Consider the following 72,089-nt stretch of genomic DNA (forward strand, 5'->3'; position numbering starts at 1 on the left):
AGACCTTTACTCAGTCAATGACACTTATTTCACTGGCAGATAAATGTGCTAGAATCATCCAATTGGATCCACAACTCTTTTGGATAGAATGTTTGCTGCTAGTTTCTCCCAGAACAAAAATCTGATTAAATGCAAGATCATGTGGGATTTTTTTTTACACTGTCCATTTAAAAAATTTGACTATACCCTCCCTGTAGACTTATGACTGCAATTTCTGTGTAATTAAGCGCATTCAGTCCTTCACCTTAAATACATGCTTCTTTGAGAAATGAGGTGAAAAATTCCCTGGCGGATCTGCTTAGTCTCTACACTGTAAATGATGGGGTTCATCACTGGAGGTGCCAACAGGTAAATATTGGCCACGATAACATGTACTAGAGGAGGGGCATGCTTGGCAAATCGATGGGTCATAGATACCCCAACCATGGGCACACAGAGGACCAGAAGAGCCAGCATGTGGGACAGACAGTTATTGAGGGCCCGCAGTCGCTCAGTCCATGAGGCTGTACCCAAGATACTTTTCAGGATGAGTGTGTAGGAGAGCATGATGAGGAGAGGGTCCATCACAATAATGAGCAAAGCCACAGCAAAGGCATACCAGTTGTTGACTCGGATGTCAGCACAGACCAGGCGAATCATATCCTGGTGGAGGCAGTAGGAGTGAGAGAGAAGGTGGGAGCGGCAGAAGGGCAGGCGCTTGAGTAGGAAAAGGGAGGGAAGAACAGCCAGAACACAGCGGCAAAGGATGGCTAACCCCATTCTGCCAACGACACTGTTGGTGAGGATGGTGGCATAATGAAGGGGGCGGCAGATGGCAACGTAGCGGTCAAAGGACATGGCCAGTAGGACTGAAGATTCCATAAAAGAGAATGTATGAGGGAAGACTAACTAGGCAAAACAGCCCTCAAAACTGATCTTCTGATTGTTAAACCAGAGGAGATGCATGGCTGTAGGCAGGGTGCTGAGGGTGAGACCCAGGTCAGTGAGGGCCAGCATGGAGAGGAGCAGGTACATGGGCTGGATGAGGGATGGCTCCGTGCGGATGACAGTGAGAATGGTGGTGTTTCCTGTGATGGAGATGGTGTAGAGACAGCAGAAAGGGATGGAGATCCAGATGTGGTAGGCCTCAAATCCAGGGATGCCAGTGAGGATGAAGTAAGGGGTCTTGGGTGGTGTTAGCCATGTTTGATGAAGGCAAAACCAGCATCTGTGTGTTCCACATAAGAATTCCATCAGTGTGTTGCTGCCATAGCGACGTCTTCTATTCTATCCAGGCCCCAAATATGTGTCTAGGATTGTTCTAACAGCATGGAGCAGTACACCAGTCAGAGCACTAACAACAGAACTGTGGTTCTTACTGCCCTACATTCTTCTTCTTTTTTTTTCCTAAACTTTTGAGAGTATTTTTTTCTTTTTTTTAAATTTAAGTTTATTTTAATTGGAGGCTAATTACTTTACAATATTGTATTGGTTTTGCCATACATTAACATGAATTGCCACGGGGGTACATGTGTTCCCAATCCTGGACCCCCCTCCCACCTCCCTCCCCATACCATCCCTCTGGGTCATTCCAGTGCATCAGCCCCAAGCATCCTGTATCCTGCATCGAACCTAGACTGGTGATTCATTTCTTGTATGATATTATACATGTTTCAATGCCATTCTCCCAAATCATCCCACCTTCTCCCTCTCCCACAGAGTCCAAAAGACTGTCCTACATTCTTATTTGCAGGGATCTTTTGGGGACTTCCCTGGTGGTTCAGTGGCTACAACTTCATGATCCCAATGTGGGAGACTGGGCTTTGATCCCTGGCCAGGGAAGTAGATCCTGCTTGCTGCAACTAAATGTTTGCATGTTGCAACTAAAGATCCACATGCTAAAATGAAGATCCAGTATGCCGCAACTAAGACCTAGTGCAGACAAATAAATAAACATTTTAAAATAGATTTTAAAAATAAAATCACCCATTTCTTCAACTTTCATGCCTGACCCTATACACTAAAATGTAGCATTATTCTTCCTGTAAATCTTGTTACACACTTCCCACTTACTCATGTATAAATATATATGTACATACAAAACTTACATGGGATTCCCAAGTAGCGTTAGCAGTAAAGAACCTGCCTGCCAATGCTGGAGACATAAGAGATGCAGGTTCAATCCCTGGATCGGGAAGATTCTCTGGAGGAGGGAACGGTAACCCACTCCAGTATTCTTGCCTGGAGAATCCCATGGACAGAGAAGCCTGGTGGGCTAAGGTCAACAGGGTCACAAAGAGTCAGGCACAACTGTAGTGACTTAGCATGCCCACACATAAACTTATACATATGCATTTTCCAGCTGAAACTCCTCTCATCAATTTTTCAAATAACTTTTCTAGTAACCAAATCCAGAGACTTATTTCAGTTAATCTTGTACTTGACACAGAAAAATAAGCTTCTGCTAACTACTTCCTTCTTTTCAGTTGAATGGAACTATTATTGAGAAAATAAATTATGACCATATCCCAGTATTTTGTTTGAGCAACTGTATGGTTGCAAGAGTCAGATACTACTTAGCGACTAAACTACCACCATATGGATTATAGTCCCAGTTACTTTTATTTGGCACAGTAGAAGAAGAGATGGGGGAAAGATTACTGGCTTGGTTTGTGCATGTTGAGTTTGATGTTCGTAGGAGCTATCTAAGAGAAATGATAACCAGGCAGATGAATATAAGGCCTAAGAAGCAGAAAAGTTCTGTCGAGCATTTTCAGAGTCTTTAGCATATTGGTAGTAGCCAAGAACCTGGAAGTTGATGTGATCATCTTGGCAAGAGAAAGAAAAATGAAGAAGGTTGAGGCGAGATCTAGATAAAAATGCAAGATTTAGCAATAGGGTAGATGTAAAAGATAAACTAAAGGAAATTGTGAAAGACTGCCAGGAGAAGTAAGTAAAATACAAGGGAAATGATAGTCACAAAGGCCAAGCAGGTAAAGAATGTGGTCCATAGTCTAGCACTTTGTAGATATTCAGTAAAATACCTACTGCTACTGCTAAGCTGCTTCAGTCATGTCCGACTCTGTGCGACCCCACAGACGGCAGCCCACCAGTCTCCACCATCCCTGGGATTCTTCAGGCAAGAACACTGGAGTGGGTTGCTGTTTTCTTCTCCAATGCATCAAAGTGAAAAGTGAAAGTGAAGTCGCTCAGTAAGTGTCTGACTCTGTGACCCCATGGACTACAGCCTACCAGGCTGCTCGTCCATGGGATTTTCCAGGCAAGAGTACTGGAGTGGGTTGCCATTGCCTTCTCCTACTAGAAACTGTCCATATAATTTAGGGATGTAAATGCTAGTAGTAATCTTTTGGAAAGACATTTCTGTAGAGAAATGGGACAAGAAGCTAAATTAAAGTGGTTTGAGAACTGAATTATATGAAGGATTGGAGACAGTTACCATATGTTTTGTATTCTAAAGGGAAAGCTATATTGTCCCTAGAAGATTAATAGAGACTTTTATTCTTTAAATACAAGGGTGAATGTAACTTGAGGGAATGAATGACAACTAATGTTTGAAGTACACTGAGAAGGAAAGCTGTGAACTTCTTGGGAGGAGATACACATAGCATTTAATGGGTTCCTAGTATTTGTGGTGTCTACTCAAACTCCCCGTAGAGTGCCTATAAATGCCAAACTAAGAATCCTTCAAAAATCATTATACTTATGAATTTAGAAAATAATTCAGAATAAAATTAGGGGAAAAGGGGAAGTAAAGATGAGTAAAATGAAGGAATTTTTCAATTAGAAAAGCAACGGGGAGGGAGGAAGAGGGGGAGTTCAGGATGGGGAACACATGTATACCTGTGGCAGATTCATGTTGATGTATGGCAAAACCAATACAACATTGTAAAGTAAAAAGAAAAAAAAATTATGTGTTTGAAAGGATCTATGCAATCTGAATCCCTCTAACAAATCTGATAAAGAAAAAGAAACATAGGTAAACATTTAGAAATGAAATACAATGAAAGAAGTAAAACTGTTGAAGAATTGTGGAGGTCAATGAGAGGTCACCAATAACATAAATAATAGGAATTATTTGTAGGACTTAAACTATAAACCAAAAGACAGGAGGTCAGGACAAAGGTTTTTTAAACTTAGCACTGAGTACTAATGGACTTGATTAATATAGTTGAGGTATTAGAAACACTTTTTAAAATATTCTAAGTAAAGAACATGCTAATCAGAGAGATGCATGGTCTTTATGGAAACATAAGGGAAAGAATATTGTAGGTACAAATGGTGATGGTACCTATTCAAATACTCATGTCCAGACTCACTTTTGCGCTTTCTTGTTCCTTCAGTGTTTCTGTGACCTTTATTCTCTACTCTGGCTGAGTGTGGTTTTATGCTCCTGAAGATTCCAGGCTAGATTGTAAGAGGTAGATGAAGAAACCTCTGAAAGAATCTTATAGGACTGTGCTCTGAGACTTAAGGCCCCAAGGGACAGAACCAGGAAAAATAACAGCAAATAGAATAGCTAACTTTTATTGAGTGCTCAATGTGTACCAACCACTGAGCTAGCCAACCAATGGAAATGTGTAGATTTTGTGAGGTGATGTGGAAAAGACATAGCCTGTGCTCTGGCAGATTTATTTATTTATTTATTTTTTCCTCAGCAATCAGTTCCCTTCTGCTTACTACAGTAAGAGAGGGACTATTATGTTGGAATAAAGCTGCCCTTCGATGTTGTCATCTTGAATGTGATTAAACTCAGTTTTGATACAGCTAGAAGATTTGGGGAAAGATATTCCAGATCTCTTGATAGATTCAGAAGAGAGGCAAAATAGATTTTTTTTTTTCTCTTGGGGTCTTACAGATATTAACCTTAACATGCACTGTATTTTACTTCTTCCCTAGGAAGAAATATCTAGAGATAACTGACCTAGGGTTTTATGTGTGAGTTTATTTAGAGTATGCTTTTTTCCAGACAGTGGAAATCAGCAACTGTTTGGGTACTCACTGTGAAATCTATTATTTCCTACAACCAAAGGCAGTGTTTCCTGCAAATGTGGCTTATCTTTGTGATTCCTCCTGTATCTGGCTTACTTGACTTTTGAGACCTTTTTGGTTCCAGGGAAGACCCCTTCCACAGGAGACATGGATTTGTTCACTGGGTCAGGAAGATCCTCTGGGGCAGGGAATGGCTACCCACTCCAGTATTCTTGCCTTTAGAATTTCATGGACAGAGGAGCCTGGCAGACTACAGTCTATGGGGTCACAAAGAGTCAGACATGACTGAGTGACAAACACTATTGAGTATTTAATTTTAGTTATTTGTAATTTTAGTATTCCCATTTTGTTTTTAATAGCTTGCAATTAAATTGCTTAAATTCTACATCTTGAAACTTAAGTCCTAGGCTATATTAATCAAAATTATTTTAATGTCTGTGTATGCTAACCCCAAAACCGGGATCATCTGTGGATCTAATCCTTTTGTTTTCTTTTTAATCTCTTAATTTATGTTCAAATTTTGTACTTTGCATTCCTGTTTAGGTTTTAATGAATGTGATGAAAAATTATGAGAATAATTTGAAGTGTCATTTAACAACTTCTTGCTGAGAGTATTTAATTTTCCTTTTGGTTAGAGTGACCAACCACCCCAATTTGTGGCTGAAGGATTTCCTAGGATATGGTACTATCTGAGATACAGTTAGGGAAGTTCTGAAAAACTAAATTGGTTGGTTACCCTAATTGTTACAGACAGAAGAGTAAAATTAGGTAGTGAGTTAACTTTATAAAGAAAACTACGTATTTCCCTGGTGGTCCAGTAGTTAAGACTTCACTTTCCAATGCAAGGGTTATGGGTTTGATCCCTGGTTGGGAAGCAAAGATCCCACATGCCTTGCAGATAAAAAACCAAAACATAAAATAGTAGGAATTTTGTAACAAAGTCAATGTATGGCAAAACCAATACAGAATTGTAAAGTAAAATAAAAAATAAATAAATTAATTAAAACAAAATAAATAAAAAATAAAAAAGAGGAAAGAAAATGTTATTTATTTATTTATATAAAATAAACTATTTGTTAGTCTAGCTTGTTTCTAAATTTCTCTGTTCTAAGGTGAGAATTTTCTGAGATAAAAATAAATGCCTAGGCATTTATTAGTCACCTCATTCTTGGAGATAGTTGTATTTTTTTTTTCCCCTTTGCAATACAGCCCTTTGAGAATGCTGTAAGTGCTTCTGATTTTAAGTTTTTACTTTTGAAATGACAGATTCCTTAAGTGGGAGAACTGCACAAAAACAGCCTCACTCGTCTATGTCTCCCTTGTATTTGGAATCTTATCCTTTACATCTTCCTGGCATTGAATGCTCTCTGAAGTCATTTACAAAATATTTCTTTAACTTTTCTAATTATTCTTTTTTTGTATTAAAATTTTTTAATATAAATTTATTTATTTTAATTGGAGGTTAATTACTTTACAATATTGTATTGGTTTTGCCATACATCAACATGAATCCACCACAGTTATACACGTGTTCCCCATCCTGAACCTCCCTCCCTCCTCCCTCCCCGTACCATCCCTCTGGGTCGTCTCAGTGCACCAGCCCCAAGCATCCAGTATCATGCATCGACCCTGGACTGACAGTTCATTTCATATATGATAGTATACATGTTTCAATGCCATTCTCCCAAATCATCCCACCTTCTCCCTCTCCCACAGAGTCCAAAAGACTGTTCTATACATCTGTGTCTCTTTTGCTGTCTCGCATACAGGGTTATCATTGCCATCTGTTTAAATTCCATATATATGTGTTAGTATACTGTATTGGTGTTTTTGTTTCTGGCTTACTTCACTCTGTATAATAGGCTCCAGTTTCATCCACCTCATTAGAACTGATTCAAATGTATTCTTTTTAATGGCTGAGTAATTCTCCATTGTATATATGTACAACAGCTTTCTTATTCATTCATCTGCTGATGGACATTTAGGTTGTTTCCATGTCCTGGCTATTATAAACAGTGCTGCGATGAACATTGGGGTACACGTGTCTCTTTCAATTCTGGTTTCCTCGGTGTGTATGCCCAGCAGTGGGATTGCTGGGTCATAAGGCAGTTCTATTTCCAGTTTTTTAAGGAATCTCCAACTGTTCTCCATAGTGGCTGTACTAGTTTGCACTCCGACCAACAGTGTAAGAGGGTTCCCTTTTCTCCACACCCTCTCCAGTGTTTATTGCTTGTAGACTTTTGGATCGCAGCCATTCTGACTGGTGTGAAATGGTACCTCATTGTGGTTTTGATTTGCATTTCTCTGATAATGAGTAATGTTGAGCATCTTTTCATGTGTTTGTTAGCCATCTGTATGTCTTCTTTGGAGAAATGTCTATAGTTCTTTGGCCCATTTTTTTGATTGGGCTGTTTATTTTTCTGGAATTGAGCTGCAGGAGTTGCTTGTATATTTTTGAGATTAGTTTTTTGTCAATGGCTTCATTTGGTATTATTTTCTCCGATTCTGAAGGCTGTCTTTTCACCTTGCTTATAGTTTCCTTTGTTGTGCAGAAGCTTTTAAGTTTAATTAGGTCCCATTTATTTATTTTTGCTTTTATTTCCAATATTCTGGGAGGTGGGTCATAGAGGATCCTGCTGTGATTTATGTCAGAGAGTGTTTTGCCTATGTCCTCCTCTAGGATTTTTATAGTTTCTGGTCTTACGTTTAGATCTTTAATCCATTTTGAGTTTATTTTTGTGTATGGTGTTAGAAAGTGTTCTAGTTTCATTCTTTTACAAGTGGTTGACCAATTTTCCCAGCACCACTTGTTAAAGAGATTGTCTTTTCTCCAATGTATATTCTTGCCTCCTTTGTCAAAGATAAGGTGTCCATAGGTATGTGGGTTTATCTCTGGGCTTTCTATTTTGTTCCATTGATCTATATTTCTGTCTTTGTGAAAACACCATACTGTCTTGATGACTGTGGCCTTGTAGTAGAGCCTGAAGTCAGGCAGGTTGATTTCTCCAGTTCCATTCTTCTTTCTCAAGATTGCTTTGGCTATTGGAGATTTTTTGTATTTCCATACAAATTGTGAAATTATTTGTTCTAGCTCTGTGAAAAATACTGTTGGTAGCTTGATAGGGATTGCATTGAATCTATAGATTGCTTTGGGTAGTATACTCATTCACTATATTGATTCTTCCAATCCATGGTTATTCTTGACAAGAGGATTGGTCAGAAACAAATCAATATTCCCTTGATGAATGTAAAAATGCCTATATTTCATTCAGTTTTCAAAGTGTTCTGATTAGTAATTTAGCTTATGCCTACTTGAATATGAGGACACAATTTTGTCCTATTGTGAGAATAAACAATCAAGGTAGTGTCAAAGGTCTAAATTTTAAGTTAAGATAGTAAACATAGAGGAAGAAAAATATAAAGACAAACAATATTTTTTCATAGTCACATTGGATTCTACTTATTATTCAATTTTATAGACACCCAAAGACTTCCCATATGGATATGGTAAAGAATCTGCCTGTCAGTGAAGAAGATGCAGGTTCAGTCTCTGGGTAGGTGAGATCCCTTGGAGAGGAGAATGGCATCCACTCCAGTATTCTTGCCTGGAAAATCTCATAGACAGAAGAGCCTGGTGGGCTACACTCCATGGGATCTCAAAGTGTCAGATATGCCTGAGCATACACAGCATAGATACAGAGACTTCTAAATTATTTTCACTGTGTGATTTTCTAGAATTTTGTCTGATCTTGAAGTTGTGTTTGAGTCTGGACCTTAGGAAGATAGAAAGATTCAGACTGGAAAGATTGGAGCTAGCTAGACAAGGCATGGTGTACAGAGTTCTTTCTAGGATAGAGCTAAATTAACCATGATCTGATAACTAATGATAAACTCTAGCTATAACAGAATATAACTGTCTTTGATGGCCTTGAATATAGAATTAATAATATTCTAGAAGCCTGAAGATTCATCATGTAATCTGAGAGAGAAAATGGAAGTGAGCACATAAGATCTTCATTTTATGTCAAGCCACCTGACAACCTGGTCCCATCATCTCTTATTGAAACTTTTAGCTATAGAATATCTTTCTCCAGACACTCTAGTGATATCCTGGATTCCTTTCTCCTCCCAGGGAACCAGCATTCTCTCACTTCTCTGGTTATCTATGGGATGCCCCTTCTTGTGGGTTTACCTGCTTGTTTTCATTTGATATTTCTAAGTCATAATTCTCTTCAGAGTTCTACCATCCATCAGCAGGCTGTGAATCTAGGATATAGTTGCACACAACTGAAGACCCCTAGGTCAGAATATATGGAAAAAGAGTATCTAGAAACCTGGTGGTAGAGTTACAGAATTAACTTAAAAAAAAATCTTTGGATTTTTTGGCATCTCTACAACATACAACACAAACAAAGATTTTGAAAATTAAATTCATATTCAAAAACTTTATTTACTTTATTCAAAAGTGTTACAAAGTTTATTTAAAATTGGTTCTAAGCACCATTTTGGGAAGCATAAACTTGAACCATGTAGTGGCAGAAAAAAAGTAGTTTCTAAGCTCCATGAGGAGCTTAGTTTCTTTTGTCCTCACATTGTACCTAGGGTCTAGATTTGTGGAATAAGTAAGCAAAGATAAATTTCTTTCTGACCCATTGAGTTTGTTCAGTTGATGATATCTGACTGACTACTGAGAGGATTCAAAGAGCTTCAGTTCTTGCTTAGTTGATAGTATAGTTAAAGCTTTTATGCTGGAGTTTGATCCAACTGGATTCCACTGCTAATTTTTGGATGTATAGGTTTCAGTAAGATACTATATCTAAGTATCAGTTTTCACCTGAAAAATAATAATTGCAGTGAATATAACTCATAGGATTTTTGTGGGGAGTAATTGAGATAATAAATAAATGTCCTAGTGTACATTTTTCATCTCAAAAGTCTTAGTTACTTTCCATAAAATATAAATGTTAAATTTTTACATTATTCAAATATCTGCAAAGAAATATCAAATCAGATAGGGCATATTAATATCCACAAAGGGGATTTTGCTTTTTGGAGAGATCCTGTGTTATGTGTGGGAGACCTTCAGACTTCTGCATCACGAGCAAGGTTTGTAATCTTCAGACTCTCAACTTGGGAGTCTTGGTGAGAATGAGTGAATGCTACGTTGGAGCCAGTACTGAAAGGCTACTTGGAGTGAACTCTTAGTATGTCCTTCTGTTATTGAGCTTGGGTACTAACAACTCAAGAAAATGTAAATCCTTGCATTTTCTCTTTTCCTAGAACAGTTGACTCAATAATTTCCCAGGACATCTTCCAATTTCTGATTACTTTTTTTCCTTATGTGGAGTTCTATGTCTTCATAAACAATCCTTCTGGCATTCTTGTTCCATCTATGCAAGGTATTCCACACAACATGTTTTAAAATGACATCAGTTCTTTACACTGTTCTGTCATACATAATCCCTTTCCACTTGTACCCCAACTCCTGTTCACTGCCATATTATGGATAACCTCCTCTTGTGCTCAGTCACTTCAGTTATATCCAGCTCTTTGCTACCCTGTGGACTGTAGCGAGCCAGGCTCCTCTGTCCATGGGATTCTCCAGGCAAGAATACTGGAGTGGGTTGTCATTTCCTCCTCCAGGGGATCTTCCCAACCCAAGGATCAAACCCACATCTCCTGAGGCTCCTGCATTGCAGGAGGACTCTTTACTATTGAGCCACCAGGGAAGCCCAACCTCCTGTTAGATACCATATTTTAAGGTAACATCACTTGTATAACATGCAAGTTGGGACCACTTGTGATTATAGAAAAAGTCTCTTTCTACTTTGTCCTTTGTCTAACCTCTGGCTTTCTTCTCTGATAATATCCAGGAAATGCCACGACGGATTTCCTTGGTCTTAATGCTGTAGACAATGGGATTGACAACAGGTGGTAAGAAGAGGTAAGCATTGGCCATCATAACATGGAGCAAAGGGGACACATGATATCCAAGGCGGTGCACCATAGACAAGCCAATCATAGGCACATAGTAAGAGAATACAGCACAGACGTGTGAGCTACATGTGCTGAGTGCTTTCCTCCGCCCCTCCCCAGTGGCAATGCTTAGTACAGTGTGGAGTATGAACCCATAGGAGACCACAATGAGGAGTGAATCAAGCCCAAATGTGGAAGTAACGATGAAAAGCCCATAGATATTGTTGATAGTAGTATCCCCACAAGGCAGATGGATAAGGTTGGGGTGAAGACAATAGGAATGGGAGAGGATATTATGGCCACAGAAAGTCAGATACCTTAGGAGAATGGTCAGTGGGGCCATGAGCACAATGCTTTTCAACCCAATACTAGCTGCCATGCCAAAAATGCGGGGCACAGTTAGGATGGCTGTATAGCGCAGTGGGTTGTAGATGGCCACAAATCGGTCAACAGACATGGAGAGCAACACAGCAGACTCCATAATGGAGAAAGAATGGATGGAGAACATCTGGAGAAGGCATGCATTGAAACTAATCTCGGTGATACCAAAAAGGAAAACACCTAGCACTGCAGGCAGAGTGGATGCAGAGACGCCGACTTCAGCCAGTGCCAGCATGGCAAGGAAAAGGTACATGGGCTGGTGTAGAGCAGTGTCTGTCCTGATGACATGAAGAATGGTGCCATTCCCAAGGAAGATGATCATGTACATCAAGCAGAAGGGGATGGATATCCAGATGTGCTCTGCCTCCAGTCCTGGGATGCCAACCAGAATGAACATTGTAGGTAGGGACTCCGAAGTACTACTGGAGTTCCTCATGTTGAAATCTCGTTCAGTAAAATCAGTGCTTCCTTGATAATTAAAGACAAACTAGTGGGATGACATTATAGTGGAGACTGACTCCTGGACACTAAGGAAAGGGAAGAACAAGACAAAGTCACAGATTCATGTGGTTAAATGTCTCGTGCTGGAAAACTGATGATCATCATCAGGAAGTTCCCACTTACAAGGAGGTGATAGTATCCAACAGAAGGAAGTTCAAGGTTAGTAGAAAATTACCCCTATAAATGGTAGTGCCCCTTGAATCTGCTAAGGGAGAAATGGCTGTCAAGTCGTGGTATGAAAATGCCTGAACCTGGAAAGCTGCTGGAGAGAAGGCGTGTGTAGGCAATCTCAGCATACTGTCTGCTGTGCTTAGTCACTCAGTCCTATATGACTCTTTTCTGTCCATGAGGATTCTACAGGCAAGAATACTGAAGTGGGTTGCCATGCTCTCCTCTAGGGAATCTTCCCAATCCAGAGATTGGACCCAGCTGAGCTACTAGGGAAGCCCAGCATAAGATATGGGATAATGTTAGTAATAGATGAATACAGATATTTTTGGAAAGTATCTAGATATAAGGCAAAAAACAGTGAAAAACACCTGATAAACATATATAGATATATAAATAACTGAGTTCCAAAGCAAGCCTGAGAAGTGGTGATGACCAGAGCCTGGAGCCAGAGTCCAAAAAAGTTAAACTAGAAAAGAATAGAACTTGGACACTCACTGGTGTTAGCTGTTTTGGGCTTTGAAAGGACTAGGAAGCACCTTCATAGATTATGTGTAAAGGACAAAATAAGGTAGGAACCAAAGTTGGTGTATTAGTATGGAGACGTTCAGGCTCATGAAAAGACTGCTATGATGGTCTTCACAATCTTTCAAATCACAGTTCTCAGAGACAACCGATCTGACCCACTGGGACTTCTTTCTGGCTCAGACAAATCTCTGAATACATTGCAACAAAAATGGAAACCTAAGCAGACTGTCAAGGAAGGTTTTCTTGGGCAGGAGAGGAAGGCACAAGAAGGGAAGATAAAATGACTTCTCTAAATTGAGTCCGTTTGAAGCTGAGCACTGTCTAGATTAGAAATAACAATAGAGTTCTAGACTGGCAGGGTAGGAGAGGCTCTACAGGCATTTTTCAATTCATTCATCCAACACACAGACACATACCCACACACATATCTACTCACATGTTTACACATGCACATATTTCCACCCTTGCTGAAATCCTGTCTGAACTTCCCTGATGTGAACTATTATCCAGCCACTGCTGAATAAAGGACCATGGCAACACAGATTCCTGGAGAGAGCTTCCCAGAAAATCTCAGCAACTTTCAACAGCAGGTCAAAAGACATACTTTCTCCTATACGTAGTCAGATGCAATCACCAAATGCCCTGGTCTTCTCTCTAAGCTAGTTAAATTATGGTAAGTGTTGCAAAAGGAAAGTTCATAATACAATGAGAAGGAACTAGAAGGAAAAAACCTACTTTATGCTAAGAGTCAGGGAAACTTACCTCAGAAAGTAACATTTCAGCTATTTCTTGAGGAATTAATGGACATTTTTCAGGCTAAATGGAGAATTTAACTGTAACAAAATATAGAAAAAAATTACTACACTGTGAGTATATAAGGCCCTACATTGTCAAAGACTAAAAGAAATAATTGAGGAAGTGAAAACTGTTGATGTAATATGATATCAAAATCATTGATTTTCCCATAATTTTTACTTTCATGAAAATATGAGAAGAAAAAATGAAATAAAAGACCATTGTCTGCCTAAATCCGGGATCCTTGTGCACTGGTCTTGGTCTGATGCAGTTTACCTCAGTAAATATTAGCTTGGGGAAAACTCTGTGTCATGGGTTGTACTAAAATTTAAGGCATGGAATTTCAGGGACACATTATTGACCTCAAGAAATTATCATTGTTATCAGAACTTCTTTTGGTTGAGAAACTTGAGAGATACTTCTGAACCCTACTTGTAATGGTCTTTTCCCCGTTCTCTCCTCACCTCCAGATGGCTAACATAACTTTCTTTACCCTTTCAAGGACCAAATATAGGTCTGCCTCTGCATAGAATCTGCCTGTCAGTGCAGGAGACACAAGAGACTCATGTTCAATCCCTGGGTAGGAAAGATCCCCTGGAGAAAGGCAAGCAATCCACTCTGATATGCTTGCCTGGGAAATCCCAAGGACTGAAGAGTCGGATGCAACTAAGCGCATACCATCGAGTAAAGCAGCTCTTCTACGTGTAGCCTCACTGTACTCTTAATCCTACTGCACCCTATTTCTTGCCTATCTCACTCCCAATGACCAGATATTTGGAAGGGACAGTCTTGAAGGATACTTGAATCTAGGGTTTCCCCTCCCCTGTTAGAACTTGTCTTCTCTGCTTCTTCATGCTCTCTTTTGTTTTCTTTCTTTTTTCCCTTACCTTTATTTATTATTATTATTGTTGTTGCTTTTTTTCATTCTTCCTATCCTCAAGAATCTTCTCAGACAAAACTCAGGTCTTTTTAAAGAAGATATTAAAAGGCAATTATTCCCCTGAATTTAGGATTTGTATGACAGGAGCGTTTCAGTTTTAGAGATGTTAAAAGGCATAATTTAGTCTATTGCACCAGAGAAAGAGAAGGCAATGGCACCCCACTCCAGTGTTCTTGCCTGGAGAATCCCAGGGACGGAGGAGCCTGGTAGGGGCTGCTGTCTATGGGGTCGCACAGAGTCGGACACGACTGAAGCGATTTAGCAGCAGCAGCAACAGCAGTCTATTGCACACATAAGAAACAACAAATCCTTAGAAATAAAAGTATGCGATCCAGTTCATACTACATCTCTGAAAGTGAACAGAATTAGAAATGAATGCTATGTGCAGAGTACCTTTATTTACTTAAGCATTTGTAAAGCTTTATTTCTTTATGTTTAAAGAGAGAGAGATGAATACCTACATCTGAGTGGCTCTCAGTGTTTAATGTGAGCTTTGAGCAATCACTGAATGTTATTACCCCTTGCTCTTTCTACCTCCACCCTCAGGCATTATCAGAAGGAATCATCCAAAGTCAGTTTGTCCCCACATATCTATTAATATTGATATATTTTTGTCTTTGTCTCACTCATACTCAGACTATATCTGTGAGGGAAGCAAGGACACAAGGACTTTCCACTTAACAGATGAGAATATAAAGAAGATATATACATTGCATGACCAACTGAAGACAGTGCGATGACTAAACTCTTTCTGAAATCCATGACAGTTGGATGTTTTTATTTTGTTCTTCATCTGCTACCAAGTTTAGAAAAATCTCCTCATCCTGTCACATAGGCTCAGGAAGCTAGAAAAATGGCCACTGACTATGGAAATATCTAGAGGGCAAATTGCGAGGTAGAGTTGAGACTCTTGGCAACTGCTTCTGAAAGCTGCTTCAGGAGGCAGGGCTGGAGATTATGGGCTTGAGTACTCACCACAAACAGACCTGACCTCTGAACATCAAGTAGGACTAGGGAACTCAGTTTACCAAGTCCCAGCCATCTTGGCTTTAATACTTCCCTCATCCTAGGGGTATGCTGTGCCCTTCTTTGTAAGCTGATCAGCTCTGGTGAGTGGAGGAAGAGAGAGGGACTTGGGTTCCTTGAGGAGAAATTGCTTAGGTAATTACATCACTTTTTTTCAATGTCCAGGGATCCTTGAAAGAAACAAGCAAGTGTACTGAGTCAGTACCTCTGTGAAATGAGTATAATAATAGTAATAATAATTGATTGCATCCTGTATGAAAATGAGATAATTCACATATACAGATTGCTTAGAAAAGTGTCTAGATTATCAGAAGTACATCATAAGGGCTAGCTATTATTATAACTATTATAAGAAAATTATATCCCAGAGAAATTATATATTCCTCTACTATGATCATTGACTACGGCTTTCACAAATATATATTTAATATATAAGGAACAAGGTACAAAAATGTTTATATCCACAAATATCAAGGATGTTTAATATCAGGAGGTGACAGGATCCAAGGGGTTATATTATTGTGAGAAAAAGTTCCAGATTGAGTTAGGGTCAAGAGAAGGGGAGATTGGTCAGAAAGGTATGATGAATAGGGCTTCCCAGCATAAAATGACTGTGGAAGAGCTAGTAGAAAGTGAGCATTTCCAGAATCCAATGTTAAAATGATTTAAAATTGCTGAGCAAAATGAGTTTTGATTATATGTAGATGGCTGCTTCATTTGCTAATTTTCAGACTGACAAGAGGGAAAAAAAGAGTTGGCTTAGAAATTCTACCATTTATAGAACCTTTTTAAAATTATTGAGATATAGTTGGTTTACAATGTTGTGTTAGTTTCTGCTTTACAGCAAAGTGGAATATATATATATGTATATATAGAGAGAGACTGCAGCCCGCCAGGCTCCTCTATCAGTGGGATTCTCCAGTCAGGAATACTGAGGACTACTGCTGAGGAAAAAAAAAATGAGTATGACTGCTCATTGTCAATGTACCTGGTCAATATAGTGCTATAATTGCAATATATAGTGATTCTTCTAATGGTTCTGGGAAAAGGAAATTGAAAAAAAAAATTTTTCTGGAAATTAGTCACCTTTTGAGATGCCGTTAAGAACATTTCTAATTCATGGGAAGAGGTCAAAATGTAAACATTAACAAGAATTTGAACGACGTATTAACCCTCATGAGTAATTTGGAGGGGTTCAGGACTTCAGTGGAGAAAGTAAGTGCTGTTATAGTCGATTTAGCAAGAGAGCTGGAATTAGAAGCGGAGCCTGCAGATGTGACTAAACTGCTGCAACCTCAAGATGAAAATTTAATGGATGAAGTGCCACTTCTTATAGATGAGCAAAGAAGTTATTTCTCAAAATGAAATCTACTCCTGGTGAAGGTGCTTTGAAGGCTGTTGAAATTAAAACAAATAATTTAGAATATTATATAAACTTAATTGATAAAGCAGTGGCAAGGTTTGAGATTGACTCCAATTTTGAAAGCAGGTATACTTTGGGTAAATTACTATCAGAAATCAAACATACTATAGAGAATTGCTTCATAAAAGGAACAGTAGTCTGATGCATGTTAACGTACTTCACAAAATTGCCACAGCCTCCCCAAACTTCAACGACCACCACCCTGATCAATCTGCAGCCATCAACATGGGGGCAAACCCCTCCAGCAGCAACAAAATCAAGACTCACTGAAGATTTAGCTAATAATTAGCAATTTTGATAATAAAATATTTTTATTAAGGTATGCACATTGATTTTTAGACCTAATTCTATTGCACACTTAAAAGACTATAGTATAGTATAAACATAACTTTTTGTACATTGAGAAACCAAAAAAAAATTGTGTGACTTGTTTTTATTGTGATATTTACTTTACTGTTGTCTGAAACCAAACCCACAATATCACCAAGATATGCCTATATATTGTATTATGAAATCATGTATTGACCTTTTTATTTTAGTAGCAGACAAAATCTGTTAAGAGAAAAATAACCTGATTAGAAACAAAATTCAGATACAGCCTAATTAAGTGAAAAATAAAAATTATCCATATCTTTCTTTGGGTGATATAAACATAAGAGATAAGGAAATATGTGTAGACCTGTATTCATTCATTCAATAATTAATTTGTTCATCCACCAAATATTTACTGAGTAGCTAGTATATTTCAGGCATGTCTGGAATCACTGGAGGTACCCAATGAGAAGAGACGACAGAGTCCATGCCTTATTAAAATTAAAGTATAGTGGACCAGAGAGGCATTTAAAAGGTAAAGCAATATAAAAATAATTACTTGATTACAACTGTGATGTGTGGGATGAGACAAACAATAAGAAGTAAAAAATATGACTAGTCTTCATAGCCACGAATGCTACTATGGGAAAGACAAAAACAGGCCAGTAGCAATCCAAGAAAAATAAGGTATCAGAAAAATTTCCCTTCCCATATTACCTTGCTAACATTCAGGCTACAATGACTCAGACTCAGTCAGCTTCTAAAAACCTCACATTTCAAAATCTCAAGTGGACAAAGGATATCCTAGCATTAGCAAACTTATCTCTGCTTTCCATGTCATCATCTTCATGAGAAATTTTCCAATAAGGTCTTAGCAGGAGAATTGTGGAGGAGCTGGAAGGCTTTAAGCAAATACTAAGAATGTATTTGCTCCACTCACGACGAAGGTTGGAAGCTGGAACGAGCCTAACAAAGGGTTATGAGCGTTCACCGAGTGCCTGAGGCTGGGAACGGATAGCGAAGGGTTATACGCCTGGCCTTGAGGAGTTCGAAGGCTTCCTTCTGACCACCTGTTTCTGGGAGCAAGGACTGTTGTTTCATGATAAGACTCCCTTTAGAGTTTCGCCAAAGCTATGTTATGGCTTGGGCGGTAGGAACTGTATTTTATGCTTGAATGCTTTGATGTTTTACTGAGAAAGGCTACGTGCAAGTCTGCTTTATGCTCTGTTCTCTGAGACCATATATCTGCAAAAGCTGGGTAATAAAATTTGTCAGTCCACTACAGGCTGTCCCTGAGTGTCCTCTTCAGAGTGTGGCCCTCCGAGCCTTACGGAGAATTAGTCCTATTCCCCAAAGTCAGTATTCCTCAAGAAATTTGCAGACTCCTGATTCACAAAACTCTTCCCTCTAGACTTATTCTTAATACTTATTCTCAGTTATAGGACTTTGGTTTTAGTACCTAGCTTGATTCTAATTGTCCCAAAGTTTGAGCAGGTTTCCAGTATAAACACAAATATAGGATCTGTCCACACTATGAAATATTCTCAGGAAAAAAATCCAGATACATAAGCAAAAAAATAAAGTAAAAAAAAAAAAGAAATAACAAATCACACACACACACACACACGTACGTTTGATAATACTTTTTGTACAACAATTTGACCACATAAAAATAGCAATTTGTTGGTATATGTAATAACACATACTAAATTGATAACAGTAATAACTCTTTTGAAGGAGTCAATGATATGGTGAAGAGAGGAACAAAAGGAATTCTCACTTTATGTGTATTGCTTGTAAAATTTGAAGAATATAACATTCAACTCTCCCTTTTGTTATAAACATAATAAAATCCTCCTGTTGCAGACAGATTCTTTACCATCTGAGCCACCAAGAAAGCCTTGTGTACATACGTGATAGATACTTTATATATATGTGTGTGTGTATATATATATATATATATACACACACACACAACAAAATAGAAAAAGCATGAAAGTATGAATCTAGGGCTGTGCTAAGATTTGGAATTTCTGTGTTAAAGAGTAGGTGCCTTTTAAGTTGACATATAAATAGTTGACAAAACACTAAACAGTACTATTTTAGATGACAGCATGGAGTACAGGACAATGAACATTCTCTCTAATACATATTCATCAACATGCAGCTTTTTCAAGCTTTCCAACTTTGAAGGTGATGAGTACTCCCTCCCTCCCTGGACCTCTTGGATGATGACAATGAATGCTTTGAGGGTAACCCTCTCATCGCCCCAACTCCTTTCTTATTTTCTTTGAAGAAAGAGTCGAATTAGCCCCTGGCGAATCTGCTTGGTTTTAACACTGTAGATGATGGGATTGAGCACAGGAGGCACCAGAAGATAGACGTTGGCCAGGAACAGACGGACAGCAGGGCCAGCCTGCTTCACAAAGCGGTGCACCAGGGCCACACTGATCATGGGCACATAGTACACGAGGACCGCACAGATATGTGAGACACATGTGCCAAGGGCCTTCCGTCGGCCCTCCCCTGAGGAAATGCCCTGCACTGTGTGCAGGATCAGCATATAAGAGATGACAATGAGCACTGAGTCCAGTCCAAAGGTAGAAGTCACAATGCAGAGCCCCAGAATGCTGTTGGGGCGAGTGTTCCCACAAGGCAGCTGGATTAGGTCTGAGTGGAGACAATAGGAGTGGGAGAGGATATTGTGGCCACAGAAGGGCAGCTGTTTCAGGAGAAAAGGCAATGGAAACATGAGCATCACACTCTTTAGTCCGAGAACAGCAGCAGAACCAGCAGTACGGGGCAGGGGTAGGATGGCGGTGTACCGAAGAGGGTTGTAGATGGCCACAAAGCGGTCCACAGACATGGCCAGCAGAACTCCTGACTCCATGATGGAAAATGAATGTATGGAGAACATTTGCAAAAGGCAGGCTTCAAAGCAGATCTCATTGGCACCAAAAAGGAAGATGCCCAGCACAGTGGGCAGGGTAGAAGCAGAGACACCAAGCTCTGCAAAGGCTAGCCTAGCTAGGAATAGATACATTGGCTGGTGGAGAGAGGTATTTTTCTTGATCACTCTCAGAATCAGACTATTGCCCACAAGAGCCACAAGATACATGGTACAGAATGGAAAGACAAACCAAGGGTATAGGGTCTCCATGCCAGGGAGACCAGTCAGCAGAAAATATTATGGGGTGAATTGACTACTGTTGAACAGTTTCCTATGTCTGGAGTCTGGGGAGCTTGACCTAGGCAGATGCCAAGGATGCAGCCTGGGGTGAGACACAGAAAGGTTATGGAAGGCTGAGAAGGATCTGAAAATTACCTGCTTAGTACTATCTGCAAACCTATGCCACTTCTCCTATCATGACCAGCTCCATTCAGTCTTCAATACTAAATAAAAATGTGGAGTTATCTTTGCAAATAGATATAACTCCAGAATAAGGAAATCTGGTAGAATATTTTATAATTCAAAATTAAAATTAACCCCTTAGTGATGTCACTGTGAATATTTGGTAGGAATTGGATGTTTCTCATGTCTCTATGAAGAGATGGCATTGTATAGTTTAAAGAAGGTACCAGTGGAAAGAAACTTACATAAAGAAAGTGTAATCTACAGATATTCTATAGATCCTGGTTAGAGTATGTTGGATTTTAAGTGACTGATGGGAATAGGAGTTAAGAATAAAATTACTTTGGCATTAATATAGAATCTATACTAGAGATTCTAAATGTCCATGCCTGCCCTGCCAAGAAACTGCCCTCCATTGGAGAATTATCTACCTTTACCCGATTCAACATCCTTGAAAGGGGCTCAAATCTCTATGTTCATTTTACAAACTCTCAGGTGTCCTCAGCCTCCAGGACCTAATGTCTAATCATCTGAGGTGAAGCTAATGTAATAATAATAGAAATAAAGTACACAATAAAGGTAATGTTCTTAAATCATCCCCAAATCATCCCCACCCTAGTCTGTGGAAAAATAGTCTTCTACAAAACTGGTCCCTGGTGCCAAAAATGTCAGAAACTCCTGCGATTACTTTGCTTCTTATACATCATTGGGAGAGTATAGAAAAATGACAGTGTTATAAAAGTTAATAGAAAGACGTCTTCACCCCTTAGAATTCTTATTAGTGGGAAAAATATTCTCATTGGAAAATTCTTCTCCTGTTGTCAATCTACACATTGCTGCACAGTTAATCGATGTTTGCTATGTATATGAGTACAGCAAACAAAAGTCCGAGAATATGTTCCCTTTATACCATGTTTCTTTTCTTTTTTTGATAAAATATTTTGCTTTTATTTGGAAGTACAAGAGCTAGATGTCTTCTAGTACCCATGTTTCTGAAACAGGAATAATGACAAACATTTTTATCCTTAATGGCCCAACTTAATAGTGTGCTGTCTTCTGAAACCCTTCCTGGGAAGGCAATCTGCATCTGTTTAAGTTATCCAATAGGAAGATATCTGTTCAGGACAGAGGAAAACAACCTCTACATAACAAGGAGACATATCTATGAGCAAACAAACATCAACGCTTCAGGATAGAAGGTCAATCAAAATCTCTGTGTTAGAAAACAATATGAGAGGAATAAAATGTCTCTCTTCTCAGGTCAAGAAAACAGATCTGATTCCCCACTGGAAACAAAAAAACTGCATGATATAGGGGAAAATGTACTGGAGATAAAGAAGCTGCAGGTTTTGAAAGGTGAGCTACAGTTGAATCCGCAAACATGATTTTAAACCCTTGATTTCTATTAATAGTTTCTAGCAGGCTATTCTTTGAGCTGTAAAATGGAGATAATTATAATATATAGCTCCATAGGCTTGTTTGGGGAATGTAAGTGGATCATTAGTGTACGATGTACTTTCAATAAATGTTACTATTTTTGGTGAAATAATAATAATGATAATAATAATATCAATACCAATCAGGCACTTAAGTTTTATAAAATTAGTTTTTGTATAGGCTTTTATCCTCCCTCTTTTATGAGTAATATTCAGTTTTTCTTTTGCAATTAAGCCATTTCTTAATTGCTTTAATTTTTCTGGTTGATGACACCAACTTTATATCTTTACCCCAAGATACGTTACAAGTATCTGGAATGTCTCTAAGAAATCATTTAACCCTGCTTCCTGATTCATCAGGGACACTTCATCTCACACATATTAAAAAGTCTGCTGCTTCCCATAGCTCCTCGGTGCATTAATAACAAAGAAGTAGAAAAATGTTTTCATGAAAAAGAGTCATTACTTAGAACCATCAGTACTAAGTGTCACCCGCCAAGTAAAAGGAAGCAGCTAAGGCTTGAAAGAGAATATGCTTGTCCATAATATATACTGTGGGGAGGGAAAAGTGGCCTGGAATCCAGCCTAAGCTTTAGGTTTGTCATTCTCATTTTCTGTGGCCTAGTATGTTAATTTTGGAGACATTAAGAAAAAGGTGAAAGGAATTCTCTGGTGGTCCACTGGTTAGGTCTATATGATTTCACTGCCAAGGGCCCAGGTTCAATCCCTACTCAGGAAACTAAGATTCCACAAGCCATGTAGCAGAGCCAAAAAAAAAAAAAAAGAGTTCAGAGGGTCACAAAGAGTTGGACACAACTTAGCAATGGAACACAAAATACAACAAATTTTTCAATAGTATGCAGATGATACCACCCTTATGGCAGAAAGTGAAGAGGAGCTAAAAAGCCTCTAGATGAAAGTGAAAGAGGAGAGTGAAAAATTTGGCTTAAAGCTCAACATTCAGAAAACGAAGATCATGGCATCTGGTCCCATCACTTCATGGGAAATAGATGGGGAAACAGTGGAAACAGTGTCAGACTTTATTTTTGGGGGCTCCAAAATCACTGCGGATGGTGATTGCAGCCATGAAAGTAAAAGACGCTTACTCCTTGGAAGAAAAGTTATGACCAACCTAGATAGCATATTCAAAAGCAGAGACATTACTTTGCCGACTAAGGTCCGTCTAGTCAAGGCTATGGTTTTTCCTGTGGTCATGTATGGATGTGAGAGTTGGACTATGAAGAAGGCTGAGCGCCGAAGAACTGATGTTTTTGAACTGTGGTGTTGGAGAAGACTCTTGAGGGTCCCTTGGACTGCAAGGAGATCCAACCTGTCCATTCTGAAGGAGATCAGCCCTGGGATTTCTTTGGAAAGAATGATGCTGAAACTCCAGTACTTTGGCCACCTCATGAAGAGTTGACTCATTGGAAAAGACTCTGATGCTGGGAGGGATTGGGGGCAGGAGGAGAAGGGGACGACTGAGGATGGCTGGATGGCATCACGGACTCGATGGACGTGAGTCTGAGTGAACTCCAGGAGTTGGTGATGGACAGGGAGGCCTGGCCTGCTGCGATTCATGGGGTCGCAAAGAGTCGGACACGACTGAGCGACTGAACTGAACTGAACTGAACTGAACTGAACAGTACTATACCATGAGTGGTTGGTTAACTCCATGGATTCTGAAGAATATTGGATGTGGAGGGTCAACTATAAGTTATATGTAGATTAACCCCCATGTTGTTCAAGGGTCAATGAATACTATCTTTTTATTTCATTACATGTGAGAATCTATTAATATAGAGAGCCAGAGATCAATGCTAATAATAAGGTGTGAATGTTGAGTGGGAATTTTTAAATGAGAGGTTAAAATCTGTTGTTTAGTGATGAAGAGGGCAAATAAGAATTATGGGAAAAAAAAGAAAATGTATTGATTAAGCACTATGTATCAGGCGCTCTGGAAGGGTCCCCTGTGTATGTTAGCTTCATGTATGTCATCTTTTTTTATCATCTAAATGCTCAAAATGACCAACTCACACCCAATTTACAACTTGAGAGAGTGAGAAATTGGTATTTAAATTGACTTGGTAAAATCACTGTTGCAAAACTTAAAGTTAGGAGAGGAGAAAGAAAAGAAGAAAAAAAAAAATACAGAAGAAAAGCCATACAAGGAAAATAGAGATAACGAGTAAGAAGGGAGTGAAGATAAGGCCAATCAGCCAGAGAAAGAAATGAACTGGTGAAGTGTAGGTTATCCATGGAGTTGGGTTTGAGTGACCATGCCTTAAAGGTCATGCAGCTGCCTACAAGGGTTGGAGGGGACAAGGCCGATTTATTGGGTGTGGAAGGTGAAAAAGAGGAGGATAAATAGGCATAAGAAATGAAGATAAATTTAAAAACAAAGTTGCATGACTATTTAAAAGAGATGGATTTGGGGACAAAATGGAGGCTTCCTTGTCCCAGGTTTCCTGAATTACAGAGAGGAAATAAGTAATACAGACTCCAAATGTTTCTCAGTCACACTAAGACTTTCTGGACAAAAGTCTGTGTCTTATGTTTATCAGAGGGGGAAGGGTGGAGGGAAGGGATAGTTAGGCAGTTTGAATAGGACATGTACACACTGCTACATTGAAAAGGATAACCAACAATGTCCTACAATGTAGCACAGGGAACTCTGCTCAGTGTTATGTGGCAGCCTGAATAAAAGGCGAGTTTAGGGGAGAATGGATAGATGTATATGTATGGCTGAGTCCCTTTGCTGTTTGCCTCGAACTATTACAGCATTGCTAGTCAGCTATATTCCAATACAAAATAAAAAGTTAAAAACAAAAACCCAAACACCAAAAAGTCTATGTCCTCCAGGGTAGAGTCTTTCATGACATGAGGAAAGAGGAAATAAAATGTGTCCTAGAGATGAACTGCATGTCAGAACAAAAGCCCCAGGTTGAGCTTACTTGGACAAATTTCTCATCTTCCTGCTCCTATTGACTGGACTTCCAGGCACAATTCTCTCCTCTATGAAGGCCCAATGTAGGTTGGTCTCAGACTTGCAATGGGGTTGGTCTCAGGCCTGGTCTCTAGGTCGCTAGCTGGAGGCAGGAGTAGGCTGGCCTTCTTATCTATTGTGACTCCAGAACCAGCCCTCTCCTTCTTCCATTTTTGTTAGTCTGTCCCCTGGGATAGTCAGACAAACTAGCCTCAGAAAAATATGCTTCCGCTCACTGGACCTGTAAGAATAATTGGGCCAAGAGAGAAGAGTCCCAGAGGGAACAAATTCAAAAACAAAGTCAAATTCTGAGAAAATATAGAATGAAATGATGTATGTAGGGGCATGCATATGTGTATATACCTGTCTGTGTAAACATGTTATGGAGAAGGCACTAGCGACCCCAATGTCCATGCTGCTGCTGCTGCTAAGTCACTTCAGTCGTGTCTGACTCTGCGACCCCATAGATGGCAGCCCACCAGGATCCCCCATCCCTGGAATTCTAGGCACTTATATAAATTTATGTAAATGAACATATGAACAAATCTCTATACATGCATAAGAATACAGGTATATCCATAACCATATGTAGAAGTTTATTTGCAAGTTTTCATGACTGTATAAACTCTAATATCTTTCCACGTAGATATTTATCATCAGATGTGATACATCTACACACATCTACAGATGTGAATGTATGTGTTGCATTTCTCTAGATATATACGTCTTTATGTAATAATATACGATTTCTTGAATATCCTTCTAAAATACTATGATTATTGTCCCTAACCTAAACCTTATTGATCAGATATACCCCACTGGCTAAGTCTTATCTAAGGGGCCTTTGAATTTGTACCGTTCACTCAAATCTGGAGGTTTGTTCCTTAGGTTGGCAACTCCAGGGCATACATCTGTCATATTACCATCTGTAATTTTGATCCCCTCAATCTCAGTTTTTCTCACTTTGGTTATAATCTAGGCTTTTATGTTTCTCCTGGCTAAATTTTACCCGTTGTTTGGACTCTGAGAATGCATTCACTGTGATGTCTATTTCAGAGACCAAGTTATTTTGCACCTGGAGTTGACATTATTTCCTGAATTAACCACAGAACTTGAAGTCAAAGCACCTCATTTCACTGTCTATTTTCTCTCTTCAATGTTACTTTTTCATGGGACTTCCCTAGTGGTCCAGTGGCTAAGATTTCACACCCCCAATGGAGGGGGCCCAGATTCAATTTCTGGTCAGGGAACTAGATCCCACATGAGGCAACAGTTGGCATACCACAATGAATGATCCCATATGTTGCAACTAAGACCCTATGCAGCCAAATAAATAAATATATATATTTTTTAAAGTTTACTTTTTCATTGAGAATTTATAAATGGTCTCTGCATCTATTTCCTCCCCCTTAATAATGTGAATGATTGTGCTTGTTTCAAAGAACAAAATATTAGTATTATTTTATTTTTTGAAAATTTAATTGAACAAAATTAAGTTCAATTAAGTGTTCAAAAATAGTAGGTACTCAAAATGTTATTTGTTTGTTCTTTTTCATCACCAGCAGAATCCCATTGCCAGAGAAATCACTCCCAGTTCTCTTTAAAATTAACCCTTGGCCTGCACAAATTCTCCTCTTTCTCTGAGCTTTGCCCCTAGGGACTGCGATTGAGATTTTTTTTCTTGGATCAGGCACTGACTTTGCTAGTCTGAGGTCTGGTCTTGATGGCATTCTTCTTAGATGATCACCTCACTTAGCCTCCTCTGAGGTAGAATCCCCCATATCCAGATTATGCAAGGATTTATAGCCAGAGTTATTGGGGTGATTTTCTCATTTTCAGCTGCTCACTTTCTCCTGTGTTCTGAATTAACACCAAATTATTGAAAATCTAGTTTCATAAGACACTCATCTCATGGCAGTGTCCTAGGCCGCGTTGTGTTTTAAGGCTCATGCCTTGGGTTTCCTTTGGTAGGATTCCCACCCCAGCATAGTTGCAAGGAGATATACCCTTGATTTCCCTTCATAAGCAACCTGATTCATTTAGGTATTGCAACCGTTGTACTTCTCAGTGTGCCTTTATGTATTCTGTGGCATCTATAATCCCTTGTTCCCCAGGGATAGAGAGAATGACTAAACAGCTATGTTGGGATGGGGAAGTCTTGGCAAAACCTTGTGCAGCATTCAGGTTTCCCAACAAACTGTTTAGAGGTAAGCTTTCCTGTGCCTCCTCCATAGCTATCTCAACTTACACCCTAAGGAGAGTTACATTCTTCTTTCCCCAAAATAAAATAGATTAAATGTCTCTGTTTAATAGCAGCTTATGTATGTGGAGCACCTATTATGATCCAGCTAAAGCTTAGAATCCTATCATACATCCACCCTCCTACTCTGCATAAACATTACAATCTGCCAAACAAGAGCTAGAACATAACTTTTATAAATGAGAATCAAGAAGGATAAATACTTCATAAATGAAAGACTAAGAGATGGAGCAAACACATTTCAAAACAGTTATTTTATTGTACTCTTCTCACCTATTCTTACATGCTGTCCACTTTACTCATTAGAGTCCTTGGCATATTTCATAGCTCATTTAAATTTCCCATCCAATACTTTCAGCATTCTTGTCAAATCTGATTCTGACTCTGGTTCTGTCTTTTAAAATTGTGGGATATTTTGCCTTTTGGTATGACTTGAACTTTTTGTCTTGATAAGTGTTCATGATGTACCGGGTAAAAGGAACTGTCATAAGTGAGCCTCTAGTAATGTGGTGATGAGGTGTGAAGGTAGGAAAAGCATTCTATAGCATTATGATTAGGTCTCAGCCTTTTAGTGGGTCTATATCTCTGGACTGTGAACCTCGCAAGTGCTTTTTTCTTTTCCTTTCTCTCTCCTTAGGTGGGACAGGATGGGTCGAGCCAGCTGTGAAATTTGTTATGTCTCTTCCCCAGTTAGTTAGACGTTGATAATATACCTTAGCAGGTTTGGTTAACTAGTTTCCCTTGAGGACAGGCTTTATTAAAGAAGAAACAGTGTTCTTACATATCACAACATGGTTCCTTTTCTTCTTATTTTGATGAAAAAGCCTGAGATAATTTTTCTCAGATAGTTATTGTGGACTCAAACAGAGCTAGTGGGGGCAAATCTCTAAGACTTAATCCTTTGGGAGTTTTTTATTCTTTTGTCCCCATTGAGCCTTCAGCAATATTCAATTACAGATCAATTTTTCTTGTCCAGACACTGGTAGCTGCACTTGCTTCTGCTCGAGGATCTCTGCTCTGGTAAGCCATGACTTATTCATCTGTCCGTCTCTTCATTCTTGGGAACAGCATTTTGCTCTGTGTCTTCCCCTCTCTTATGGATCCAAGAAGAGTGATTGATTTTTTCAGTCTATTTTGCATCTTGCTTGTTAGGATGGAGTGATGCAATCAAGCTCCCTACATGTGGAATCAGAAAACAAGAATCCTCTTCTCCATTTTTAAAATACTTTCCTCATATGAATTTTGTGACCCCATGTTCTTATATTGTTCCTCTTGTCTCATTAATCTTCCCTCTGGTCTCCTTTGCTTGATTGTACTCTAACAAAACCATAAATATTATGGTTCTATTAAATAACAATAAATATTATGTTCTATTTGTATTCTGTTGAAAACTGTTTCAGTTGCCTATACTTACTTTCCCTAAATGTCATTTCCACTTTTATGAATTTCAATACCAGCTATATGCTGATGACTCACAAAGTTATAATTCTAAGCTTGAAACTCAACTGTCCAAATATGAATCATCCAAACATGAACAATGAGGGTAAAAAAGCAGTGTTGGAAAGTTTCGCTTAAATCTACAACAAGGTTACTTTGATGAAAGGATATAATAGAACTATTATACTATGAGGAATTGTGGTATATCCATTAGTTAATCCAAGGAATGTGAATGACGATTCAACTTTCCGCATCATCAGAGTAATTTATCATAATGCCATTATTATAGAATTAATATTCTAATAAATCAGTAGAAGATAAAATAAAAAAATCACTTTAAGGGCTTCTCTGGTGGCTCGGTGGTAGAGAATCTACCTGCCAATGCAGGAGACACAGGCTCACTCCCTAATCAGGGAGATCACATGTGCCATGGAGCTTTTAAGCTGGTGAACCACAACTACAGAGCTTGTACTCTAGAACTCAGGAGCTGCAACTATTAGAGCCCATGCTCCGCAACAAGAAAAGTCACCATGCCCGAGCAGCAGTGAAGACCCAGCAGAGCCAAAAATAGATAAATAAAATTATAAAAAAAGTGTTAATATCTCATGCAGTTTATAAAAAAGGAGAAAAAGAAGTCACTTTAAACTTGCAGACATTTATGTAAAAGACAATCATTTTTATGTAAGAAAATGTTTTACTCTATATTTGTAACTATATATACAAGTAGCAATATAAGTATATACAAGTGGCAATAAAGATACATTTTATCTTAACATTAGAGTGAATTAATGATGTACAGTCAACAGATCAAACTAAATGAACAGAAATTGTTTTGTGACAGGAAGACTCTAGAAAGAAGCTTTACTGCATTCCTCATTTTAAATTGCCCTGGTCCATCTCTACTGTCTCACTGTATCTTCCCTAGGTAGAGCACCTTGAGGATGGCTCTGCGGATCTGCTGGGTCTTGATGCTGTAAACAACAGGGTTCATCAAGGGTGGGAAGAACACAGAGACACTGCCCATAACGATGTGCACCAGGGGTGAAGTGTGTCTCCCAAACCTGTGTATGATGGACAGACCCAGCATAGGCACGTAGAAGCCGAGCACGGCCAGGAGGTGGGAGACACAAGCGTTGAAGGCCTTGAGCCTCTTCCCAGCAGAGGCAATGGCCACAACAGTACAGAGAATGATTGTATAGGAGAGCAGGGTGAAAAGAACATCAGAGCCCATGGCCAGCAGGATGATGCACAGTGCATAGAGTCTGTGGAAATGTGTATCTGAGCCGGTCAGGTGGATCACGTCCTGCTGAAGGCAGTAAGCACAGGACAGTGCCCCACAGTGACAGTAGTCAGATTTCAAGAGATGCAATGAAGGTGCGGCTGTGATGGCAGCGCTCCGCAGGCCCAGCAGGACCCCGACCAATGGCACAGGAGGCCCCGTGTGCACAGATATGTAGCGCAGTGAGAAACGGATGGCCACCAGGTTGTCCAGAACCATAGCAAAGAGCACGGCAGATTCCATGAAGGAGAAGTGTAGGAAGCACTGCTGCAGAACACACGGCACCAGGCCCACCATCTGGGTCTCTAAGCACAGTGCACCCAGCACTGAGGACAAGCACAGGCCCACAGCTGTCACAGCCAGGATGGCCAGGAAGTAGTACACGGGCTGGTGGAGGAAAGGGTCGTACCCGATGCAAGATGGTGGCTTGCCCAGGAAGGCCACAAGGTTGCTCACACAAATGGGCAGGGAGTTCCAGGGGTGAGCCCACTCCAGGCCTGGAAAGCCCGTCAACAGGAATGTAGAAACTCAGATTGGAGCTTGCCAAGGTGGGCACATCATCATTCTCAAGAGTCCTCTTTAAAAAAAAAAATAATAAAAATAAATAAATAAATTAATTAATTAATTAAAAAAAGAGTCCTCTTTGTTCTGTGAAAGGTGGCCATGGGTTCAAGTTTACTAGGCCAGGAAGCATGAGCTGTTATGCTGTCATAGGAGAATAATGCCCTGCTGGCTGGTCTGGCCTCTGCTCTCCCTGGAATTCAATGACCTTGCAGTAAACCCCTGCCCTCACAGACAGCCTGTCCTTTTCCTGTTTTTTTCATCTTTCTCTTATTCCCATGTAATCTTTTACTTTGATGACATCAAATCTTAGCAAGGGTTTTCTGTATTCTTATTCTGAACCAGCTAGTGAAAGCCAGTTTATCTTTTTTAACCTCCCTTACAAAATTCTACATAGCTCAACCTTAACAGAATGCTCAGATTCTCAGAAATATCATTAATCCCAAATTGCCTTCGTTTGACTTTACCACTTCAAGCTTTTCCTATGGAAGAAATGATCTCTAAATTTTCAAAGTGAGGTAAAGATGCCCATAGTTTCCTCATGCAATCTGCTCTCCTCTCTATCTCTTTATTGTCATTGATGTGAACCTCTCTGCATGTCCATGCAATCAGGAGAAATGGTATCTTGCTTCTCTCTAAACTTAATTTTCTCAAAGAACTCAGAGCTCATGGTTTCTAAAGAAAAGAAAAAGAAATATTTGTTTCCAAGGAGCTGACACTGTAAAATCTTTATTTTTCCATTTTTAGTTGTTTTATTAAGACAGATTCAAGGAGTGGTATTTCTGAGACAGGGTATATGAATATTTTTAAAAATATTTTGATACATTTTTTTTCCTATGGAAAGTGAAAGTCACTGTCAATGTCCCACTCTTTGCTACACCATGGACTATAGCCTGCAGGCTCCTCTGTCCATGGAATCCTCCAGGTCAGAATATTGGAGTGAGTAGCCATTCCCTTCTCCAGGGGATCTTCCCAATCCAGGGATCGAACCCAGGTATCCCACATTGCATGAAGATTATTTACTGTCTGAGCCACCAGGGAAGCCAAATCTTATTATGTTTTCACACCAGTGTATGAAAATCCTTCTTTTACCATATATTTGTCAGCACAGACCTTCATTATTAACTGTTTTCTTCAATACTTACTTATTAGCATGATTTAAATATGTTAATTTGCATTTTAAATTCAGCAAAGTAGAAATTTTAAAATGTTATTTTGTATACATATTTCCTAAGTTCAAAAATAAGAAAACTTCAGTGTTAGTGGCCTATTTGCTAGTAACTGACAGAAATTGAACTCCAACTCTAAATCTGAATTCTGTTCTTTAGACTTCATTCTACTAACGGGATCCATAGACAGTAAAGTTCCAATCAATATGGAGAAGAACATTCTGAGTCTTAGAGTTGCTCTTCAGTGTGGCCTACAGTGTGGATTTCAACTGAAGTTCAGAGTGGAATCTGTTTGTGCAGAAGGTTTGCCCTGAAAAAGGTCCACGAGGAAGCAACCTCAATGCTGAGACTCCAATGTGAATTTTGTTTAGTCAACAGTAGGGGAAATCTCTGCTACTTTTAGGTTCACAATATCATAAGCAACAGGAGTATGACTTTAGATGCATCTGTGGTAGTTTTCTTTATTAGAGCTTTGTTGCATTTCAGGTCATTGTGCAAGATCTCACGATTAGAATGCCCAGAAGCAAACATTGACTTCAGTTAATGTCAGTAAATCCATATGAAAGATAAAATCAGAAATGATAAGAGCCAGGGGTGGGGTCCAGGGTGTCTACTAGATGAATAAGGCTAGAAGAAAGTACATCATCAGAAACATTTGGAGGAGTTAAATTAGAAAAGAGTGCAGGAGTTCTGATTCTTCCAATGTGACTCAAGAGTCCAAAGGATATGGGTTATGCAGGATAGAAATTTAAGACAAGGACTGGCCAGCCAAGAAAGGAGGCAGTCCCAAGGAGCCATGGAAGAAGGTACATTTTGTGAAGTGAATTTAACAACTGACACTTACCTGTTCTCTCATAAGTTCTGTTCTATGTGCTTCTTTGTTGATTACTCTTCTTCAGTATTTGCTTAGTTTCACTTTAGTTTTTACACTTTGATAGCAATCTTTCTCTGGGTAGTTTTTGCTGCTACTGAAATATCTAAGTCTTATATAGAGAAGAAGACATTATAATTCAAGCTAGAGAAAGTCAGCATCACCAACTCATAACTCAAGAAAGAAATTCACCCATATTTTATTTAGGGCAGTGGAAAAAAGCCTGGGGAAACAAAGGTGTAATCAGCTCAGTTCAGTTCAGTCGCTCAGTCGTGTCCGACTCTTTGCGACCCCATGAATCACAGCACGCCAGGCCTCCCTGTCCATCACCAACTCCTGGAGTTCACTCAGAGTCACGTCCATTGAGTCTGTGATGCCATCCAGCCATCTCATCCTCTGTTGTCCCCTTCTCCTCCTGCCCCCAATCCCTCCCAGCATCAGAGTCTTTTCCAATGAGTCAACTCTTCACATGAGGTGGCCAAAGTACTGGAGTTTCAGCTTTAGCATCATCCCTTCCAAAGAAATCCCAGGGCTGATCTCCTTCAGAATGGATTGGTTGGATCTTCTTGCAGTCCAAGGGGCTCTCAAGAGTCTTCTCCAACACCACAGTTCAAAAGCATCAATTCTTCGGTGCTCAGCCTTCTTCACAGTCCAACGCTCACATCCATACATGACCACAGGAAAAACCATAGCCTTGACTAGACGGACCTTAGTCGGCAAAGTAATGTCTCTGCGTTTGAATATATTATCTAGGTTGATCATAAATTTTCTTCCAAGGAGTAAGCGTCTTTTAATTTCATGGCTGCAATCACCATCTACAGTTATTTTGGTAATAACAGGTACTAAATACTGCCAATCTTTGGCTTGATTTGGGACTTTCTTCTGGGCACTCAGTGGAATTTTTAACCCAGGAGCTTGCTGATGACACGGCGAATCTCCTTGGTCTTAATACTGTATATGATTGGATTAAGCATGGGAGGCACAAAGAGGTAGACATTGGCCATCAGAAGGTGGACAGCAGGTGGAGCATGCTTCCCAAAGCGGTGAACCAAGGACAGCCCCATCATGGGCACAAAGAAGACCAGCACAGCACAGAGGTGTGAGGTGCACGTTTGGAAGGCTCGGAGCCGCTCCTCTTTGGAAGCCAGTCTTGCCACTGTGTGCAGGATGACCCCGTAGGACAGTGCAATGAGCACCAGGTCTAGCATCACAGTAAAGACCACCAATGATAGCCCGTACAGGTTGTTGAGGGTGGTGTCTGTGCAGGCCAAGTGTATCACCTCCTGGTGCAGGCAGAAAGAGTGGGAGAGGACTCTAGACCCACAGTAAGGGAAAGCCTTCAGGAGGAGAACAATGGGAATGAGGGCCACGGGGCCCCGCAAAATGACAGTGAGGCCTACCCTGACCACTCTTTGGCCAGTGATAATGACTGAGTACCTCAGGGGATAACAGATGGCCACAAACCGATCAAAGGACATGACAAGGAGCACTGAAGACTCCATGAAGGAAAAGGAGTGGATACAGAACATCTGGATTTGGCAGGCTCCAAAGTAGATGCCATGGGACTTGAACCAAAAGATGCCCATAGTAGTGGGCAAGGTGGACACTGACAGGCCAAGGTCAGTGAAGGCCAGAAAGGAGAGTAGATAGTACATGGGTGTGTGCAAGCAAGGGTTGGTCTTAATAATTATCAGGATGAAGCAGTTGCCCGAGATGGCCACGAGGTACATCAGGAAAAAGAAGATGAAGATCCAGTGCTCGACGGTTTCCAATCCGGGAAAGCCAGTGAGGTAGAGCATGGGGCTGAACTGCGTGAGGTTGGACAGGAGCACGATGTGAGGATGGAGGGAAAATTGGGCTGGCATTCTTCAAGGGCTGAGCTGAAAATAAATGGAAGTTCTGGTTATTAATTCTTCAGCTTCACAAACACACCATCATAAACAGATAATGACCATCATCAGCTTTGATATCCTCTACTTCACTGTTATCACTTATAATACCAAACTATCTGATTAAAACTTTCTTTGAATATAGCAGATTTTCTCTACATTTATATTTCTTAGTCTTCTTTCCTGACTTCTCTTTATTTCAGTTCAGTTCATTTCAGTTGCTCAGTCGTGTCTGACTCTTTGCGACCCCATGAATTGTAGCACACCAGGCCTCGCTGTCCATCACCAACTCCTGGAGTTCACTCAGACTCACGTCCATCGAGTCCGTGATGCCATCCAGCCATCTCATCCTCTGTCATCCCCTTTTCCTCCTGCCACCAATTCCTCCCAGCATCAGAGTCTTTTCCAATGAGTGTAATGCTGAAATATAGCTGCTTTTATCCTTGGAAATTTTCTGACCTTACTCTATTATTCCTTCTCATACATCATCATTCCCATAATTATTTACCATACTTAAGCTGATGAATGTCAAATACAAAACTATAATTCTCTTCTTCTTTTATATGTCCAGCAGTAGGCTGAGCATCTGCATCTAGGTGTTTCACTGTTATTTCAAAAGCATGCTGAAAATTTTAATTATAGTCACCTCCCCCAACAGGGTTTTCATCTACTCATTTTCATTGACTCATTAGTAGAAATGAGAAATGTGGGTAATAGAAATGTGGACTTCAGAAATAAGTTGAAGAAGAGATACATGTTTGAGAGGTATTAGCATATAGGCAGGGTAAAGAAATCTAAAATATTAGTGTAGGGAGACGTTTCCAGTATTGACTGTACAAATCTGATATTTAGAGTTGGAGAAGGAAAGACTGCACTGAAAGAGACTGTGGGGAAAATGCTAGTCAGAATAAAATCAGAAGAATGTGATCTTGTATCAGTTTTAAGAGGGATTAATTATATATGATGTTGCCAAGGGGTCAGGGTTATAAGGACTGAGAACTGACTAAAGGATTGAGCAATGTGGAAGTTACAGCTGACCTTGAGAAGAACAGTTTCAGAGTGGTGATGGTGGGTTAGTCACTAAGTCGTGTCTGACTCTTGTGACCCCATAGACTGGAGCCCACCAGGCTTCTCTGTCCATGGGATTTTTCCATGCAAGAATACTTGGGAATAAAATCATCCCTGCCTACTCCAGAAGGACTATGACCTTGTCAATATAGCTACTTCCCTCTGCTGTGAGCATGTCTGCTTCTGATCCTGAACAATCACAGTTCTCAATTATTTTCCACAGGACCACTTGAGTGGACAGCTGCACAGTATCAATAAAGCAGTTCTTAGGGAGGAAAAGTACATTCATATCTTCACAAGATAAAGAGGAAAAAATAGGAAGAGAGAGAAAATAGGTGTACAAGAGCAATATAGAAGGATTCCAGAAAGCGACAAAAGAATATTTGAGTTTTATAAGTTCAAAGTGGAACCAGTCAGTGCTTTTAAGTGTGTTTTTAATCACTACATTATCTAATTCCAAAGTGAGCAGTCCTAATAGGATGTGTTAATAATATTCCATCATTGCCCAGTCCTTTCTTCCTTTGGCATCTTTCCAAATTTATCTTTTATCTCCCACAGTTAACATGTTGCCCTTGTTGCTTTTTTTTTTTTTAACAATTCCCCATATGTGTTTTTTGTTCTGTTTCTAATCTTTATACTGCTTTACATTTTACTTTCCTAACAGAAAGCACCTTGTTTTTTTGACCAGTGAATATTTGCTGATCCTTTAAGACAGTGCGGATATCATTTCTCTGACAAATGTCTCTTCACTTTCACATGTAGGCTTTAGGCAAATCCCTCTCTGTATGCACATAGTTCCTTTGCTATAGCACCATTAAAGTTGTAAATGCATAGATATACATCTTATACATTATATATATATTTATTAGTTTATAAGAGCTTTTCAGGTGATTCAGTGGTGAAGAATCTGCCTGTCAATGCAGACGCAGGTTCAATTCCTGGAATGGGAATATCCCCTGGAGAAGGAAATGGCAACCCACTCCAGTAATCTAACCTGGGAAAACCCATGGACGGAGGAACCTGGCAGGCTACAGTATATGGGATTGCAAAGAGTCGGACACGAATGAAGCAACTTAGTGTAGCATAGCATAGAATACAGTCCCTATATATGTGTGTCTTTTTATAACCTGATTTTTATCCACTTAAAAAAAAATTTCAACCAGACCACTGGGGCCCACTGCAGTGTCTAACACAAGGGGACACCACTTTGTTTTTATGTGAAAAACTAAGCCAGTGCTTACCTCTTGTCCTGATTAGCTGTGTCTAGAGTTTGGGGTTGGGTCTGGTTTTCACAGACTTTAGAATAAGTCTGAAGATCTGAGGGAAATGAAAATTTTATACACAGACCATGATGGGGCTGGGATTATTCTTCCTGGAAAGGAAGTTCCAATGAGTTTCCCCTAGAAATGAAAAATTGTTCTCTATGTTATGACACCCACAGAGTCCATTTGTCATTACATAGTCATGGCTCACAGTAGTCCGTTTTAAATATTCACAACAAAAGAGATATAGGAGAGATCTAAAGAGGAAATTCATGAAAACAGTGATATTCACTATGAAGTGAGCAATTAGATCTCTACCTCATCCGTATGTTCTAAATATTCATGTTTCAACTCCATATATTCTATTTTAAAAAATAAATTAGCAGTGGAGACTGCTGCTCCTTATGTGTAGGAGAAGATGCAGATGGAGCCATGCCTAAGCACAAGGGCATAGAACAGACATCTCACCTTTGAATGAGGAAGAACCTTCCCACAGTTGTCAAACTTCTGTCAACATACCTCTTATGACTGGGGTAGCAGAGGACTATGAAAGAGGGAGGGTGGATCCCAAGTCCTGGGGAAGTCACAGGGGGTGTCTCTACCAATTCACAAAGGCTGAGGCAGAACTATCTCTGTTTTAACTGATCTAGGACATAAAATGCACTTAACATGTGTGTTGTTAAATAAACGACAATTTGATGGATAAGAGGAAAAGGGAAGGCTATATGTACCAGCCAGCTCACCAGTGACTAAAGGGCTTGTGACATCCTGGAGGCATTTGGAGGCTGATTCCAGACAGGAGCCAGGAAGGAACTGACCTGGCCATGGAGACCATGGTCAGGAGGAGAGAGGCAGCCCTCTCTGCAATCCAAGTAATATGAGAGTGCAGATCACCCCCACTTCTCTAGGGGGAGCAAATCCTGATCCCCTCTCTGGTTCTGGGTCTGTCCAAACACACTGAATATCAGAAGGGAAAGAGCTTCTGTGAGAGCCTGGATTCCAAGACTTCATTTTGCATTTGAAAAATTAAGCAAGGTCCAAGATAGAGAATATACTTGTCTAAAGTCTTTTAAGTGTTAAGAGAGGAGCCAGAGCTCAGACTACCTCTTTTCAGGATCATTGCTTTCTTGGAAATCTCTACATTCCCTTCTCCTTGTAGTTTCTCCCTTTCTTCTCCCATGACCCCCTAATACCCATCCCTGAGACCCTGGCACAGGACAGCAGTGGAGACTCACCAGCAGCTGCTAACTTTTAAAAAGAGAAGAGAGGTCATCAGTACTGAAAAAGGATGAGGGTAGGCAGGATGGCACCAGTGTCACTGAGGGGCATCAGGCTGGGTCTGTCATGGAAAAATTTATCCTCCTCACCTTCTGTGCATGCGAAACACCAGGGCTCCACCTGGGAGAAGCTGAAGACAAAGAGTCCCCAGGGCTGGAGGCCCATGGGCAGGAGCTGTCATGACTCTCCTCTCCCTTGCCTTCATTCTTCGCTTCTTCCATGGGCTCACCTGAGGCTGGAGAGCCCTAAATTTATAGGATTCAGTCTCTAGGCTTTAGCTCCAGACATCTGCTGCAGAAAACCCTCTTTAGGTTATAAAACTGAATGTGTTCTCTGGAAAATTTGAGTAATGCAAAGATGGAGAAACGCACAACAATAAGTTATATAGAAAATGTTTTTCTATGGGTATATTTTAAAGCTTTTATCCAGCAGGTGTTTTTAAATATATATTTTTAATTTTTTCACTTAATATTTGTGTTGAAAATGGTTTTCTAAGTATTTAAATATTATTTTTAAAAGCAACAATAATTTATCAAATGAAAATGCTAAAATCTATGTAATATTCTTCCTAGATATCTGGAATGCTTATAGTTTTTTATTATTATGAATAATAATACAACTAACTTGTAATATTAATATATCTGTTATTTCAACAATATTTATTGAGTCTTAAGGTAGATATTGAAGTCAACTCTGTGACAAAACAGGATAACAAATATTTGTCCATAAAGAGTTTGCATCCTAAAACCTTTATTTTCCGTTTACAATTACTTGATTAAAATAGAATTCCAAGTGTGGTATTTCTGAGACACAATGTATGAATATTTTTAAGTCTTTTGATGTATTTTGCTCTCTACAGAAAACAAATCAGATTATGCTTTCACATCAGTGTATGAAAATGCCTCTTTCATGACATACTGGTCAGCACAGATCTTGATTATTAACTATTTTTTCAATATTTGATTATTAACAAGATGTTAATATGTTAATTTGCATTTTAAATTCCAATAAGGTAAACCTTTTCAAATATGTTATATGTTATTATCTATATGGATTTCCTTGGAGAAGGAAATGGCAACCCACTCCAGTGTTCTTGCCTGGAGAATCCCAGGGATAGGAAAGCCTGGTGGGCTGCCGTCTATGGGGTTGCACAGAGTCGGACACGACTGAAGCGACTTAGCAGCAGCAGCAGCAACATATGGATTTCCTAATTTTGAAAATAAGGAAATTTAGATGTTAGTGGCCTATTTGCTAGTAAGTGGCAGAAATGGTACTCCAACTCTAATCTCAATCTGAATCTTTTTTCTTTATACTTCATTGTACCCGTCGGATTTATACAGTAAATTTCCACTCAATATGGTAAAGAGCATTCTGAATCTCAGTGTTGCTATTCAAAAGTGTGCTCTACCCTGTGAATTCCAAATAAAGTTGAGTGGAACCTGTCTCTGGGCTCTGAGATTCAAACATTCCTTCTGACCCTCACCACCGGACACGCAAGATAGCACACAAACACAAATGCTTTCATATCCAGTTTTAGAATTTTTTTTTAATTTCACTTTGAACGTTTTTTTTTTTTTCAGAAGAAAATGCTTCAGTTGTAAAATAAAGAGGATGATATAATGATCACTTGACTAAATATTAATGTTTTAACATTTTGCCTATTTGCCTCAGATTTTTTTCCAGACAGAATTGACACCATTCATGTAACATTTTTCACGTCAGTTCACTTCCCGTTTTCCCCAAGAGGAGCTTTCCAGAGTTCCTATTTATCATTTTCAACATGGTTTTTAATACTTTAACGCACATATACACACACAAACACATCAGAGACATGGCATTGCATACTTAAAATACTCTATAAAAGTTATAACGTAAATATGTATTTGCATTATGATTTATTCATGTGTATCATTTTGCTAAATAAAGTTCATTGGTTTTAATAGTGTATATTAGTATATATTAATTTATTAGTCTATTAACTTTCACCTGTTTTTTCTTTTATTGATGGACAGTTAGGTTATTTTCATTGTTTAAAAATGGAGCAGCAGTAACATTCTGGTACATATTTCCTTGCACAAGAGGTGAGAACATTTAGATAAAAGTCAGTAGCTGTATCATAAAGCAGGTACATCTTTCACCTGTAATAGATATTCCCAAAATAGATCTGCATAGATTACACTAATGTACACTGACCACAAATTATGAATCATTACTTCACAACTGCATCAATATTTGGTATTATCAGACTCTTACCATTTTTGCTATTTTTATTGGTAAAATATGGTATCTCTTTGTTATTTATTTTGTTTTCAAATTTTATAGTGAAGATAAAAGGGTTTTCATATCTCTGCTGGCACATTATTTTCCTCATTTCAGCATGTTCAATCTCATTTGGATTTTCTCTTTTTTTTTTAATTTTTACTAACTTAACAGACACTGTAGGAGTTCTGGATATTAAATCACACTTACTCACAGATATATATTATAAATGCCATCTCCTAGTCTGTGGCTATCATTGTCTCTGTTTTTTTGGTATCTTCTGTCTTATAGTAGTATAACTACCTATTTATCTGTCTATTTATCTATCTACTTATTTGTCTGTGTGTCTCTTCATTCTTCTGTATTTCTTTTAAACATTTTCAGGTTTTCTTTTCAACATTCATGTCTTTAATTGAATGTGTGTTTTTTTTTTTTTTTGTACTCAACAATAATGATAAAATTTTATTTTCCATTAAAAAATAAAAGTGAAAGTCACTCAGCTGTGTTTGACTCTTTGTGACTCCATGGACTATACAGTCCATGGCATTCTCCAGGCCAGAATACTAGAGTGGGTAGCCTTTCCCTTCTCCAGAGGATCTTCCCAACCCAGGGATCAAACCCAAGTCTTCCACATTGTAGGCGGATTTTTTACCAGCTGAGCCACAAGGGAAGGGCTTTATTTTCCATATGGATAACCAATTAGGTTAGCACTATTTCTTGAATAAGCCAATCTTTTTCAACTATTTCAATATTACTTCTTTTAAATATTATTATGAGTCTGTGCCTTTTTATTATTTTCTTTTTTCATATTTTATTTTATTATTATTATTTTTTACTTTACAATATTGTATTTGTTTTGCCATACATCAACATGAATCCGCCACGGGTGTACACATGTTCCCAATCCTGAACCCTCCTCCCACCTCCCTCCCCATACCATCTCTCTGGATCATCCCAGTGCACCAGCCCCAAGCATCCTGATTCCTGTATCGAACCTAGACTGGAGATTCATTTCTTATTCTGTTTATGTATTTAATTCCACACAAGCACTACACTACAACATGCTATAGCTTTGCAAAAACTGTCTGAGTCTGTTAGAGGTTGCTCTCATTCACAGTTTATTTTTAAATTGTTGTAGTTATCTTTGGCTATTTTCACTGTCTTATGAATTTCAGGATTACCTATCAAGTTCTACAGGATGATCAGTTAGAATTTCTCTTAGAAGTAGATTGATTTGCAGGTTAATTTTGAATAAATTGACACATTAAATAAAATAATTAATCTTCTTAATCATTAAGAAAATATTTCTGTCTACTTACTTATGCCTGTATATTTTGTTTCAATGACACAGTCACAGAAAACTTGTTCATCTTTTGTTAAATTTATTCTTAAATATCTTATATTTTTGTCTATTTTTCAACTTTTTAGTTTTGTTGTTTATTCACTCAGTTATGTCCAGCTCTTTGTGACACCATGGACTATAGCCCACCAGGCTCCTCTGTCCGTGGGATTTCCCAGGCAAGAATGCTGGAGTGGGTTGCCATTTCCTTCTCCAGGGGATCTTCCAGAATGAGGGATCAAACCTGGGTGTCCTGCATTGCAGGCAGATTCTTTACCTGAGCTACAAAGGAAGACTTTTAGTTTATTATTAGAAAAACTATTATCAGATACCATATCTGGAAAAAGTGTTGTCTTCCATCAAGATTCAAGAAATATGGAAGCCAAAAGATGCCTAGATCCTAGACAACCAGAAACTAAAATAACCAAGACCATAATATGAATTGGGAACATTGGGGAGTCCAGTAGGTTACAGTGGTGTCTGATGTGTCTAACCCTACCAGGGTTATTTGTTTATTTTATGGCACTCAGGTCACTCTTTGTTGTCTGAGCAAGAACATGAGTTGGGACAGGGCTATGATGGCTCCAGGCCTGAACAAAGAGGTTACTTTCACCCCTGTTCTCTACATCTTCATGTGAAATCGTGAAATTGCTCAGTCGTGTCCGACTCTTTGCGATCCCATGGACTGTAGCCCACCAGGCTCCTTCTTCCATGGAATTTTCTAGGCAAGAGTACTAGAGTGGGTTGCCATTTCCTTACACATATTCTAAATATATAGACTAGTTTCTATTTTAAATCACCACCAAAACTATTTGCTACCAGCATGTCTCCTCTTATTTTGATCAGACATACAGAAAAACAAACAAACAAACAAACACAAAATTTGAATCAGAATCAAATATCAACCATTTGTATACCACTTTAAGAAATTCTCTCAGAGTGTATCAGCTAAGGAAAGAGAGAGGGGGAGGCTACAACATAGAGGCAAGGAAAGTTGCCTTGTGTAGAGGCAGGGATATGGCTGTTCAGAGCCTGAGAACATCTAAATTCTTAAGTTCATGGTAAGAAAGAGAGAATTGCTGAGTTGATTAAACTGAGTCAACAAGTTTTCTGTTGGATGCTAGATCAGGCAGGAGGAGTAGTAAATCACATTTTTACAAGGTGTTTTATGCTCCAAACCTGTGAAGAGCAACTCTTGGGAGGACTAACTGTTCATTGTAATTTTGATCTGTGGCAGAGGGGGCTTCAAGGACCATGAGCCCAAACAGAGCACAACTAGGAAAATAATGGGGAACCGCTTGTATGGATGCCGTGAAAGAGTTTCCTTGGGATTTCTGGATGTGAAGATGGAAAATTTCCTTGGAAAATAAGACATTCTCTTTCTTAGCTTTGAATCTCTCTCTGAGTGTGTTAGTCACTCAGTTGTGTCTGACTCATTGCGACCCCACGGACCCCCCATCAGGCTCCTCTGTCCGCGGAATTCTCCAGCCGAGAATACTGGAGTGGGTAGCCTTTCCCTTCTCCAGGGGATCTTCCCAACCCAGGGATCGAACCTGAGTCTTCCACACTGCAGGAAGATTCTTTACCACCTGAGCCACCAGGGAAGCCCTGAATCTCACTTTATGCATATATTAATATATTGAATGCATTTAAATAATTATTCCTTGAGTATCTATTATGAGACATTTGTTGCATATATGGAGATTTACTGATAAACAAGGCATGAATAATCCTTCTAAAGAGCTTAATTTAGGAATCTAGTGTGAAGGACCAAGAAAGAAACTGAACTAAGACACAGAACAGTCCATTACTATGAAACAAATGTTACAACTGGAAATGCAGGATTCTGAAGGAGAAGATAGATGGAAAATCTGCTCTAGTTTTAGAGAGAACCTGTCATGAAAGTGTCCATGAGAAAGCAACCTCAGCGCTGACTCCAACATGAATTTTGTTTAGTCACAGTAGGGGCGATCTTTTCTGCCAATTTTAGCTTCACAACCTGTTGAGCAGTGGAATTATGACTTAGACTTGTCTGTGATAATTTCCTTCATTGGAGCTTTATTGCATTTCAGGTCATTAAACAAGATCTCACAACTAGAATGCCCAGAAGCAAACACTGTCTTCAGTTACTGTCAGCAAATCCATAGGAAAGATAAAATCAGAGATGAGAAGACTCAGGGGTGGGATCCAGGGTGTCTATTAGATGAACAAAGCCAGAGGGAGCACATCATGAGAACCATTTAGAGGAGTTCAACCTGAATGAGCCATTAGGAAAGAGTGCAGGAGTTCTGATTCTTCCAGTATTATTCCAGAGGGCGAAGGATATGCTTATCCAGAATAGGAACTGAAGGGTAATATGTTGCCCAGGGAGAGAAGAAGGAAACAGTCCCAAGGAACCATGGAAGGAGGTATGTTACTCAAGTGTATTCAAACAACTGACATGTATCTGTGCTTTGCTAGTTTCTGTTCTGGTTGCTTTTTAATTTATTGCTCCTTTTAAGTTTTTATTCAGTTTCCTTTAGTTTTAGTTTTTGCACAAGGCTCAAGAAGGTCTTCCTCGGGGCATTTTTTGATGTTGCCAAAACATCTAGGTCTTATATATACATAGAAGACCATTATAATTTAAGCAAGAGAAAGTCAGCATTGCTAACTCACAATTTAAGAGAGAAATTCATCCATACTTTATTTAGGGAAGTGAGTAAAAATCTTGGGAAACATAATTGGTACTAAATGATGTAAATCTTTGGTCTGATTTGGGACCTTCTTCAAGGCACCCAGTGGAATTTTTAGGCTCATGACTCAGCATTGGCCTTTCTAAGACCCAGGAGCTTGCTGATGACATGGCGGATCTCCTTGGTTTTAATACTGTATATGATTGGATTAAGCATGGGAGGCACGAAGAGGTAGACATTGGCCATAAAAAGGTGGACAGCAGGTGGGGCATGTTTCCCAAAGCGATGTATTAGGGAGAGTCCCACCATGGGCACAAAGAAGACCAGCACAGCACAGAGGTGTGAGGTGCACGTTTGGAAGGATCGGAGCCGCTCCTCTTTGGAGGCCAGTCTTGCCACTGTGTGCAGGATGACCCCGTAGGACAGTGCAATGAGCACCAGGTCCAGCACCACAGTGAACATCACCAGTATCAGCCCGTACAGGTTGTTGAAGGTGGTGTCTGTGCAGGCCAAGTGTATCACCTCCTGGTGCAGGCAGAAAGAGTGGGAGAGGACTCTAGACCCACAGTAAGGGAAGGTTTTCAGGAGAAAAACAATGGGTACAGTGGCTATAGGTCCCCGCAGGATGACAACCAGGCCTGCCCTGACTACTCGCTGGCCAGTGATAATGACTGAGTACCTCAGGGGATAACAGATGGCCACAAACCGATCAAAGGACATGACAAGGAGCACTGAGGACTCCATGAAGGAAAAGGAGTGGATGCATAACATCTGGATTTGGCAGGCTCCAAAGTAGATGCCGTGGGACTTGAACCAAAAGATGCCCATAGTAGTGGGCAAGGTGGACACTGACAGGCCAAGGTCAGTGAAGGCCAGAAAGGAGAGTAGATAGTACATGGGTGTGTGCAAGCAAGGGTTGGTCTTAATAATTATCAGGATGAAGCAGTTGCCCGAGATGGCCACGAGGTACATCAGGAAAAAGAAGATGAAGATCCAGTGCTCGACGGTTTCCAATCCGGGAAAGCCAGTGAGGTAGAGCATGGGGCTGAACTGCGTGAGGTTGAACAGGAGCATGATGTGAGGATGGAGGGGATATTGGGCTGGCATTCTTCAGGGGCTGAACTGAGAATAGATGGAAGTTCTGGTTATTAATTCTTCAGTTTCATAAACATGCACACCATTATAAGCAGAATCATCACCATCGTCAGCTTTGGCATCTTCTACTTCACTACTGTGTCCATCATCCAACTACCTGATTGAAACTTCCTTTGAAAGTACCACACCTTCATCAGTTTTCCTCTGTATTTTTATTTCTACTCAATCTTCTTGGCTGGCCTCTTTTCATTGACGAGCCCTTAAATATGATCATCCTCAATCTCAACAATTTTTTGTCCCTGCTGTATCTTTTCTTCCTCAAACAACATCATCCTCAGGACTTTACTTAAGATCTTTATGTTCACAAATATCAAATATCTATAATTCTCTTCTTTTGGTTTGCAGACTCATATATCTTACAGTAGGCTAAGATTCTGCACCTAGGAAGTTCATAGTTATTTTAAAAACATGTTAAAATTTAACTTATCGTCAATTCCACCAACAAGCTTTTCATGTATTCATTTTTACTAACTCAGTAGTAGAACTAAGTTGGAGAAGAGATATACATTTGGGAGGTATTAATATACAGAGGAGGAAACCAAAGAAGTGAGGATAGAGAGAAGTTTCTAGTTTTGAGTCCTGGGCAAAACTGAAATTTAGAGTTGGAGAAGAAAAGGCTCCGCTAAAAGTGAAGGAGGAACATAAAAGCCAGTTAGAAAGCAAATGAACAGGAGACTGTGGTCTTGTATGAAGTTTCAAGAGGTATTAATCATTCATACATGATGTTACCAAGGGGTCAGATTCACAAGGACTGGGGCATGACTAAAGGATTGAGCAACATGGAAGTTACAGCTGACCTTGAGAAGAGAAGTTTCAGAGGAGGGGTTGGGAATAAAATCACCCTCGCCTACTCCAGAAAGAGTATGACCTTGCTGGTATTCCTACTTCCTTCTGCTGTAGTCAAAGCTGCTTCTGGGCTTGAACGATCACAGTTCCCAGGTATTTTCCACAGGGTGACTTGAAGTGGACAGCTGTGTAGAATCAATAAAACATTTCTTAGGGAAAAAGTATGTCTAGATGTTTATGAGCTCAAGGGGAAGAGACAGAGGACAGAAAGATGAGAGCAATGTAGTAGGACCCAGGCAGAGATGAAGGCACATTTGAGCTTCCTGAGTCCAAAGTGGGACCAGCTAGTGCTTAGGTGTGTTTTTAATCACTGCACCACCTAGATCCAAAGGGGAGAGTCCTAGTATGATGTACTACTCTGTATATACCCAGCCCTTTCTGTTTTGATATCCTTCTAAATTCATCTTTTTTCTGCTTATAGACAAAAAGCCCATATTGGTTTTTCCCTCCAGTTCCCCATACATACATTTCTTGTTTCTATTCTTTATATTGCTTTATAACTTGCTTTTTTAACAGAAACCACTCGCTTTTTTCACCAGTGAACATTTGCTGATCCTTTAAGACAGCACAAATATTTCCTCTAACAAATCTCTCTTGACTTCTTTGTGTAGAGCTAGGCAAATTCTTCTCTGTACTCTCTTAATACCTTTGCTGCAGTACTATTGGAGTATACAAGCACACACATGCATCTTATATATACACATACATATATACTTACATATAGTATGCACTAATGATTATGTAAATATATATAAATAGAAATATGTATAAATATAAATAACATATATAATGTATTTACCTATATACAGTGTTTCTATAAGGTAATATGATATATAATATAATATTTGTTTTTTATATACATATATATTCTTTATATAGTATACAGTTATTCTTCTATATAAGAATCCATAAAAGTATAAATCAGCATAAATGTATGCTTAAACATATATTCTTACATATGTTTATCTTATATACAATGTATATATTACATATACATTATATATAGTCTTTGTACGTGTGTTCATAACTAATGATTTTAACCCACGTTTTTGTACCAACTAGACCCATGGAGCCCCATGCATTGTATAATGCATAGTGGGCACCTCTCTGTTTTTCCATGAAAAAATTAAATGAATGAGTGACCAAGGGCTCACCTCTTGTCCTGATTAGTTGTGCCTGAAGTTTAGAATTAAGTCTTGTTTTTACTTCAGATTAGGCAAGACAAGGAGTGTGATCTGTGGGAAATGAGAATTTTTTGGAGAGACCATGACAGGGCTAAGATTATTTTCCCTGGAAAGGGAGTTCTAGTGAGTTTCTCCAGGAAATGAAAGATTATTCTCTATGCTAAGGGACCAAGAGATATTTCTCCACTTCTACTAGGAAAACGGAAGTCCATTCGACAGCACATAGTCATGGCTAGTGGCAATTCTTTCACAATATTTATAGCACAAGAGATACGGGTGAGACTAAAGAGGAAATTCCTGAAAAGAGAGATTTTCACTATGCAGTGTGTGGCTAGACCTCCATCTCTTCTATATGTTCTAAATAGTCTTCTGTTTCAATTTGATATACCCTATTTTAAAAAATGAGCTTGTGCAGGAGACTGCTGTTTCTTATGCATAGGAGAAGATGCAGATGGAACCAACCCTGAGCACAAGGATATGGATCAAACATCTTGCCCTTGAACCAAGGAGAACCTTCCCACAGTGGTCAATTTCCTGTCAACATACCTCTTGTGGCTGGAGTGGCAGAGGGCTGTGAAGGAGGGAGAGTGTATCCCAGATGCTAGGGAAGTCACAGGCGTGCCTGTATTATTAGTACAGGGCAGGAGCTTCTATGCTTAATTGGTCTGGCACATAAAATGCACTTAATGTGTGTGCTGTTAAGTGAATAGCTGTTTGGTGGATAAGAGGAAAAGGGAAGGCTATATGTAATAGCCAGCTTTACCAGAGACGAGTCTATGGAGACCTGCGGGCTTGTGACATTCTGATGGCATTTGAAGGCTGATTCCAGACAGGAGCCAGGAAGGAATTGGCCTGACCATGGAGACTATGGTCAGGAGGAGAGAGGCAGCTCTTTCTCTGACCCAAGAAACATGACGGTGCTGATGGTCACCCCCACTTCTCTAGAGTGAGCAAGCCTTGATCCCTCTCTGGCTCTGGGTCTAAGCAGACACTGAATATCAGAAGTCAAAGCGCTTCTGTGACAGCCTGGATCCCAAAATTTCATTTTGCAAATGAAAAAAGCTAAGCAAGTTTCAACATAGGGAAACCAGTCTAAAGTCTAAAGTCATTTAAGTGTTAAGAGAGGAGTGAGGATGAGAACTCAGACCACCTCCTTCCAGGATCATTGCTTTCTTGGAAATCTCTACATTCCCTTCTCCCTGTACTTTTTCCCTTTCTTTTCCTATGACCCCCTAATACCCACCCCTGAGACCCTGGTACAGGACAGCAGTAGAGACTCACCAGCAGCTGCTAACTTTTAAAAAGAGAAGCCAGGTCATCTGTACTGAAAAAGGATGAGGGTAGGCAGGATGGCACCAGTGTCACTGAGGGGCATCCAGGCTGGGTCTGTCATGGAAGAATTTATCCTGCTCCTTCTTCTGTGTGTGTGAAACACCAAGGCTCCACCTGGGGGAAGCTGAGGAGAGACAAACAGTCCCCGGGGCTGGGGGCCCATGGGCAGGAGTCGTCATGACTCTCCTCTCCTTTGCCTTTATTCCTCACTCCTTCCATGGGCTCACCTGAGGGTGGAGAGCCCTAACTTTATAGGAGTCAGTCTCCAGGCTTCAGCTGCTGACAGGTATCGCTGCAGGAAGCCTGGTGCTGTCTTACTTTACCCACCAATTCTGCTTTATGAAGAAACCAATCCCAGTCGCCTGCCACCTCATTTATTCCTTTCCTTTGTTCATTAGAATAAACCCACAGTTTGCTAGAGTGGTTGTATATAATATATGAAGATTATCCATGCAGCTGCCACATCAGCTATAAATTGCTCATCTTCCTTGCAGGGCCACACCTACCTCTGACCCAAAGTTCTCTCACTCTTACACTCATTTTTCTACCCATTTCTGTGTTTCCTTTTACAAGATCATTAACTTCCCCTTTACCTCTACCATGGACAGAGTCTTTGAGTTTAGTGGCCAGTCAGAAAACCTTTTACATTTATTCCCACCCAAATACCTGTCCAGGCCAGTGTCTCAGGCTTTTCCAAGGCTCTTTATTCAGGAATAAAATATACGATAAAATATTTGTGACCTTTTTGAAGACAAAATATCAAAAGGTATAAAGAAAAAATATTCAATAAACTCAATTTCATTAATATTAACATCTGCTCTGCTCTTCAAAAAACTGTTGAAATAAAAATTAAATTCAGAGATTGGGCAGATTTTCTTTACAATATACACACTTGAAAAAGAACTTGCATCCAGATTATGTAAACAACTCAAAAAATTTTTTAAAAATCCAATAAAGCAAACAAATCTTTAATTTTCACAAAAGAAGATAGCTTACTGGCTGAGAGGCATATGAAAACATAATTAAATTATTCATCATTAAGGAACTGCAAATTAAAACCATCATAAAATGCCACTCTTTTCACACCAGAGCAACTACAATTGAAACAAGAGAAAACGACACAGTGTGTTGTTATAGACATGGAGCGCCTGGAATTCTCATGTGTTCATTGTGGGAGAGTGAAATTCTTTCATAACTGGAGAGATACTCAAGAGTTGAGATATCAAAGCACAGCATGCTTTATAAATCTCTTAAGGTCTCATAGCTGATAGAAAGGGTCAGAATCTGAATCAGAACTCAACTCTTTACAAAAATGCAAGTCAGTGATGTGTTAGACAAGGTCTTAATTTTTCAGTCCTTCATATTATCTATTGGAAAAGAGTTTTCAGACTACCTTATTATTTTGTGCTTTTCTATATTGCACTTCAAAGGTCATGTTTATTTGCAAATTGAAAGTGCATGGCAACCCTGCATGAAGCAAATCTATCAATACCATTTTTTCCCCACAGCATTTGCTCATGTCTATGTCACATTTTGGTAATTCTCCCCATATTTCACACTTTTATATTATTACTATATTTTCTATGGGGATCTGTGATCAATGACCTTTGATGTTACTATTGTAATTATTTTGGGCTGCTGCCAACCACTCTGATACAAGATGACAAAACTTGATCAGTAAATGTTCTGATAACCGCATTCTGATTGCTCCACCTACTGGCTGATTTTCCATCTCTCTCCCTCTCATTTAGCCTCCCTATTCTCTAAGATTCAACAATATTGAAGTTAGATCTCAAAAAATAAGCCTACAGTCATCACTAATTGTCTAAGCAAAAAGAAGAGTCACACATCTCTCACTTTAAATAAAAATCTAGAAAAGATTAACCTTAGTGAGAGAGGTGTGTAAAAGCCAAGATAGGCTGAAGACAGTCCTTTTGTGCCAAAAATTAGCCACTTTGTAAAAGAAAAGTTCTAGAAGGAAAGTAAAAGTGCTACTCCAGAAAATACATGAATGATGAGAAAGCAAAACAGCCGTATAGCTGATATGGAGAAAGTTTCCATGGACTAGACAGAAGATCAAACCAACTTTGACATTCCCTTAAGCTAAAACCAAATCCAGAGCAAGGCATTAATTCACTTCAATTTCATCAAGGCTGAGAGAGGTGAGGAAGCTGCAAAAGAAAAGCTTGAAGCAAGCGGTGGTTGGTTAATGAAGTTTAAAGAAAGAAACCATTTCTATAACGTGAAAGTGCAAGATGAAGCAGCAAGTGCTGAAGTAGAAGCTGCAATAAATTATTCAGAAGGTCTAGCTAAGATAATAAATGAAGGTGGCCACATAAAGCAACAGAGTTTCATTGTAGATGAAATGGTCTTATTTTGTTAGTTCAGTTCAGTTCAGTCACTCAGTCGTGTCCGACTCTCTGTGACCCCATGAATCACAGCACGCCAGGCTCCCTGTCCATCACCAACTCCTGGAGTTTACCTAAATTCATGTCCATTGAGTCAGTGATGCCATCCAGCCATCTCATCCTCTGTCATCCCCTTCTCCTCCTGCCCCCAATCCCTCCCAGCTTCAGGGTCTTTTCCAATGAGTCAACTCTTCACATGAGGTGGCCAAATTATTGGGGTTTTAGCTTCAGCATCAGTCCTTCCAATGAACATCCAGCACTGATCTCCTTCAGAATGGACTGGTTGAATCTCCTTGCAGTCCAAGGGGCTCTCAAGAGTCTTCTCCAACACCACAGTTCAAAAACATCAATTCTTCGGTGCTTAGCCTTCTTCACAGTCCAACTCTCACATCCATACATGACCACAGGAAAAACCATAGCCTTGACTAGATGGACCTTAGTTGGCAAAGTAATGTCTCTGCTTTTGAATATGCTATCTAGGTTGGTCATAACTTTTCTTCCATGGAGTAAGCGTCTTTTAATTTCATGGCTGCAGTCACCATCTGCAGTGATTTTGGAGCCCCCCCCCCACCAAATAAAGTCTGACACTGTTTCCACTGTTTCCCCATCTATTTGCCATGAAGTGATGGGACCGGATGCCATAACAGCTTGATTTATACAATATTTTTGCATACTAAGTTCCTCAAAGCTATATTCTCAACTTTTTCTTTTTGCTTACATTTACTCATCATATTTCTTTCCTTAATTCCACCTGGCTAATACTATTCTTGTTGTTGTTCAGTTGCCCAGTCATGTCCAACTCTTTGTTACCCCATAGTCTGCAGTACACTAGACTTCCCTGTCCTTCACCAGTGCCTGGAGCTTCCTCAAACCCATGTCCATTAAGTCAGTGATGCCATCCAACCATCTCATCCTCTGTCATCCCCTTCTTCTGCCTTCAATCTTTCCTAACATCAGGGTATTTTTCATTGAGTTGCTCCTCTCATCAGTAAAATCTTTCCTAACATCAGGGTATTTTTCATTGAGTTGCTCCTCTCATCAGCAAAATATTGGAGCTTCAGCATCACAAATAGTCTCTCTAATGAATAGTCAGAATTGATTTCCTTTAGGATTGACTAGTTTATCTCCTTGCAGTCCAAGGGACTCTCAAGAGTCTTCTCCAACATGACAGTTCAAAAGTATCAATTCTTAAGTGCTCAGCTTTCTTTATAGTCCAACTCTCACATCCATACATGACTACTAGAAAAACCATAGCTTTGACTAGACAGATCTTTGTCAGCAAAGTAAGTCTCTGCTTTTGAACATGCTGTCTAGCTTGGTCATAGCTTTTCTTCCAAGGAACAAGAGTCTTTTAATTTAATGGCTGCAGTCACCATCTGCAGTGATTTTGGAGCCAAGAAACTAAAGTCTGTCACTGTTTCCATCGTTTCCCATCTACATGTCATGAAGTGATGGGACCGGATGCCATGATCTTAGTTTTCTGAATGTTGAGTTTTAAGCCAACTTTTTAACTCTCTTCTTTCACTTTCACCAAGAGGCTCTTTAGTTCCTCTTCACTTTCTGCCATAGGGTGGTATCATCTGTATATCTGAGGTTATTACTGTTTCTCCCAGCAATCTTGACTGCATCTTGTGCTTCATCCAACCCTGTATTTCATAGGATGTACTCTGCATATAAGTTAAATAAGCAGGGTGACAATATACAGCCTTAACATACTCCTTTCCCAATTTTCAACAAGTCTGTTGTTCCTTGTTTGGTTCTAACTTGCTTCTTAACCTACATACAGATTTCTCAGGAGGCAAGTCGGGTAGTCTGTATTCCCACCTCTTGAAGAATTTTCCACAGGTCTTAAACTATTTAAGAGCTGTAGAATACTGTTGATACTATTCTTATCTGTTAATTATTGTTACTTCTTGGCATTCATGATTATAACCATAGCATCTTCTTCAGGATTCCTCATATAGATTCTGACTTCATCATCTTCTGCTCTCTCTGGATAAAAATACTCATTTTAATTACCAAGGAGGAAAAAATTCTCCTCTTTCTCAGGTTTTTATGGTTGGTGTAAAAATTAAATTGATATGAGACAGATTATCAGGTAAAAATCATGTGAAAGTTTAATTACACGTATGGGAGAGAGCAGGAAAACTGAGCAACTTTTTGAAGTGGCCAAAGCCTTCAACTTAAATGCCATCCTCAGCTAAAGATGAAAGAGGATTTTGAGGGAAGGAAAAGTCAAATACAGAAGATTACCAGAAAAAGCACAGTTAGTAAGGTTGTGGTTGTGATTGTTATGGGGATTTAAGTCGTTGCCTTCTTCATTGACAAGAGTTTCTGGTTATTTAGTCATCTTCAGCTAGGGAGATACCTTTACAAATGAAGCTTTCCTTTACAAATGTAAATGTTTCTTACACAACGGGAACTTCTACTTGGTTTTCAGAATCTCTCTCATGCCTGTTGTTTCTTAAAAAATCGTATGCCAAAGAGACATATTATGGCATGGTAAATTCTGCTCATCTACCATACATGCAGTTGACCCTTAAACAACACAAGTTTCAGTTGCATGGATCTACTTATTCATAAAATTATTTCAGTAAATACATACAACAGTAGTACATGATCCAGGATTGGTTGAATCTATGGATAGGGAACTGAGGATATGTAGAGATGACTTTAAGTTATACATGGATTTTAACTGCTTGGTGGATGATGCCCTTAAATCCCATGTTGTTTAAGGCTCAATAGTATATTGTACAGATCTAACATGAAAAAAGAACTAGCTAAGAAATGATCAAACAGTATAAAATAGTGCTCAGTTCTGTAATTGGCCTAAATGATTTTGCATTATATTGGATTATTTAATAATAATCAAATCCCTCATTACCAAGCAAGTAGTTTTATTTTCATGCAAAGCTGTTGCTAGCCTAGTAATATAAATAACACTTTGTGTCTACCTTCTCTTTTTCCATACTTTTATCTTTTCCCTCTTTTGTTTTCACTGTCTTCAGATTGTTTCCTCCAATAAAGCATTAGCCCATAGATTTTCCTCAAGTTTTGTTTTCTAAAACTTTCTCTTCTTTCGGTTTCTGTCATCCAGTTGAGGAGAAGGCAATGGCACCCCTCTCCAGTACTCTTGCCTGGAAAATCCCATGGGTGGAAGAGCCTGGTAGGCTGCAATCCATGAGGTTGCTAAGAGTCAGACACGACTGAGCGACTTCACTTTCACTTTTCACTTTCATGCATTGGAGAAGGAAATGGCAACTCACTCCAGTGCTGTTGCCTGGAGAATCCCAGGGATGGAGGAGCCTGGTGGGCTGCCGTCTATGGGGTCACACAGAGTCAGACACGACTGAAGCGACTTAACAGCAGCAGCAGTAGCAGCATCCAATTGCACTTTGTGAGGAGAAATTCCTGGACGCCAGCCTAAAGTTGTAATCATTTATTATTGTATTTGTGTTTTTAAAATTTGCCTTCCTTGTTAAAATATAAGCATCATTGAGGCAAAGCATACTTGCAGTGGTAGATTCTTGGTAACTAGTACTTATTAAAATATAGGGGCTTTTTGTTAAATAAATAAATGAATGAATAATTTTCATTGACTAATTGAATAAAGCAGAATGGATGTTTTCTGTCATTAAATCTCAATGCCCAATAATGGAACAGTAACATATCAAGAAATGTGCCCCTCTGGAGATTTGAGTTTAATTTTCTCTATAAATGACACTGACCTGATGTTCTTGCCACTTCAGTCTATATAGATAACATATGTGTTTCTGCCTCACTCTTCTGTAGCAGTTTCTGCCTTGGCCTATTAGTATAAGAGGTAGATGTGTTCTTCACCTATGTGATGTCTCATAGGATTAATAATCCAAAGTCTGAAATTTAGGATTTACTTAAAAGATCAAGACTGTCAGTGATAGAAACAATAAGTATGAAAAGGCAAAAAGATAGGATATTGAAAGATGAATTCCCCCGGTTGGTAGGTGCCCAATATGTTACTGGAGATCAGTGGAGAAATAACTCCAGAAAGAATGAAGAAACAGAGCCAAAACAACACCCAGTTGTGGATGTGAGTGGTGATGGAAGAAAAGTCCAATGCTGTAAAGAGCAATACTGCATAGGAACCTGGAATATTAAGTCCATGAATCAAAGCAAATTGGAAATAGTCAAACAGGAAACAGTAAGAGTGAACATCGACATTTTAGGAATCAGTGAACTAAAATGGACTGGAAAGGGTGAATTTAATTCAGATGACCATGGTATCTACTACTGTGGGCAAGAATCCCTTAGAAGAAATGGAGTAGCCCTTATAGTCAACAAAAGAGTCTGAAATGCAGTGCTTGGATGCAGTCTCAAAAATAACAGGATGATCTCTGTTCATTTCCAAGGCAAACCACTCAGTATCACAGTAATCCAAGTCTATGCCCCGACCAGTAATGCTGAAGAAGTTGAAGTTGAATGGTTCTATGAAGACCTACAAGAACCTTTTAGAACTAACACCCAAAAAAGATGTCCTTTTCCTCACAGGGGACTAGAATGCAAAAGTAAGAAGTCAAGAGATACCTGGAGTAACAGACAAACTTGGCCTTGGAGTACAAAACAAAGCAGATCAAAGGCTAACAGAGTTTTTCCAAGAGAACACACTGGTCATAGCAAACACCCTCTTCCAATAACACAAGAGAAGACTCTACACATGGACATCACCAGATGATCAATACTGAAATCAGGTTGATTATACTCTTTGCAGCCAAAGATGGAGAAGTTCTATACAGTCAACAAAAACAAGACCAGGAGCTGACTGTGGCTCAGAACCTGAACTCCTTTTTGCCAGATTCAGACTTAAATTGAAGAAAGTAGGGAAAACCACTAGACCATTCACATATGACCTAAATCAAATCCCTTATGATTATACAGTAGAAAAATATATTCAAGTGACAAATAGATTCAAGGGATTATATCTGATAGAGTGTCTGAAGAACTATGGACAGAGGTTCATGACATTTACAGGAGGCAGTGATCAAGACCATCCCTAAGAAAAAGAAATGCAAAAAGGCAAAATGATTGTTTGAGGAGGCCTTACAAATAGCTCAGGAAAAAAAAAAAGACACAAAAGGCAAAGGAGAAAAGGAAGGATATACTCATTTGAATGCAGAGTTCCCAAGAATAGCAAGGAGAGATAAGAAAGCCTTCCTCAGTGATCAATGCAAAGAAATAGAGGAAAACAATAGAATGGGAAAGACTAGAGATCTCTTCAAGAAAATTAGAGACACCAAGGGAACATTTCATGCAATGATGGGCACAATAAAGGACAGAAATGGTATGGACCTAGCAGAAGCAGAAGATATTAAGAAGAAGTGGCAAGAATACGCAGGAGAACTATACAAAATAAGATCTTCACGACCCAGATAACCACGATGGTGTGACCACTCAGCTAGAGCCAGACATCCTGGAATGTGAAGTCAAGTGGGCCTTAGGAAGCATCACTATGAACAAAGCTAGTGGAGGGGATGGAATTCCAGTTGAGCTATTTCAGATCCTAAAAGATGGTGCTGTGAAAGTGCTGCACTGTGAATATGCCAGCAAATTTGGAAAACTCAGCAGTGGCCACAGGACTGGAAATGGGCAGTTTTCATTCCAATCCCAAAGAAAGGCAATGCCAAAGAATGCTTAAATTACCACACAATTGTACTCATCTCACATGCTAGCAAAGTAATGCTCAAAAACTTCCAAGTCAGGCTTCAACGGTTCATGAACCGTGAACTTCCAGGTGTTCAAGCTGGTTTTAGAAAAGGCAGAGGAACCAGAGATCAAATTGCCAACAACCATTGGATCACTGAAAAAGCAAGAGAGTTCCAGAAAAACATCTACTTTTGCTTTATTTTTATGCCAAAGCCTTTGACTGTGTGGATCACAATGAACTCTGGAAAAGACTTAAAGAGATAGGAATACCAAACCACCTGACCTACCTTCTGAGAAATCTGTATGCAGGTCAAGAAGCAACAGTTAGAACTGGACATGAAACAACAGACTGGTTCCAAATCAGGAAAGGAGTATGTCAAGGCTTTATATTGTCATCCTGCTTATTTAACTTATATGCAGAGCACATTATGAGAAATGCTGGGCTGGATGAAGCACAAGCTGGAATCAAGATTTCCAGGAGAAATATCAATAACCTCAGATATGCAGATGACACCACCATTATGGCAGAAAGTGAGGAAGAACCAAAGAACCTCGTGATGAAAGTGAAAGTGGAGAGTGAAAAAGTTGGCTTAAAGCTCAACATTCAGGAAACTGAAATCATGGCATCTGGTCCCATCACTTCATGACATGTAGATGGGGAAACAATGGAAACAGTGAGAGACTTTATTTTGGGGGCTCCAAAATCACTGCAGATGGTGACTGCAGCCATGAAATTAAAAGACGTTTGCTCTTTGGAAGAAAAGCTATGACGAACCTAGACAGCATATTAAAAAGCAGTGACATTACTTTGCCGACAAAGATCTGTCTAGTCAAAGCTATGGTTTTTCCAGTAGTCATGTATGGATGTGAGAGTTGGACTATAAAGAAAGCTGAGCACCAAAGAATTGATGCTTTTAAACTGTGGTGTTGAAGAAGACTCTTGAGAGTCCCTTGGACTGCAAGGAGATCCAACCAGTCCATCCTAAAGGAAATTAGTCTTGAATATTCATTGGAAGAATTGATGCTGAAGCTGAGACTCCAATACTTTGGCCACCGGATACAAATAACAGACTCATTTGAAAAGACCCTGATGCTGGGAAAGATTGAAGGCAGGAGGAGAGGGGGATTACAGTGGATGAAATTGTTGGATGGCATCACCTACTCAACAGACATGAGTTTGAGTAAGCTCTGGGAGTTGACGATGGACAGGGAAGTCTGGTGTGCTGCAGTACACAGTTTAGCAAAAAGTCAGACATGAATGACCGACTGAACTGAACTGAATGATTATCGTCATGGTTGCTTTTAAGTCATGATTTGGTAGCCTGTAGCATTTTCTTCCAGGGAAGGCAATGGCACCCCACTCCAGTACTCTTGCCTGGAGAATCCCATGGACGGAGGAGCCTGGTGGGCTGCAGTCCATGGGGTCGCTAAGAGTCAGACACGACTGAGTGACTTCACTTTCACTTTTCACTTTCATGCATTGGAGAAGGAAATGGCAACCCACTCCAGTGTTCTTGCCTGGAGAATCCCAGGGACAGGGGAGCCTGGTGGGCTGCCGTCTATGGGGTCGCACAGAGTCGGACACGACTGAAGTGACTTAGCAGCTGCAGCAGCAGCATTTTCTTCTTAAATATTTTCTGTTTTTCTTCAAGAATCACCTGTAAATGCTCTACAAGCCACAAGGTGGCAGGAGTGTTTTATGGAACTGCTGACTCACCTGGGGCCATCCAGGAGCCACTTTGAAGGAAGAACTTGCAGACCGGATACAAGGAGGGTTGGAGACAGATGATAAAGTTAGGTCTTTTTCCCAATGGTAATACTAAAAAAAAAAAAAAAAAAAAAAAGCTTTTCTTTCCATTGTTGACAGCAAAGACAACAAGTGCATCACTAAAACCATGGACTTCTTTGGGGGTCTTAGTCTATATTCACTTTAACCCAAGAATGCACACAGCCAGCACTGCTCTTAGTGTAGCAAGATGGAAACAGCCCCACACAGCTCCTCCTTCCAACCAATAAGACTGTATGTTTGAGTTTTTTATATATGTGTATCTAAGTGTGAAGAAACAAGGGCAGAGGGATTAAAAGAAGGAATTCTCTCTAAGGAAGGTATGAAGGTAGAAGTCAGGGGTCTTTCAATTTATTTTTAATGGGTATGAAGTATATCTATTATGTTATATTTGTATCATAGAACTATTTATAGTATTCTTGGAAATTTTAAAAGATTCAATTATTTACTGGTTACATGATCTTAAAGATTTTCTCAAATTACCAGATTTTTTAAAGTAAAAACAAGATGTAAAAAATCTTTTCTTAATAATGAATCTAATAGTGCTATGTGTGGCTCATAGTGGCTGCTAAAATACCATGGCTCGTGGACTTCTAACTATTAATCATCATTCCTTGCCTGCCACCTCCCACATAAGCACTCACATCTCTCGTGCTGGCCTCCTAGTGCTAGATAATAAGCAGGTGCTTAAGTTATATTTGTGAATGAATGAATGTGCATATGTGTGCTAAGTCACTTCAGTTGTGTCCGATTCATTGTGACCCCATGGACTGTAGCCCTCCAGGCTCTTCTGTCTGTGGGATTCTCCAGGCAAAAATACTTGAGTGGGTTGCTATGTCCTAAATACCTACCTTTAAAAACTTCATCCTCCTTATATGTCTAATTCTAGATCCTGATCATATAGCTATATATATAATGATATCCAAATATTCTAGCACAGATTTTACTTCAAAGTCACTTAACAAATGTTGATAAATGAGTGTCTGTCTAATCTGGTCCACATAACTGACACATGACCTAGGTTTCTTGGAAGTCTATATGCTAGATATGTGAGGGTCACAAGAAAGACAGATGTTTTTGAGAAGAAAAAAAAAAGTTTTTCTTCCAACATCCTCAGAAGAGAGTTCCTCTGATTGCTCATGAAAATGTGCAAATCCAACATTCTGCTCTCAGGAACACTTTGGCCTACAGAAGAAAGCCGCCACTACATCTGTAATCTTGGTTCTTCCTGTTTCTAAGCATTAACAGCTTAAATCACTCAGTGTCTGGGAGCCTCAGAAACCTTCTCATAGGAGCTTCCCTAGTAGTCCAGTGGATAAGACTCTGTGCTCTCAATGCAAAGGAACCAGGTTCAATCCCCGATGAAAGTACTAGATGACACATGCTGCAGATAAGACTTTGTGTGCTGCAACTAAAGAGCCCACATGCCCCAAGGAAGACTGAAGAGCCCATGCGCTGCAACTTAGACCTAGTGCAGCCAGATAAATAAATAAACATTTTTTAAAAATCTGATAAATTGAGCTAAAACCTCCACCAGGTCCTATTTTCTCACAGCGTCCTTGTAAGAACAGAATGCAAGTCTTTCCATTAAAATATCTCACTTACTATCAAGAATTGTGCTTATAATCAAGTTTTGAAAAAGTCTTGGCTTTCTTTGACAGATCAGACCAGGTGTCTCTTCATCCCGAATATCAAATGATCCTATTTTCACAAAATTTCTAGTGATAGTAATAATAATAACTAAACCATCTATAACATTTACTATGAGCCAGGAATGATTAGGTGCATTACATGTATTAGTGCATTTAATCATTAAAACAATCCAACACATCAAAGAGACCAAACAGATTAAGTGATTTGCTGGAGTACATAACCAGAAAGTGAAAAAATGGCATTCTAAACCATACCATCTGATTTCAAAACTATTGCACTAGCTTAGTCAATCCTCAAGGAAATCAGTCCTGAATATTCATTGGAAGGACTGAAACTGAAGCTGAAGCTCCAGTACTTTGGCCACCTGATGTGATGAGCCAACTCGTTAGAAAAGACCCTGCTGATGGGAAAGATTGAAGGCAGGAGGCGAAGGCGATGACAGATGACAAGATAGTTGAATGGCATCATCAGTTCATTGAACCTGAGTCTGAGCAAGCTTTGGGAGACGGTGAAGGACAGGCAAGCCTGGCGTGTTGCAGTCCATGGGGTCACAAAGAGTTGGACAAGACTGATTGGCTGAACGACAACCAATGTATATGATCAGTCACTCAGTCGTGTCCGAATCTTCATGCCCCATGGACTGTAGCCCACCAGGTTCCTCTCTCCATGAAATTTTCCAGGCCAGAATATAGAGTGGGGTGCCATTTCCTACTCCAGGGGATCTTCTCGACCCAGGGATCAAACTCAAGTCTCTTGTGTCGCCTACATTGGCAGGCAGATTCTTTACCGTTAGCATCACCTGGGAAGCATATGTATGAAGAACCATGAAAAGATAAATTTTCGAAAGCCAGAGAGGTCGTAACTGGACTGGGGCTTCCCAGATGGCACTAGTGTTAAAGAAGTCACCTGCCAGCGCAGGAGACATACCAGACTTGGATTTGATCCCTGGGTCAGGAAGATCCCCTGGAGGAGGGTATGGTAACCCACTCCAGTATTCTTGCCTGGAGAATCCCATGGACAGAGGAGTCTGGTGGGCTACAGTCCATAGGGTCACAAAGAGTAGGATATGACTGAGGCAACTTAGCACGCACACACATACAACTGGATTATCCATTCTGAGCCATATTAATGCTTGAAGATGCACCAAATATGAGCAAGCTGGGGGCTCCACAGAAGCAAAGAGCCAAGTGAAGCTTGGGTTACTTATAAGGTATAATTGGAAGAGGGAGTGGTTTTGCTTTGTTAGAAGTAAAACTTTGAAGAATGCCTGACTCTTTACTAACTGCTGAGTCAGGACTGGCAAATGCCTCATCTTGATCAAGATCTGGGTATGAGACATGAGACAATGAGAAGAGATACAGGAATAACGCTTAAGAAAAAGAACACATTAGACAAGTCCGTTCACAATTTCTGCTCTGCAAATAGATTCATCTGTGCCATTTTTTAGATTCTACATTATATGCACTAATATGTGATACTTGTTTTCCTTTTTCTGACTTACTTAGCTATGTATGGCAGACTCTCGGTGCATCCACATCTCTACAAATGACCCAATTTCATTTCTTCTTATGGTTGAATAATATACCATTGTATATATGTACACATCTTCTTTCTCGAGGAGTGGGGAAGGGGAAGTAAGATGAATTGGGAGGGTAGCATTGACATATATATGCTACCATGTGTAAAAAAATTAGCTAGTGGGACCTGCTGTATAGTACAGGGAGCTCAGCTTCCTAGATGGATGAGGTGGGGAGGGCGGGTGTATGAGAGGGAGATCCAAGCAGGAGGGGATATATGTATACATATATTGACTGGCTTCATTGTACAGCAGAAACTAACACAACATTGTAAACTATACTCCAATAAAAAGTATGGTAACACTGAAAACTGTACCGATAGAATGTAAAAGGACAGATAGTATTAAAAAAAGAATACATCTGAATGTGTATATTTTGCTAGTGTCTCTGTTGTGATGAACCAGGGAATCAGAAACATGATTTTTCATTTTAACTTCAAAAACCTCTGTTTAAAGTGGCTTTATTCCAGTTAAAAGTGAAATGACTAAAACCCAGTGGTTAAAGGACTTTGGAAGTTCATATGGCAGTACTCATCATAGCTTCTCTTCCATCTGAACCACATTGAGACCTCAGAGACTGTTCCTTCCCCCTTTCCTAGAGTCTTCCCTTCTGGGTCATTCACTGTAGGGGAGGGGGAGTATTTGCAAAGCGTGGGAGGGGAGTGGTTAGAGATCATAAGGTCTGTGCCTAAGAGATTAGACCCCAAGTGCTGGAAGGAGCTAGAAGTTTGGGCCTGTGTCACTTGGCTCAGATAACAGCTCCACCTCAACTTGCATTCACAGGAGCTCTTTTTGGGACTGGATAGGGGTTAGTCACCAGTGAAGAGATGTTTTCTTGAATTTAAAATTTTATTCCAGAGATTTCAAGTCCCAGAGGAACACCCTTATTTCCTTTCTTCCTTTAGCATCCTACTGACAGAGAGACCTTCCCCTAGACTCCTTTATGGGCCTCACTTCAGTTTTGTAGCTGTTTCTCCTTTGTCTTCTATACTCCTTTTGCTCATTTTCCTTTCCCTTTATTCCACTGACCTTTAACTGACCACCTAAGGCCTGTTCTGGTTTCTTTACTCACTGCTTATCTTGCCCACTTGGGCTCATCCCTAAGGCATCTAAACTTTAGCATCAGCACAAAGCTGGACAAGCAATTTATGTCCCTAAGGAGTTCTTGAGTCATCAACTGCCCCGTGGTCATGCTTCCCCACAAGGTGGTAGATTGATTCTAAGCGTGCTAAGCACCCCTCTAACAAGCTCCTTGCAGTGCTTCAGTTTGTATGCTAACCAGAGCAGAGGACGGTGCTGGTACTCCCCTCTCCATCCTACACTCATGCCTCCTATGGCCACCTTCAGACTGCTCAGATTCCCCCAGAGAGGCAGGCAGAGGTCCTCTATGAATGGTTAGGGACATAAACTTCACCCTGTCAACAAGTCAACACACATCGAACACCTATGTGGTGAAACAAGAAGATCTCTGCACTCATCTATAGAGGGCTTAACTGGATTAAATCATATATTCTGTCTAGGTGGTCTCAAGCCACATTATCATTCTGAGGCTGTGTCCTTGAGGCAGCTTCTAGTAGAGTGCACAGTCCAAGTACAGGGAAAGGAGCCTCTGATTGCCCACATCCAGCTCACCAGTCAACTGGTGGTCACTTCCACCTTCCCAAAACCCTTGTGCTTCATTGTCTATCTTTTGTTCACAATAACATATTTTTGGTTCACTTTAAAACTTGTCATTTTAGTCATAGGTCCTGGTTCTTCAACTGGTCATAGAATCAGGAACGTACTCTCCTTAAGCCTAGACTGAGAAAAAAAAATCAACTTTGATCGATATTTGGAGCTAGGAAAGGTCATTATTTTTCTTCTACTTATCAGGATTGCATCCATCCTCTCTTTTTCTCCCCACTTTACACATATAACCAGCTCTATCTCCAGTCAAGTAATGTTGTTTGCAAAAATAATAATAGAATTATATATCTGTTGTATTATTTATCTATATGTACATACACTGTTAAGTCAGTAGGTAAAGAATCCACCTGTAATGCTGGATATTGTCTGCAAAGTAAGAGACCTGGGTTCAATCCCTGAGTCAGGAAAGTCCCCTGGAGAAGGAAATGGCTACCTAATCCAGTATTCTTGCCTAACCCTAACCCTATTTTTTCTATGGAAATCCCATGGAGAGAGGAGCCTGATGGACTACAGTCCATAGGGTGGCAGGAGTCTGGCACAACTTAGTGAATAAACCACCACTACCACATATATTAACAGTGATAATAATAATATTTAATAAATGTTTATTAAAATTTTAACTGAACAGACTTAGATATAATTAGATATACTTTCCCTAGAGTTGTCATTTTAAACTGAGAAGAATAAGTGTCATTGCTTCACTTAGTGCAATTTTCTAGAAACTAGTTCCATTTAAGAAAATTTTCAGCAACTACATGTCTGGAGTTGAGTGAGTTTTTCCTAAATATATCAAAGCCTATACATACAAAACATATTGAAAAACAATGAGCTTTGATTTAAATACTAGTGGCCCATACTGTAAATCCAAGAATCATATATTGGGTGCCATAGGTTCATTCAACAGAATGAGTTATCTGGGAAAACAGCAAAGATCAGTTGGACAATTGAGATATATGTTTAGTATATGTATATTATATAATATACAATTCAGCTACAAATGGATAGTGTGATATGATCCTCTAAATAGCAGAGAGGTTGGTTATATTAACTTGGTTTTCCTTAGTTGCTACCATTAACAAAGCTGTCAGCTTGCCCAAGTTCCCTGAATTATTCTTCAGAGAACAGTGAGTCAAAGTTATGCTCTAGAATGAAGCAGAGAGAAAAAACGAATTATACCAGTCTGGATCTGCTTGGTTTTAATGCTGTAGGTGACAGGATTCATAAAAAGTGGGAAAAGGAAGCAGATAATGCTCATCGTGATGTGGACCACATGAGGAGCATGTCTTCCAAACCTATGAATAAATGTCAGACCAACGACAGTGGCATAGAATACCGGGATGCAGCAGAAGTGTTGAGGTCCTTGGCCCTTTCTTCTCCAGAAGCAATGCCCGTGACAGTCTTGAAGATCAAAATGTAGGAGAAAAAGATGACAAGGAAGTTCAACAAGACCATTGCAAATACAACCACAACAAGACAGAGACGATTGACAATGATATTGGCACACGGTAAATTGATGACATCTTGGTGCAGACAGAAAGCATGAGAGAGTACATGGGCTTAACAATAGGGGAACCAGGGAAGGTGAAGAATTATTGGTGTAATTGACAGACCGGCCCTTGTCAATACCCCCATCCCAATCTTTATTACCCCGCTGTTGGTCAGGATGGAGGTATATCTCAAGGGGTTGCAGATGGCAATGAAGCCATCATAGGCCATGGCAAGCAAAACACCAGACTCTATGATAGAAAGAGTATGAATAAAGTAGGCCTGAGAGAAGCAGGCCCTGTGGCTAGTCTCTCTGTGATTCAACCACAGGATGCCCGAAACTGTGGGCATCATGATCAGTGTCACTCCAAGGTTGGTGGCTGCCAACATAGCTAAGAAATAGTACATGGGCTCATGGAGGTTATGGTAATCCTTAATGGGAAGAGAAGGGTTCCACTACCAAGAAGAATGGGGACATAAACCATCAACAAAGGAATGGAGATCCAGCGATGTGCCTTCTCCATACCTGGGAAGCCAGTTAGCAGAAACTGAGAAGCAGTGGTGGTGAGCGCCATCCTCCCCCATGAAGTCCACTTCCTACCTGCCCAGAGCCTCGCCTCCAGCCTCTTCCGCATTCACTTTACCCCACAAGCTAGTGACAGCAGCTTTCTTCTCGGCAGTAAAATCCACCATGATGTCAAGTTTTGGAGCTTACAGGTGATTACAGAAGCATCAGAAGCAAGTCTGTGCTACTGCTGGATGGTGTGGCCTTTTATTCTCTACTGCTGAAATTCTGCTTCCTTGCTCCCCCTGTCTTAGAAGTCATTGGTCAAGGTTAGGCTGTGTCCCTCAGGGGTGGAGTCAGGTCAGCTGATGGTCAGCAAGGAAGATGTATATTGAGTGTATGATAACATGTTGGTTCCTGAGACATCCTTCCTTTGTTAGGTCCTCCTCCATCCTCAACACTATTTTCCACTCATTCCCCGTTTTTACCCTTTGCTCTTCCCATGTTTTCCTCTACAATGGCATCCGTCTCTCCCATTCTCCTTCACCCAGAATGATCCATGGAGTGTAGCTAAGCACCAGACAAGGAAGGAGTTCTATTCAAACCATTTTAGTATTGATTAAAGGTAGTGAGATGATGACAAGGACAAAAACATGCTCAAGATAAAAAATACTATTGTAGACAAGAAACTCAATCAGTTCCAGCTCTTTTGAGGAGTGGATTATAGCCAAGCTCTGGATTATAGTTTTCCAGGGATGAAAAAAACAAAACAACACACACATATATGATTACTTCAGGAAGCTGAATGGAAATGCAAGGGATCTGCAACAGAAATAAGAGCTCAATCCAAATTAAAATATCCAAAAGTTATTTCATAGAGAGAACAGGCAGAATAAGCTTGCATCTTGTGCTTCCAGGGAATTCTGTCCATTTCTCTGTGACAACAAGGGGAACTGTCTACTCTGGATACGTTGCCCTGAGTGTTCTTCTTGATTTTCTCTACTTATTTATACCAGCGAAGCAGATAAGAAGTCTGAAATTATTTAAAACCATGATTTGTGATCACACTGAGGAATACATGAATTGATAAGAGAGGCTAGGAGTTGGAATATGTTTAATGTTTGTTGATGCCATCAGTGATGGAGACTTCAAATTTCTCTAGTGCCCTTGTTTTGTTTTGAATTTTGATGTCCCTGTTGTCTGTAGGCTTCCCTAAGAACACATCATCATGAAATGAAGTATGCAACTTTTTCAACTGCAATCCGCTGTTATTATGCTGGAGTCCTGTTGATATGATGGTAAGGAATGGTGGAGGAGAAGCAGCCTATAATTGTATAATTAAAAAATCAGCCTTTAGTGGATCATTTTTCCTGGGCTGTGACCTTCACAAGTATTTCTTAGCTTCCCTTCCCCCCATTCCCTCTGCTGCCTTAAGAAAAATAAGAAAAGACTCCCTGGGCTAGACTACATAACCTAGGATGACACAATTTGAGCTTAAGAGAGCAGATATTTTATCACTAAAGTAGAAGACCAATGAAAGGACAAGAAACGTCTGGCTACACTGTGAAGAAATAGCCCTTGTGTGAATAAGAACATCTTTTTTCCTATATTTGGTTTGTAGGTGTTCAGCAAATTCTGTATTTCTATATTTAGTTTCAGGTGTTCAGCAAATTGATTCAGTTATACAGTAAGCCCCCATATATGAACTTTCAAGTTGCAAACTTTCAAAGATGTGAATTTGTCTTCCATCGACTTCAGGTGTGAGTGCAATTGCAGCTTGCTCTCCATCTCCTATTGCTGATGGTCCTTCAGCTCTACCGTCTCCCACCTCTTCTCGCTCCTCCAGCCAGTAACTCTTCTTGCCTGTTCACTCGATGCCAGCCCCTGTATGCCAGCTACTGTGCTGTACTACTGTCGTTTTCAAGATAGTATGCTTTAAGATTTTAAATGCTTTCTTTATTTTTTGTATTTGCTTTTTATGTGTTATTTGTGTAAAAAGTATTGTGAACACATTATAGTACAGTACTTTATAGCTGCTTATGTCCGTTGACTGAGTGCATGTTCAATCATGTCCAACTCTCTGTGACCCTATGGACTGTAACCTACCAGGCTCCTCTGTCCATGAGATTCTCCAGGCAAGAATACTGGAGTGGGCTGCCATTTCCTTCTCCAGGGATCTTCTGAACCCAGGGACTAAACCCACGTCTCCTGCATCTCCTGCATTGCAGGTGAATTCTTTACTGCTTGAACCATCAGGGAAGCCTCGTTAGTTGGCTAACTAGGCTAACTTTTTTGGATCTAGGGACAAATTGGACTTATACATGCTCTCAGAATTGAACTCATTCATATGTATGGAATTTAATGTATACATATATTTTTTCAGATTGTTTTCCCTTCTAGTCTGTTACAAAATATTGAATATAGTTCCTTGTGTTATACAGTAAGTTTATCTATTTAATATATACTAGTGTGTTTATGCTCGGAGAAGGCAATGGCAACCCATTCCACTACTCTTGCCTGGAAAATCCCATGTACCAAGGAGCCTGGTAGGTTACAGTCCATGGGGTCTCTAAAAGTTGGACACGACTGAGAAACTTCCCTTTCACTTTTCACTTTCCTGCATTGGAGAAGGAAATGGCAACCCACTCCAGTGTTCTTGCCTGGAGAATCCCACGCATGGGGGAGCCTGGTGGGCTGCCATCTCTGGGGTCGCACAGAGTCGGACACGACTGAAGCGACTTAGCAGCAGCAGCAGCAGCAGTGGTGTGTTTATGCTAATCCCAACCTTCTAATTTATCCCTCCCCCACCTTTCCCCTTTGATAGCCATATGTTTATTATATCTGTGGGTCTATTACTGTTTTGCATATAAGCTCATTTGTATCATCTTTTGGGGGGCTTCCCTGGTGGTTCAGTAGTAAAGAATCCACCTGCCAGTGCAGGAGACATGAGTGGATCGGGAAGATCCCCTGGAGAAGGAGATGACTACCCACTCCAGTGTTCTTGCCTGGGAAATCCCATGGACAGAGGAGCTTGGCGGGCTGCAATCCATAGTGTTGCAAAGGAATTGGACAACTTAGTGAGTAAACAACAACGATACACACACACACACACACACACACGCACACATCTTCTTTATCCATTCATCTGTTGATGGACATTTAGATTGCTTACATGTCTTGTCTATTGTAAATAGTGCTACTTCAAACATAGGGGTGCATGTATCTTTTTGAATTATGTTTGATATATTAATCAGTAGATTTAGGGCTCTTGATTTCCAAGGCAAATTTCTATAGATATACACTATGAGGACAGTGACTCTTTCCTTAGACCTTGGGTATGAGGATCAGACATTGTCAAAGTCCAGGGAGTAAGAACCAGGCCCCATTAGACCAAAAGTTTAGGAAACAAATCCCATCTGCAGCAGATAGTATGAGTACTTCCCATTCTCCTTCCAGAGTGTGGACACCAGTCTTCTCTTAATTTCAGAATGTAGAGTTGGGCCCTCTTCTTCTCCCTCATACCCACTTCAGGTACATCTTTCTCTAGAAACACCTTGCGGAACAGACCTGGCTTCCCTCCAGGGATCTGGCCCATCTCTTGCCTTCTTATTACTAAACATTGTTGAAAAAGGTTCTCGGAAAGGTTATAGGGCTGAAAGACAGCATGTCTGTAGCTTAGTACAAGGTTTATGAATTCTGATTCTGAAGCAGGTAGCCTGAATAGAGTTTCAGTTTTACTTAGGTGCTTGTTCATTCAAGCTCAGTTATCTCAGCTGCCCATTTTTAAATATTTTATTTATTTCTCCTATGAAATACCATGATAATTGTCTCTTTCTCCCAGATGAAAAACCCAAAGTTTAGAGAGATAAGTGATGTGATTATCCCTGATACATCAGGAAGAATAAATGGTCAGAAAAAACTAAGATTATTCATTTATTGGCTATAAATTAAAATTAATAAAATAAAAATGTTATTTCTAAAGGTATTTAAATTAAAAGGACATTTTAAAAGAAATTCCAAAATTTGATAAAGACTAGCTCTTGCCTCTTCGGAGAAGGCAATGGCACCCCACTCTAGTACTCTTGCCTGGAAAATCCCATGGGCGGAGGAGCCTGGTAGGCTGCAGTCCGTGGGGTTGCTAAGAGTCGTACACGACTGAACGACTTCACTTTCACTTTTCACTTTCATGCATTGGAGAAAGAAATGGCAACCCTCTCCAGTGTTCTTGCCTGGAGAATCCCAGGGATGGGGGAGCCTGATGGGCTGCTGTCCACGGGATCGCACAGAGTCAGACATGACTGAAACGACTTAGCAGCAGCAGCAGCAGCAGCAGCTCTGCCTCTTAGGGAATTTTGTAGCACTTGTACTTTGGTAAACTCTTTGCAGGATGCTAAGAAATATAAGGCACTGGTTTTTACCAAGGAAAAGTAAAATATTTTATTAAAACTTTCTAGCTAACTATGACATATATACTAATCCTGTAAGTCAAATTATGTATTATCTTTAGGTGCTATTAGTATGGAGAATTATGTAAACTATAAATTTTAATAGATAAAAATAGATATTTGATTCCATTATATTTGTTCATAGTATTAGCTGAGAAAAAAAAATACTGCAGAAGTTACTCTTCATCACAAATGTGTTTTTTTAATTTTCAATTTTAAAATCGGAAAATTATGAACACAGTTTATAAACCACTGAAGATACAAAAAACGCTGCTTAGTATTCTTGATTAGAGAGGCTATAAATTAGTCTTCTTTCATTATAATCTGAATTTATCTTGTTATAGTAGAAATACATAGGATCCAAGTTCCTATTAAGTGATGCATTAGCCTAGAATAAATTGGGTACCAATAATAGCTGGAAATTCTAATGGCTGCCAGACAGCAAGCCAATGTATACCTTCTGTTATAGTAATAATTGCGATGAAGGAGAGAATTGGCACAACTTCTAGCCAGGCAACACTCCTGCTTTGTAAACACAGGGGCTCTGCATCAGCTCCCACAAAGATTGAGGGTGACTCTGAACCCCAGCTGGGTCCATTCCTAGAGGGATTCCTTTATGTTGGTGGCTGACAGCACAGGCATCAATGGTTTGATGGACCTCTGGGAACACTGTGACCAAGGCATAGCTAGAGATGCCTGTGCATGTTACTTAAGCAAGAGGAAACTTTACTAGGAAGAGGGAATGGAAAGCAGAACCAGCAAGTTATTACACACTTGTCTATGCAATGAACTTTGAAGGTAAAGAGCTGGAATCTGACAACTTATAAAAATCACAAACTTCTCATTTTCCCATTTTATAATGTTACTTTCTTGGCTCCACTAATTTTTTTTGACGTTATGCAAAATTGCCTTCATTTACATTTATGATTAAATTTTTGAGAAATTCCAGGGTTTTTTGTCTAATTTAAATATTATTACCTAATGTATTCTATTAACTAAGCAACTCTGAATAGTTAGAAGGAATGAGACTATCACTGGAACCAATGAATTGTAACTTTCTAGGCTCCTCTGTCCCTGTAATTCTCCAGGCAAGAATAATGGAGTGGGTAGCCATTCCTTTCTTCAGGGTATCTTCCCAACCCAGAAATCGAACCCTGGTCTCCTGCATTTCAGGCAGATTCTTTACCATCTGAACTACAAGGAAAGCCCTCATTGGAACCAGTACTTGCTAATCTTCCTTCTTGCTACTGCACTAACATAACTCATTGGTCTCATATCTCATGGACATGACTCAAGGTTTTAGTCAAGTACTAATTTTCCGGCTTTGTTCAAATGTATTGATAGTAGCTTTGAAGCATACATAAAATCAAAATTTAAATTTCTATCTAGAGTTGATTTATATGGGATTCTTCTAGGTATAGGGTTTAGAATTCTGTGTCCTAAGATTGGAAAGTCCTTGACTTGGTGACTTTGAATTCTAAAAGATTAATGACTAAAGTTTTTTCCTAGTCACATTATCTTCAATATTTCAGATACTTGGTACTGAATCTATAGCCCGGCATGTCTCTTGAATAAGAAATCTACACATATCTGAAACAGGATAGACTTGAGGTTTTGAAACTCAGCAGGACTTAAATGGAAGCAGTGATGACTATGGTTATATCCCACCCATTAACAAGATCATCTACTATGAGGAATTGTGAGAAACTAGGATCCTTTGTATTATATGATCTAGTGAGGGCCGTTAGTGATTGCTGCTCTCCCAAGTTCCTTTCCATACTGTGCCGTGCCATGCTAAGTTGCTTTAGTCATGTCTGAGCCTATGAGACTCTATGGACTGTAGACTGCCAGGCTCCTCTGTCCATGGCATTCTCCAGGCGAGAATACTTGACTGAGTTGCCATACCTTCCTCCAGGGGAATCTTCCCAACCTGGGGACAGAATGCGTATCTCTTAAGTCTCCTGCATTGAAGGTGGGTTCTTTTACCTCTGGTACCACATGGGAAGCCCCAAGTCCCTTTCAACATTCGCTAATTCTAGCCCCAAAAGGGCTCTTTCTGAAACCAAATTATCACAACCCTTGTCTTACTGAGTCTGAGGTGTCTGTGAGGGAAAGGAAAACTTCTTAGGTTTCTAGACCAACAAGCTACTATAGCCCTTCTCTCTACTCTAGCCCTATTCATGCATTAGCATCAC

The 72,089-nt window shown here is 39.7% G+C and overlaps 6 protein-coding genes and 1 pseudogene across 6 annotated transcripts; all 7 read right to left on the reverse strand.

The window, feature by feature from the left end:
* Positions 1-240: 240 nt before the first annotated feature.
* On the reverse strand, positions 241-1,207 carry LOC120875900 (olfactory receptor 51Q1-like). The gene is given in 2 exon segments (XM_040257656.1): positions 241-1,159; positions 1,161-1,207. Coding segments are annotated over 2 exon segments (966 nt in total).
* Positions 1,208-2,721: 1,514 nt separating this feature from the next.
* LOC120875901 (olfactory receptor 51J1) lies at positions 2,722-11,782 on the reverse strand. The gene is made up of 2 exons (XM_040257657.1): positions 10,834-11,782; positions 2,722-2,807 (listed from the first exon to the last, which is right to left on the reverse strand). The coding sequence occupies exons 1-2, from the start codon at positions 11,780-11,782 to the stop codon at positions 2,722-2,724; spliced, it is 1,035 nt and encodes a 344-aa protein (XP_040113591.1).
* A 7,538-nt stretch (positions 11,783-19,320) lies between these two features.
* On the reverse strand, positions 19,321-28,099 carry LOC120875902 (olfactory receptor 51I2-like). The gene is given in 2 exon segments (XM_040257658.1): positions 19,321-20,311; positions 28,026-28,099. Coding segments are annotated over 2 exon segments (1,065 nt in total).
* A 1,315-nt stretch (positions 28,100-29,414) lies between these two features.
* On the reverse strand, positions 29,415-31,017 carry LOC120875903 (olfactory receptor 51L1-like). The gene is made up of 2 exons (XM_040257659.1): positions 30,936-31,017; positions 29,415-30,313 (listed from the first exon to the last, which is right to left on the reverse strand). The coding sequence occupies exons 1-2, from the start codon at positions 31,015-31,017 to the stop codon at positions 29,415-29,417; spliced, it is 981 nt and encodes a 326-aa protein (XP_040113593.1).
* A 2,272-nt stretch (positions 31,018-33,289) lies between these two features.
* LOC120876620 (olfactory receptor 51M1-like) lies at positions 33,290-34,252 on the reverse strand. Its single transcript, XM_040258594.1, has one exon. The coding sequence runs from the start codon at positions 34,250-34,252 to the stop codon at positions 33,290-33,292; it is 963 nt and encodes a 320-aa protein (XP_040114528.1).
* A 10,022-nt stretch (positions 34,253-44,274) lies between these two features.
* On the reverse strand, positions 44,275-45,261 carry LOC120876621 (olfactory receptor 51M1-like). Its single transcript, XM_040258595.1, has one exon. The coding sequence runs from the start codon at positions 45,259-45,261 to the stop codon at positions 44,275-44,277; it is 987 nt and encodes a 328-aa protein (XP_040114529.1).
* A 19,333-nt stretch (positions 45,262-64,594) lies between these two features.
* Positions 64,595-65,519, reverse strand: LOC120876622 (annotated as a pseudogene).
* Between the last annotated feature and the right edge of the window lie 6,570 nt (positions 65,520-72,089).

The sequence above is a fragment of the Oryx dammah genome, unplaced genomic scaffold, assembly GCF_014754425.2.
Source record: "Oryx dammah isolate SB20612 unplaced genomic scaffold, SCBI_Odam_1.1 HiC_scaffold_17, whole genome shotgun sequence".
Classification (NCBI taxonomy): Eukaryota; Metazoa; Chordata; class Mammalia; order Artiodactyla; family Bovidae; genus Oryx; species Oryx dammah.

Bases quoted from the DNA above. Each gene is read 5' to 3' on its own strand.
- LOC120875901 (XM_040257657.1), bottom strand. From the start codon at position 11,782: ATGAGGAACTCCAGTAGTACTTCGGAGTCCCTACCTACAATGTTCATT. The intron at 2,808-10,833 runs GTTAGACAAAGG...TCTCTTGCCAAG, and splicing joins ATCAGAGAAGAAAGCCAGAG to ATGATCACATCAACTTCCAG.
- LOC120875903 (XM_040257659.1), bottom strand. From the start codon at position 31,017: ATGAGCTCTGAGTTCTTTGAGAAAATTAAGTTTAGAGAGAAGCAAGAT. The intron at 30,314-30,935 runs GTTCACATCAAT...CTCCAATCTGAG, and splicing joins TTGCATGGACATGCAGAGAG to TTTCTACATTCCTGTTGACG.
- LOC120876620 (XM_040258594.1), bottom strand. From the start codon at position 34,252: ATGCCAGCCCAATTTTCCCTCCATCCTCACATCGTGCTCCTGTCCAAC.
- LOC120876621 (XM_040258595.1), bottom strand. From the start codon at position 45,261: ATGCCAGCCCAATATCCCCTCCATCCTCACATCATGCTCCTGTTCAAC.